Source organism: Lagenorhynchus albirostris, chromosome 20 (assembly GCF_949774975.1).
Source record: "Lagenorhynchus albirostris chromosome 20, mLagAlb1.1, whole genome shotgun sequence".
NCBI classification, from domain to species: Eukaryota; Metazoa; Chordata; class Mammalia; order Artiodactyla; family Delphinidae; genus Lagenorhynchus; species Lagenorhynchus albirostris.
The window spans coordinates 43183878-43248898 of record NC_083114.1 but is presented as its reverse complement, the minus strand read 5'-3'; the positions used below and the strand labels follow the sequence as shown (position 1 = coordinate 43248898).

General features: G+C 40.6%; 3 protein-coding genes and 1 pseudogene across 6 annotated transcripts in view; 3 read left to right on the top strand and 1 right to left on the bottom strand.

The window, feature by feature from the left end:
* The first annotated feature begins 4330 nt into the window (after positions 1–4330).
* LOC132511957 (RAD52 motif-containing protein 1-like) lies at positions 4331–13465 on the top strand (annotated as a pseudogene).
* A 408-nt stretch (positions 13466–13873) lies between these two features.
* On the top strand, positions 13874–15253 carry LOC132511928 (leucine-rich repeat-containing protein 37A3-like). Its single transcript, XM_060135742.1, has one exon. The coding sequence runs from the start codon at positions 13874–13876 to the stop codon at positions 15251–15253; it is 1380 nt and encodes a 459-aa protein (XP_059991725.1).
* Positions 15254–21975: 6722 nt separating this feature from the next.
* On the top strand, positions 21976–33149 carry LOC132511955 (leucine-rich repeat-containing protein 37A-like). Of its 4 annotated transcripts, none has more exons than XM_060135786.1 (7): positions 21976–22079; positions 24085–25895; positions 26316–26420; positions 31062–31111; positions 32537–32579; positions 32661–32803; positions 32912–33149. In XM_060135786.1, the coding sequence occupies exons 1-7, from the start codon at positions 21977–21979 to the stop codon at positions 33012–33014; spliced, it is 2358 nt and encodes a 785-aa protein (XP_059991769.1). In that variant the 5' UTR covers position 21976; the 3' UTR covers positions 33015–33149. The 4 variants fall into 4 exon arrangements, with proteins under 4 accessions (XP_059991769.1, XP_059991767.1, XP_059991768.1 ...); XM_060135784.1 differs by having other exon boundaries at positions 32525–32579; XM_060135785.1 differs by lacking the exon at positions 32537–32579.
* A 29175-nt stretch (positions 33150–62324) lies between these two features.
* Positions 62325–65021, bottom strand: part of LOC132511956 (RAD52 motif-containing protein 1-like) — an 8731-nt gene continuing 6034 nt past the window's right edge. Inside the window, 3 exon segments of the mRNA XM_060135789.1 lie at positions 62325–62405; positions 62680–62693; positions 63877–63966. Coding sequence (XP_059991772.1) covers positions 62325–62405; positions 62680–62693; positions 63877–63966 — 185 coding nt within the window.

Sequence of the window (65021 nt, the reverse complement as noted above, 5' to 3'; positions counted from 1 at the left end):
TGCCTCTGTCACCATCTTATGATGGACAAACTAGCTCAGAGCCCAACTCCTTGCTGAGACCTGAGAGATAGAAGGGGAGAGGGAGATACAAAGCCAACAGCTACTAAATGAATGAAAATTCTGATTCCAATGAAATCTGTCAGAGAAATGAGCCACTTTTTAAAAGATAATGAAATGACACAATATATGATTAGGGCAAAAGTGATACAGAGAAGAAAATTGTAGGTTCAGAGGAAGGAAGGTTAGGAAACTAGGGAGGGTCCATGAAAAAGGTAGAAGTTGATCTGGGCCTGGATTATATGCCAGACACTGTGCCTGGTGCTGGGGAAAGAGATGATCAGGACAAAGTCCCTGCTCTTGCGGGGCCCTAAGACTGAGAGGAGGCACAGAACCTGAAGACATATTATACATAGAAGACAGTGTGTTGACATGACAATGGCAGTGTACCAAGAAGTGGTTCAGCTCTTGGTTGGCTGGAAAGGAGTCAATGTGAGGGATGGCTTAGAGGAGTGGAAGAAGAAGAAAGCCAAAGAGAAGTTTCTTGGGAGGACGAGATGAAGGAAAGGCATTCTAGACGGAGGACAGTACAGAGGCAAGAGGCATGAAACCTTGGGTGGGCTTGAAGCCTGTGCAGTCTGGTGTTCCCAAGCATGAAGCACAAGGAGGAAAGGGCAGCAGGTGAGGCTGAGCAGGCGAGCAGAGAACCGATCCCAAAGGGCCTGGTCAAGGCACATGGCCTCGAGCGAACAGAGCACAAACTACAACGTTTTAAACAGAGAAAAGACATGACCAAGCTTGAGTTTTACAAAGAGTACTTTGATGGTGGCCTAAAAGTGGAGAGGCTGAGAGGTCAACTTGGGTGTTTAGACCAAGTAGGAACTGGGAGAAAATGGGGCACCAGACCAGAGGTTTTGTTGCAACTGAAGAGCATGTACAGCGGATACACATGAGTGAGAACTGAAAGGACAAGAGCTTATGTTCAGAGAATGAAAGATGGTACTTTTAAGATTTTTTATGACAAGTTCCAGATGGTGATAAAGTCCAAATGTAACCTGGGAATGGAGATCAGTGAGGTGATGGGAATCCAGGAGGTGATGAGAAATAATTCAGATAGTCCTGGACACTCATTCCTTTCCCCTTTCAGTAGCTCAGCAAAAAGCTAGCTCAGCAGGTACCAGCGAGCTCAATGGAAAAAATAGGCTCCCCCTCCTACTGCGACCATTTCTGTCACCAAGCAGTTGCCACTGTTAGTAGTATAGACGTTCCCTGCCTCACCATCCCTGTAACTGTGACGCACTCCAGGCTGGTTCCTCATTTACGGACACTCTACAGTTCATGGGACACACAATGCAGCTGAATCTGGTCTAATCCCCTTCTCTGAAAGCTTGGGGGATTGAGTGCACTCTGTTATTGTTCTGCTTATAAGTTCCCCCCGAACAATAAAACCCTAATGTGTATTTTCACGGTAGGGATTTGAAGAATTTCGTGCCCAGGAAAATCTGTGGGTTGTTGGCATGGCAAGTATTGTGGTAGAGGAAAAGTCTTGGAGCCCAGGACCGAAGTCCCCAACAGTTACGAGGGCATCATTCATTAATATGCCAGTTCAATATATTGAGGGTCTCAAGTCTGTGTGGTTCAAACCCTGAATCAGACAGTGTATTGATTATCTGGTGGTATGTAACACATCACTCCAAAGTAGTGGCTGAAAACAACAATAAACATTTATTGCTCACAATTTCTGAGTCAAGCCTTTAGGAATATCTTGGGCAGTTCCGGCTCTGGGTCTCTCATGAGGTCCTCAAGATGTCTGCCAGGGCTGCAGTCATCTGACGGCTAAACTGAGGCTGCAGGGTCCACTTCCAAGATGGCTCACTCCCTTACCTGGCTGCCAGGGTGGTGCTGGTTGTTACAGGGAGGCCTCATTTCCTCCCTGCATGGGCCTGTGTGTCCACCTGCTACTTGATTGAATATCCTCACTACATGATGGCTGGCTTCCTCCAGAGGGAGCTGTCCAAGAGAGAGACAGAGGTTATTCCTCTTATGGCCTGGCCTCAGAAGGCACATAGCACCACTTCTGCCACGTAGCGTGGTTAGAAGTCAGTCACTCGTTCCAGCTCACATTCAAGAGGAGGGGATTTAGACTCCACCTTTGGAGGAAAGAAGAGTCAAAGAATTTGCGGATATATTTTAAAACTACCATAGACAAGAAAATAGAAGGCACTCTAGATATATCAAGCAAAAAAAAAAAAAAAAAAGCCAGAAAGGGAGAAAGATTATATCCAAACAGTTGGTGCTTATCATTGAGGGGGCTAATGGTGGTGAAAGTTGGGGATGGGGGCATTGTAGCACTAGCCTTCAGGTTACTCCACCACAGCTGCTTTCCATAGACTCAAAACTGCTGCTGCCACTCAGAAGTCAGGAAACTTTGGGAAACCACTGATGAGATCGTTTAAGCCCCAAAGCCCCACGGGTGGTGACTAGGTGGGGTATATGGAGTCTGCTGCAGAGGAGGAAAGAAAGATTTCAATCTGCTTTCCACCTTCCAGATTTCACACAAGTACATTTTATTGGCAGAACCCTGCTGTCGAGGGGATTTGTGAAATATGGTTCCCAGGCTTCTAGCACCTGCGGAGAAGGGGGTAGAAATGGGTGTCAAGAGCCAACCAACACTATCCAACATGCGTCCATATACAGGTATGGTGAGGAGGCACCACCTGTACTTGGAGAAGTCCTGGAGCCCTACTCCTTTTTTTCTTTTATTTTTATAGGCTTATGGGTGTCCAAGGCTTTGTAAAAGGCGGGTGGTGTCTACATAGAATAACATGGTGGAGAGCTAACTGAGTCACAAATCTGGAAGCTGTCACTGTAGTTGGGCAGCAGGTGAGGTACTGGTTGCTGGTGACATGCAGTCAGCCCCAGAGGTGACTGGAGAAACACCTGGAGTTGATCCTTAGTTGGTCTCTGGAATGTTCTCACTGGGATGAAAGCTGGGTAGACTGCAGGCAGTGCAGCACTGGAGAGAACATAGCTGCCATTCAAAAGGGCTGCCAGAGGAAAGGTGTCCATAGGGAAATATCATTTCTCAAAATATGGTCTGTGGAGCTCTGCACTCAAACATCTCTGGGATGCTTCTTTAAAACGCTGATCCTGGGACTTCCCTGATGGTCCAGTGGTAAAGAATCTGCCTTCCAGACTTCCCTGGTGGCGCGGTAGTTATGAATCCACCTGCCAATACAGGGGACATGGGTTCGAGCCCTGGTCCGGGAAGATCCCACCTGTCGCCGAACAACTAAGGCTGTGTGCCACAACTACTGAGCCTGTGCTCTAGAGTCTGTGAGCCACAGCTAATGAGCCCTCGTGCTGCAACTACTGAAGCCCGCTTGCCTAGAGCCAGTGCTCTGCAACGGATTAAGCCAAATATATTTGAGTACCTAATAGAGTATGAGTGTGCTAAGTACTAGAAAAAGGGTGATAAATCTGTAAATATTGTTCATGAGGTGTTCATAATCTATCTGGAGAAGATTATGGGGATCTTCTCCATACACAGATAATGGATACAATGAATAAATGGATACATACAATGAATGCAATGGATAATGATATAGATAATAAATCTATAGTTATTGGTTTGAAACAGTATCAAGATCCAAGTAATTCCTGCAAAGTCAACAATTTTTGAAGTAAAAGAGCTCAGAAGTAGGTAATGGGTGGGGCTAAGTGTCTGCTATATTGAGGTGGAGAAAGTCGTGGTGGGGATGCAGAAATGTGCTCAGTGATTTGGGGGTACTTTAGGAAAATGGGCTAGAAACCAGCTTTTTAAGAATTTCGTACTAGACTGTCGATGGCTTTAATGTTATACCTTGATTTGCATATTTAAGACTTATGAAAACACTCAAGTCGAAGGATTGCATCTTTGGTGGTCATTTCTCACACAGAGTCAGGAAATCTAAATTTTTAAAGTTCAGTGGATAGTTAGCGCTAACTACTTAGTACTCTAGTCTTCTCTGGGAGTTTGAAGATGAAGCCAGCTGCTATAAACATGTCCGCACCATTCGATCCTGTAAACTCACACTTTGGACTCTACGCTAAAAATACACTTGAATAGAAACGCTAACTCCAAAACTTCTGGGCGCGCGGGTTGCGGAAGGGGAACTAGAGGCAGAGGCAAGCCCGGAGTGGGAGGGGCGAGGGAGAGGTCCGAGCACCGCCCCCGTCCCACTCCCACCGAGCTGACTCCGCCCCTCAGGCTCCATTTTTTAAAAAGCGCGGGCGCGCGTGCGCAGGCGCACTCCGCTTGCGCCTCGAGCCGCGCACGCGCGGTAACGGCAGAATGGTGGAGTTGGTACCTTTTGCGGTTCCCGTCGCGGGTGACAAAACCTTGCTGGTGTGGGAGCTGAGCTCTGGACCCACGGCCGAGGCCTTGCAAGTGAGCCAAGCCGGGGCGGAGGGAGGGGTGGAGGAAGCCGCCCCGCGCCCCAGTAACTTTGCGCCCCGGGGTACTGCTTCAGCACCTCATCTGCCTGTGGTCTCCTCTGAGAGGAATCTTAGTTCTAGAGCCGACCTGAGCAGTCAGCTCGCCCCCAGAGATTTTTGAGAGATAGTTCCCAACAGACGGCATTGCCTCCTAATGCTTCTCGAAGCTTAGGATTTCAGAGGGAAACTTGTTCATAAAGTGAGAAGTGTTTGGAGTTGCCGGCTCACCACAGTTGCCTGTGGCGAAGGGCTGGGGGAATATAAGGGAATGGGCGGTTTGTTTTCCTGGGCGTGAAGTTTCCTGCACTTACTTAGCATGGGACCACCCTACAGCATTCTGTGTTCAGTCTTCTCCCAGTTTGGCCTTCTGTATTCGGTCCGAGTCTTCCCAAACGCAGCAGTGGCCGGTCCTGGGTTCTATGGCATCATCAAGTTTTATTCAGCAAGGGATGCCCACAGAGCCCAAAAGGCATGCGACCAGAAGCAGCTTTTCCAGACATCTCCAGTGAAGGTGGGTCGAAATGTGGAATTCCTCGCTCTACTGGGATGAAGTGCTAAATTTAAAAGTAATAGGCCATCGGGAATTCCCTGGCGGTCCAGTGTTAGTACTCTGCACTTTCACTGCTGAGGGCCGGGGTTCAACCCCTGGTCGGGGAGCTAAGATCCCAGCGGGGGAGGGGGGGGGAAGCCAGCGTTTGTACAGCACTGTGGTGTACAGAATGCTCTCAGATTCACTGCTCCACTGATCCCCCAGTTCCCCAGATCTTTCTTTGTTGTTTTTAGATGAAGAAACTCGAACTCAGGATGGTTAAGTGACGTACTTAAGGTTCATGACAGTAAAGGTGGAAACTAGAGGCCAAACCCAAACTTAACTGATGTTAAACCCCATGTCATTTTATGCTGCCCCTTAATTTAAGAAATCTTCACAAGAGTCTTCCTTCTATTTACTTTTATGTGGATTTCAAATGTGTGAGGTTGACAAACGTTTTTCATTAATTAATTAATTAATTTATTTATTTTTGTTTGCGTTGGGTCTTGTTGCTGCGCGCTGGCTTTCTCTAGTTGCGGCGAGCGGGGATTCCTCTTCCTTGTGGTGTGTGGGCTTCTCATCGCGATGGCTTCTCTTGTTGCGGAGCACGGGTTCTAGGCACGCAGGCTTTAGTAGTTGTGGCTTACAGACTTAGTTGCTCTGCAGCATGTGGGATCTTCCCGGACGAGGGATCGAACCCGTGTCCCCTGCATTGGCAGGCGGACTCTTAACCACTGTGCCACCAGGGAAGTCCGGAGCTTGAGGAACTTTTGTCAGATGTAACATAAAGGAGACTTCATCATCACTCTCAAACTGCCTATTCAGAACTCCCTTCACATTCCAGAAAATGGTTAAAATATTCTTTCATGCATTGTAGAAACCTTATTCCATATTAACATGCCATCCAATCTTACTTGCCCAGAATTAACATTTCATTATGTGCCTCCATTCAGCCACCATTCCTTTTTCAAGGACCTTTTCAATTCCTCTGAATAAGTGAGTGAGGCTTAGATTTCCAGACCTTTCCCTTTATAATTGTGTGTCTTCTCTGATTGGCTTCTCGCTCTGGCTACTTCCTACTGACCTTGCTGCCTATTCTCACCCATATTTCTTTACTCACTGATTTCACCTTTATTGAATCTGAGAACTCTCCTCAGATGTGACTCCAGGTACACTACTTCCCACTTCTGTACCCTGTTTAACACCCTCTTCAATCCTGGCTGTACTCCCTGGGATTGAAATGATTTTGTGTCAGGCATTCTTTGTTTGCACACCCTGCGACCATTTCACATAACCACTCAGATATTACAGATGGTCCTGGAAAGATTATGAAACAGTTACTTGGTGTCAGTTGTGAGTAATGAGTTCTTTTCTTATATTGGACATTAAGACTATTCCATAAACTTCGGTTCTGAGATTTTCACAGCATAAAGCTCGGCACTGATAGAACGTTCTACAAGTCACTATAGAGTTGAGAGGAAAGGGCATTCGTATTAGATTTCCTTATTTAATGCGGAGCTTTAGTTTACTGCCCACACGCCCAAAAATGTTACCTACTTTAATTATGCGTTCTTTTTAAAATTTATTTATTTATTTATTTGGTTGCACCGGGTCTTAGTTGCAGCAGGCAGGCTCCTTAGTTGTGGTTCGCAGGCTCCTTAACTGTGGTGTGCAAACTCTTAGTTGCAGCATGCATCTGAGACATAGTTCACTGACCAGGGATTGAACCAAGGCCCCCTGCATTGGGAGCATGGAGTCTTAACCACTGCACCAGCAGGGGAGTTCCAGTTATGAGTTCTTTTATTCATTGGCACGTATACATCTTATCTTTTTCCCATGTAGTTTTTATAAATACAGAAAAGATAATAATATCTTAAAATGAAGGAAAGGCCTAATGTATCTGAGTTTTTCTCAGTAGCACGAAGGGATATGTTTGCCAACAAGAACTGTGGCAAGGTTATCCCAGATGTCAACTGTCTCTACTACCCAGGGCCTCAGAGCCCTTCTGAAGCTTCCTAATTGTCCAGGACAGCTCCATTATGACTCAATGTACAGGGCCTAGCCTCCCATGCGACACTCAACATTTAAAAATTAGTCTTCATTTCTCCTTCCCAGCAGGCAGCTTCAGTTAGAGAAAATAATTTCATTTTCTTATGTACTCATTCATTCACTCAGTCAACAGACCATCACTCCCCTATTATATGCCAAGACCTATGCTTGTTTCTGGTAACAAGGAAAGAATAATATACGGTTCCTTCAAGCACTTAAGGAGCTCGTAAACTAGTGACGGGGAAGATGCACAAACAAATCAAAGAATTAACAATGCTTTGACTTTATTTGTATTATTTGAATTTTTATGACTGTATTTATATACTACACGCTGTTCAAAATGGAAATAGACATTTAAGAAAGAACTAGTGATGTAAAAACTCCACAGTAATATGTAAGTTATTGAGAGAGTTAAGACTGGAAATATTTGCACTCTCAAAGAAGCTTGTTAATGCAGATGAACCTCTAATTCTTTTGGTTGCTTTATTTACATTTAGAGAGGTATACGTATTCCCTCTTCTAACAGGGGTTAGTAACTTGGGGAGGGGGTGCTACAGATTAAGGTCCTGATTCAGTGGCAGGTCCATCTTATCTCCTCTTCAGCTCGTATTCTCAAGCAGCAGCTACAGGATGAGACGACTGAAACAGTTCACTTCCTTTGCTTACCCCCAGCCCCATAATAGGCTTCTGCTGGGCTTCATTGGTTGCTTTCATCATCACTTTCACCACCAGAGGTCAGGGAACCTTCCCGGTTAATCAGGGGCCCTGGAAATGATGCAGAAAAGTACTGACCTAAAAATAATAAATAACATTTATTTAGGGCTCACTGTGAACTCATTGCTTAAAATGTGCTACTTAATCTTCACAGCCCCTCTATGAAATTGGTATTGATAAATCTCAGGTATATCCAAAATAAGCCTCTATGTAGGGTTGTGATATTTTTAGGTCTTTTATGTCTTTAGGTTCGTCTCGGCACCAGACATAAGGCAGTTCAACATAATACGCTTGCCCTAAACAGCTCCAGATGCCAAGAATTGGCAGATTACTACATTGGTTTCAATGGGTGGTCAAAAAGGATCATCAAGGTAAACTCTGTAGACTTTCTTTGACTAACCAGACTCCTTTCAACATTGAACTCCTAGACTTTAGAGGGAAGAATAGAACAGGGCTATGGGGAGGAGATGTGAGAGGCTTCCACATGGAAGTATCTGAGCATTGGCCTGCCACCTAGAATTAGTGATAATCTCAATGACTTGGATGGTGGTGTCCATAATTTTCTCCAGTATTTGCATGGTATATAATAAAAAATAGTTGACCATAGCTAATCATTCATTTGCAAGTCTCACTTGATTTTGAAGCTATAGCATACCTAAACTATTACCTGGGGTTGCTGGAGTTTAGTTTTTATTTCTAACAACAGGATATTTTGAAGTCTAGCCTTTAATTCAAAATCCTAACAGCTCCAGGATCTTTCTAACCTTGAAGAAAGGGAAAAGGAAGATATTGTGACACCACTTCAGAAGCAAAGCCTCAAGTTCTTTTGTGCTTTAGAGGTGGTGTTGCCCTCCCACGAGTGCAGGAGTCCCGGAGTTGGCATGGCTGAGGAACCTTTGGATAAGTTGGAGGAAGGTCTGTTTTCCAGTATGTGTGTGTATGGGGAGGTGAGGGAGTGGGATTTCTCTTTTTTCCTTTCTTTCTGAAACTCAACTTTTCAGATACATCATCACCTTTTCTAAGCAACTAAAGCCCTGGGCAGAATTTTTCTGCCTGACAATATAGGTTTTTATCTTAGGCAATACCTGACAGCACCTTAACTTTAGAATTTTAGAACTGACTGCCTGCCAGGAAGCTTAGGAGGAGGGAAAATGAGTTAGTTTTTGTGTTTTTTTTGGTTAATAATTTGTTATGTGCTAAAATAGTCCTTCAAATACAGATGTCTTCTGGCCTCCAGTTATCCCAACAAAATCATTGTCTAAAGATTGAAATAAACTCTTGTGTAAATGTTCAGTCCTTTGCTCCCATAGAAGGGCCTGAGCGGAAAAAGTAAATATTGATCCCTAGAAAGGGGATTCCGGTTGGTGCTGAGTTTTTTCCTAGAATCCATGGCACTTGGGCTTAGGGTTTTAAGTCAGAGGCAGGGCTGTTAGCGAACGGAGTGGAGGAGGCTCCACCCTCCACCTGAGTGGGTGATGGTTGAGGAGAGGCCAGATCATCTGCACTACCACCAATCTATCTCACTGTATGAATCCAGCCCTTCACGCACAGGAGAGCAGCGTCTGTAGCAGTGTAGCCTCAGCTTGTCCACTTGAAATCTGTGTGTCATATGCGATTTGTGCCACGTTCTTGGTTTGCATTTCCCATCGAGTATTTTAGGAACTTCCAGAATAGATCTGAGCAGTAAAAATGTGCCAAGCCAGGGTATACCTACAGCAGAGTCATTCAACCACACCCCACTGTAGTGCCTGCCCTTCATCATTAAGATAATGATCTAAGAATCACAGATGCATTTTTAGTTTTAAACATATAAGCTAGAAATCAGTTATTCAGACAGGCATTTTAAATTCATCTTTTGGTTAGATTTAGGGTCATTATCATTCCTTATGAAAAGGAAGGTAACCCAGAAGCTTGCTATTCAGAAGGCTATGACAGATGCATTCCAGAAACTGCTGATTGTAGTTTTAGGTAAGACCTTTCTGATTGTCCTTGAAGTACTTCAATTTCAGTGAGCAAATAAACTTATTTGAAAAGTTAATTAGATGGGGCTTCCCTGGTGGCGCTGTGGTTGAGAGTCCGCCTGCCGATGTAGGGGACGCGGGTTCGTGCCCCGGTCCGGGAAGATCCCACATGCCGTGGAGCGGCTGGGCCCATGAGCCATGGCCGCTGAGCCTGTGCGTCCGGAGCCTGTGCTCCACAATGGGAGAGGCCAGAACAGTGAGAGAGGCCCGCATACTGCAAAAAAAAAAAAAAAAAAAGTGAATTGGATGAAAATAATGGTTCTCTAAAACATTACCTATTCTTTCATTCACCAGATGCTTTCACAGCAGCAGTCTTAAATTTGTTCTTTGTGGCATTTATGAGAAAAACGACAGTGAATATTATTGTCCCCAGTGTTTAGATGTAGAATGACTTGCCTCAGTTCATACAGAAAGTGTTTGATCCAGTTCTTCCTCAACTGCTTGCTTATCGTACAGAATAGTGTAGTGAGTATAAGCCTTGGACACCTGTGTTTGAGTCCTAACTTTGTCTCTTAGATTTATTCGTTGTTGTTGTTGCAATTTTAGGTTTTTCTAGCCAGAGACATTTGAAGGTGTTTAATATCTCTAAGCTGCAATTTCTTTATCTGCAAATAGGGTTAGTAATTCAGCTTACCACCTAATGAGGGATATTGTAAGAGTAAATGAGATGATGAATGTAAAAAGCTTAGAACTATGTCTGAAACATAGTAAGCAGACAAAATATATGGACTATTATCGTTGTTTTCTTGTTGAAGAGTTTATTAGATTATGTTTTTGGAATCAGTTTAATTTCAGTTTTCATTTCTGATATATTGGGTGAATATGATTCTTATATAATAATCGGATATGTTTGTGTGAGCCTTAAAAGTGGTCATGCTACTAAATACCGTTGATTGTGTTCCCTATCGAGTTATACAGCAGTGAGAATGTCACAGGTTGTGCCCAAAGGAAACTTTATGATTAGTAGATTCCCGGAACAGAATTGCTCCCCTGCTTCACAGCGCTGCAGGCTTAGAGACTGAGAAATCCTAGCTAAGTTTCAGAGACCTTATTTGCTTGTAAGAGTTGACCCTGCATTGGTCTTGGCCTTTCCGCCTGGGCAGTCCTTCCAATGAAGTTTGACTTCCCTGGTCATCAGGCTGAATCTCCACCAGCTGTCAACTCTGGGTAACAACCTTTAAGAACCAAACTAAATGTCTGGGTTGTTTGTCCTTGATATGCCAAGGTACTCCTTATATGTACTCAAAACTCCTTAGACCAAAAAGCCTGGTGGCTCTAGCTTGCCTTGAGGAAAGCGGTATTGTCCAAAGGGTACATGGGCCAGTTTCTGCCAGTAGAGTGTTCAAATGCTCTCTGTCTCTGTCTCCAAAGCTTTGTTCATTGTATCTGGTAGAATTTTGGTCCCAAGGAGTAGGCACTTGCCTTGCTTCTAACATGAAGTATCTATTATAGTCCAGTGGTATCTACCCCAGGTTTGAACTCACTTTGACCCCCACCTAATGCCTTCCTATTTCATTGTATTGTGATTGAACATTTTTGTTTCCACAGCTTTTAATTCCTATGTCATTATTCCTTAGTTCTTATTTCTAAGATCATAAAGGTTTTTGAACCAAAGTTGATACTTGTTATATATTTTTTCACAAGTAATTATGATAAAAACGGAAGTGTCAGATGAGGGAACTTCTAGGAAAATGCTCTTATTTTCTGCTTTTAGAAATCAAAAGAATGTCTAATTATTGGGTGCTACCATTGTATACAGGAAGTTTTAGAACAAGAAACCTTGTGAATTGATCCTTGTTAGCTTTATTTCAGAAAGTGGTAAAGTAGCTCTGGCATATAGACCCTGTGAACAGGTCACAGATGCTAGAACCGAAGAGGAGCTACAGGATTTCATTCAAGTATGTGGAGATAAAAACTCAAGGGGTACACAGCCAGTGTAGCCGTAATTCAAAGCACCCAGCAGGATTTGGAAGACTTTGGCATGTCTACTCAGCTCTGTCATCCTCAGGAAAAGGTGAAACTCTGAAACTGCTTTTGAGGCAGGGAATTTCTAGGACTTTTCCAAGTCCCGAGCCTTGTCTCTGGCCCCTTATTTGAAGTTTGGAGAGCAGGATTGAGGGCCATCAGTGTACGTCTACAGTTGTGGACACAGGAGAAGACACAGGCCTTTTAGAACTCCCCTCAAATAGAATTGCAGGGATATGGGAACAAAGTAACTATGGCCTTAAGTGTGATTATGCTACAGTGTTTAAAAACTATTCATGCCTTTCAAGTAAGGTATATTACCCAGATCTCAGCATCTCATTTATATCCTGTGTTAAATATTTTGCCGAAGAACCTTACTGTAAACCAATTATATGGATGCCTCGAATTAGGGATTAAGTTGTCAACGTAATTTCTAAAAGAAAACATTAATGTACTGCGTATAGGATTTTCATTAAAAAGGAGCAAAAAATGTGTTTCATGTCATTGAGAGCTGAATTTGGGGCTAGATTTCTGATGATTTAACTCACCCCAATGTTGCAAAGTTTGTTCTGAAGGGAAGAAAGTAGAGAAAGAAAAGGTGGTTATGTTCTGAAAAATGTAAAAATATTGAAAGTTTTTCCTGTACAATATAATTATTTTAATTCGATTTAAATCAGTCAAGGAAACTTCAGACGTATCCATGTTTGGGCTTTAAGAAGTCTAGCTTCCTGTGAAATGTGAGAGGAAAGGATTCCGTATTGATACTAAAGATTTCGGAAACCTGATTATAACAACAGATCCATTCCTAAATGAGGACAATCTTGGAATCAGTTCCATTTAGAAACCATTATGGCTAGGCACTGGAAATAAGATGAAGCTCCTTCTCTCTTGGAGTTTAGGTGTTAAAGGTGTACCAGACAATTAAAAAGGACTAAAATCAAATAGATTATGAAAAGGACTGTGAAGAAAGTAAATAGGGTGCTAGTCACAGTAGTTCAAGAAAGTTACTTAACATGCTGACTTTAACATTCGAAGTGTCTTCTCCATGTGTGCACACAGGGTAGACGTCTGAAAAGTGACACTGTAGTTTTTTCTAGATTAATGGCTCTGTTGAGACAAGGTGGGGTGTGGGAAGTTTGCCCATGCTAATGTAAAGGGCCATTCACTTGGTTTTAGACTCTCTTTCCCACCTGCCCCAAACCCCTCCTACAGAAGTTCTGGAGTCATCACTGATTCAGTGGTAACCCCTAATAACAGAGTGGTGAATGAATAATGAGACGTGAATACTGAGAGTTTGGAGGAAATGGCAAACATTTTATTTTATTGTTTTTTATTTTTTAACATCTTTATTGGAATATATTTGCTTTACAATGGTGTGTTAGTTTCTGTTTTATAACAAAGTAAATCAGTTATACATATACATATGTTCCCATATCTCTTCCCTCTTGCGTCTCCCTCCCTTGCACCCTCCCTATCCCACCCCTCTAGGTGGTCACAAACCACCGAGCTGCTGTGACAAAGTGAGAGAATGGCATGGACATATATACGCAACATTTTCGAATAATTGTAAGGTGTGTTCCCCTCCCGCCACCCAACTGGTGCTCATTTCCTGGTCAGCAACTCTTCTTGTCAGTTGTGTGGCCAGAGGGAGGAAGAATGTCTCTTAGACTTCAGCTCTGAGGAGGAAGAGTTCAGATTGCCAGAATTGGATTAGCACTTTTGGATTTCCCAGAATGCCACGTCCTGTGGTTTCCTCGGGAAGCTCTGCATCCTTTCCAATCCCCCTCGGCCCCTGGGCTGCTGGAGTTTGGGGCCACTCGGGTCTGCAGCCCAAATCCCGCCTCATTGTTTGGGGCCAGGGAGGGCAGGGAGGGGTTGGGAAGAGGGCCCGGCAGGAGGTAAGTGTCGCCTTTGCAAGGGGAAGGATGGCTTGGGCCCTGGGGACTCTGGGCAAAAGGCCCACTCTGGTGGCGCGGATTGGATCTCCGCACTAACCTAATAAAGGTGGCGTAACTAAAGATGTCATAAATAACGGGTGGAACGTTAGGCGGGGGAGGGGCGCGCGGCTGCTAACGTGAGCGCTTGCGTCGGCGCTGGCATAGCGGTTCAGCTCGGACACAGGATGTGGCTCCGGCTCCTCACTGGCCTGGGTCACTGCGCCTGGGAGCCGCCGCACGTTATGTCCCGGCTACGCCTTTGGTTGCCACGGCTCTTCCTCACGTGGCTACAACTGTGGCTTCAAGTCCAGGCAGTTCAGCCTCCGGAGTGGGCCCTGGGCCCCGTCCAGGTGACCCCCAACCCCCCGCGGCTGACAGAGGCTTGGTCTTCATACGCCTCAGACCCCCCTCCCAAATTGCCCCATGCCCTCACACCCCTGGCAGAAGCCGGGGGCTTTAATTACTTGACGTCCTGGTCTCCATTCGAGATGTTGGCCCCGCCTCATCGGGAGTTGACTGAGACTGAGGCTCCATACCCGGACACGGATTCCGTGAGTGTAGTTTTCTCTCTAGAGGATCCTGTGCCAACAGTTTCTCCTCCAGGTCAGGATCAAGCTCAGCTTCTGCAGCGGCCCGATGTCACTGTTAAACCTGTGGGTCTTGCACTCATCGTAACTCCAGCGTTCACTAATGAGCTTGAAACTCCTCCACCCCAACAAGAAACCTCGGCTCAGTCTACAGTGTCCTCTGAGCAGTTGGAACCTTTGTCAGTCTGGCAGGAATTTTCAGAGCAGCATCCAGTCCCCTCTGAAAATGTTGAACTTTTTCCAGTTCACCAAGGAGCCCCAATTCAACCACCATACCCCGAGGTGGCATTTCCAAATCCAGAGCAAGTTCAGGCTCACCACCCAACTTTGATTGAGGTCACAATTCAACCATTGGACCTTGGACTGACCAGAAGGCCAGAACCCACTAAGGAGGGTGAACCTTCTCCAGTCATGCAGGAGACCTTAACCCAGCCTGCAGAACCACCTCAGGAGGTTTTTGTAGCTCAGCCTCCAGTATATCACAATCCAATAGTTCCAACACCGCATCAGGATCACACTGAGCCTCCAGCATCACCCAGTATCACAGTTAAACCTTTGAACCTGGAGCTGACCACAACTCCAGAACCTACTACAGAGTCTGAACATTCTACAGCCCGGCAGCAGACTACAGCTCCCCCTCCAAAACACCCTGAGGTGACACTTGCACAACCAAACCTGTCTCAAGTCACAGTTTCACCTGTGGACCTGGGAGTTAACGTATCTCAGCAACCAAGGCCATCTGAGACGGTTCCTTTTCCTTCGACTCAGTATTCAGTATCCACAGGTCTTCCTGGTGTAAGATATACCCCAGAAAAGAAGCAGCCAGGGCAGAATGCCACCACAAACATCAGCATATGTGAGCTCTGTACCTGCAAAAATGAGACGCTGTCGTGTGTTGGTCTCAGCCCAAAGCAGAAGCTCCACAGAGTGCCTGAGCCAGAGCCTGACGCCTACAACGGCACCTTCACCGTCCTGTAAGAATCGCCTTTCCTCATTTGTTCTCTGCATCCTGCCTGACAATGCAGTCTTTCTTCAGGTCTTCCTGGGCCCTCCTTATCTCCCCAATCCACATTGACTGACTTTGTGTTTCCACCTTTTGTTTGTCAATGATTCCTTATCTTCATTCTTCTTACTATTTTTCCCTCTCCTTCAGTCTTGTAATTGCCCTTATTTTTTCCTTCTCCATTTCTTACCCCATTATTTAATTTCTTAACATCTACTCTTCTCCCATCTTTACTCCATCCTCTTTAGAGCAACATGTCCCTCTCCCCATCTCTTTGGTGGTAATACGACAATGTGGTTAAGAGTAGAGATTCCGGAGCCAGACTACCTGGGTTTGAACCCAGGTCTGTCATTTATTAGCTTTATGACTACTCATCTGTAAAATGGGGATTATGGTAGTCATCATCTCACAGGATGACTCCTATGGCTGCTAAATCTCCCAATGACTCCAATCTCATTGGGAGATTTAGATGAGTTAATATTGGTAAAGCTCTTCTATCAGTGCCTAGCATATATTTTAGTGTTAGCTATTATTATTATTCAATCCCTCAGTTATATCTAGAACTCATCTTTGTCCTCTGGCTTTCTATATGTAGCACCCATTTTGTGCCCAACCCAGGGCTAAGTACTGTGGGAGCCACAGAAGTACATGTCATTGTCTCCAGAACATGACAATGACAAGTGGGAAGAAAGGGGATATGCCTTAAAAGGGAGGTAATATATAATTAAGTATTAAGAGAAATACAGAAACGTGCTGTAATTCACCAGAACCTGTAATCACAGGGGTGTGGAGGTGACAGAAGGCTGCATGGATAAGCTAAATCTTTAGCTGGGACTTCAAGATTGGCTGTGATTTGTCAGAAAAATAACAGGCAGTACAGTCTAGGCAAAGGTGTGACTGCAGGGATGATCAGAATTTAATAGATTAGTCTGGCTGTAAAGAATTGGGTTAGGCAACAATGAAAGATAGGATTATAAAATATCTTGACTATTGGCAATGGGGGTTTGGAAGTTATGCTGTGAGATATGGGGAGCTACTGCAAGTATTCAAGCAAGAGAGACAAATGATTAAAGCAAGAGGCTGATTTTAGATTTCATATGTAGAGCGACCTAGAGAGGAAAGCTTGGTTCAGGGAGACGAAATAGAATGCTTTAGCAAAATCTAGGAGTAAAGTGAGAAGGGGCCGAATTAGAGTGGTTGTGATGGAAGTAGAAAGAAAATCCTAAGAGTACTACACAGGAAAACCTGACAAGATGTAGTAATTGACTAGAGTTGGGGGATTGTAGTACAGCAAAGAGAAAAATCACATGTGTTGAGGGGCAGAATGATGGTGGTATAACAGGTGGAAATACAGCAGTTGGGAAGCAGAGTCACTTTGAGGGAGATGAGTTCAGTCTTAGGCATCTTTTATTGGTGAGCATAAAGCAACCAGAAGGCTCTGTTTGAGTGGAAATGTCCCTCAGGCAGATGGGCAGGCAGGTATCCATTTTGACTTATTTCTGACTCCCGTGAAAAATGTGCATATAAACTGAATAGTTCCATTGTTGCTGAGGGAAGAGGACAAAGCTAAAGCTAAAGATTCAGTCATCCACTGAGTTAGTGGTTCAAACTGAACCTCAGGCATTTAACAGCTTCTTTTAAACATGTCTAATTCATGGATACATTCTCACTGTTTAAAAAAAGAAATGTGACAGAAGTATATAGGATAAAATGTGAAAATTGCACCCCACCTTCCCTACCACCAATAAGGTAACTCCTGTTACTGTTTTGATGTGTGTCCTTCCTTCCGATCTCTTTCCTTTGCATTTTGTTCCCCTAATGAGGTAATAACTTTACTCCTTGTTCAGTGACTTGTGCTTTTCCCTAGGCAATATGTTTAAGAGATATTTTCGTATTAGTCCCTCTAATGTCTAATTGCCTTGCCCGTATCCTTCTAACACCTGGAGAGGTTCTGAGGGCACTGAGCCAAAGCTTTGGTGTTGCCTGCCATAGGATTTCTTAATATTTATTTGCTGATATTGATAAATGTTTGCCATTTTTCTCATTGATTTGTAGGAGTCATTTTAGACACATAAGTGATTTTGGAAAAAAAGTAATTGGCATTATGCATCCAAGAATTTGGACTGATAGGAAGTCAGGTTCTGAGGGGATGCCTCATTGTTTGTGCCAGTGGCCTCACAGTATGTTTTTATTAATTGTGCACACTGGGAAGCTGGGAAGCTGGGGGAATTAGAAAGCTGGTCTTTTCTGCATTTGAATGTTCCCTACATGGTGGCCATGATTCTTTGCCTTATTCTCTACATTCTTTTTCTACCTATTCGAGCATATGAACTGTGTTTCTTCACAGAAATTTCCAAGGAAACTCTATTTCTTACCTTGATGAAAGTATATGGAAGGCATACCACTGGGCTGAGAAGCTGTGAGTATACTCTCCCCAAATATGAATACAAAAAGCTAACTGCATTGTAAGATCCTTCTTGGTCCAGAATTTTGAGGTCAATACCTGTGAGCAAAGGTACTTCCCCTTCCATATCCCAAAGCAACCTAATGATTGAAATTCTATGTTTATTTAAAAAATTAAATTTGGCAGGACCTCTTGAAAATCAGTAAGAGACAATTTAAACTTATTTTCCATTGTACAAGTAATACATGATTATATTCTCAATATATAACAGTGAAATAACAGGGATAGTGAAAACCCTTCTTGTGCCCTAGTCCCACAGCCACTACTTTGAGTTTAGTATTAATCCTTCCAGACTCTTTTCCATACATTTGAGTACATACATATTTACAGATAGCAAAAGAGGTTTGTGTGTTTTTCTTATCTGTTTTTACATAATTAACATCCTGCAACTTGATTCCTTCATTTCCTGATATGTCTTAGATTTCTTTCCTTCCCAGTACATAGAGGGTTACCCCATTCCTTTAAACTCCTGCATAATATTCCATAGTATGAATGTGTTACAGTTTAATAATGCCCCTATTGAAGTATGTTTAGATTATGTCCAGTTTTCTTGTTACTTGCATTGCTGCAATGAATATCCTCGTACATGCATTTTTGTGAGCCTGGTCGTTTATTTCTATAGAATAGTTATCTAGAAATGGGATTGTTGGGGTGAAGACTATTTAGATATAAAATTTTATTTGCCCTCAAAAAAGTTGTGCTAGAAAAAAAAAAAATTGTTGTACCAGCTTATCCTCCAGTCACCATGCTGTGATGACATTCATTTCCCTACACCCTTCCACTACTGGAGATTCTCACTTTTTTTTTTTGCTAATCTGACAGATGAATACAAGGGGTCCCGTCTGAATTTGAATTTTTCTTATTATTTGTGAAATTAAATATCTTTATATGTTTACTGAACATTTGTATTTTATCCCTGAATTGTCTGTCCTTTGCCCATTTTTCTGTTACTATTTTTTTATTGATTTGTAGAAAAAGTCAGTTTAGATACGTAAGTTATTTTGGAAAAAAAACATTCCAAGTAATTTTCATGACCGTCTGTGGTCATATCCTTAGTTCAGCAGTTGTGGCACACAGGCTCTAGAGTGCAGGCTCAGTAGTTGTGGTGTACGGGCTTAGTTGCTCTGCGGCATGTGGGATCTTCCCTGACAAGGAATCGAAGCCGTGTCCCCTGCAATGGCAGGCAGATTCTTAACCACTGAACCACCAGGGAAGTCCCAATTCCAGTATTCTTAATCTTTTGTATAGATACATATTGCAATCAGGTGACATTTTCCTTCTGCTTAAAAATACTTCTTTTAACATTTCTTATAGGGAAAGTCTACTAGTAATGAATTCTTTCAGCTTTTGTATGTCTGAGATAGTCTTTATTTTGCTTTTGTTTTGACAGATGTGGGTACAAATTCTAGCTTGATAGAATTAATTCACTATTTTAAAGATGTTATTCCACTGAGTTCTCGTTTACATTGTTTCCAACAAGAATTCTCCTGTCATTGTTATCTTTGTTCCTCTGTATGTACTGTATAGGTTTTTCCTCTGGCTGCTTTTAACTTTTTTCTTTATTGCTGGTTTTGAGCAATTTGATTATTTTTTGTGCCTTGGTGTCGTTTTGTCCATGTTTCTTATGCTTAACGTTCATTGATCTTCTTGACTTTGTGGGTTTATAGTGTTTACCAATGTAGAAAAATTTGGGGTATTATTTCTTCAATTTTTTGTATTTCTCCTCTCCTTCATGGACTCTAAGTACACATGTATTAGACCACTTGAAGTTGTTGCACAATTCGCTGATGCTCTATTCATTTTTGTTGTTGTTTTGTTTTGTTACACGTTTTGTTTCATTTTGGATAATTTCTATTACTGTGCCTTAATGTTCACTGACCCTTTCTTCTGCAGTGTCTAATCTGCCATTAACCTCATTCAATGTCTTTTTCATTTAGACATTGTTTGTAATCTCTAGAAGCTCAATTTGGGTGTGTTTTACATTTTCCGTGCCTCTACTTAACATTTTCAGTGTTTAGTCTGGGTTTCTTAACAAGTGAAATATAGTTCTAATAACTTTTCTTCATGTATAATAACTTTTTTTTGTGTGTGTGTGGTACGCGGGCCGCTCACCCTTTTGGCCTTTCTCGTGGCGGACCACAGACTCCGGATGCGCAGGCTCAAGAGAGCCCCATGTATAACACCTTTTTAAATGTTCTTTTCTACCAATTCTAACATCTGTATAGGCTATGGGTTAGTTTTGATTGGTTGCCTTTTCTCCTCAGTATGGGTCATATTTTCTTAATTCTTTGCATGTTTGGCAATTTTTCATATGATAACAGATGTTGTGAGTTTAGTTTATTGTGTGCTATATATATTTATATTCCTGTAAAATGCTTGGGCTTTGTTTTGTCTGAAATTAAGTTACTCAGAACAATTTTATTCTTTTAAGTCTAGCTGTTAAGATTCGTTGGGTAGGAGTCCACGTAGCCTTTAGTCTGGAGCTCATTATTTGCAACTACTGAGACAAGTCCTTTCTGAGTATCATGAGGTTTTCCAGTCTGACTTGTAGGAACAGGTACTATTCCTACAACCCTGTGTGATAACCAGTTATTCTTATTATTAATGCTTTCATGTGGTTCTTTTCCTGGCATCAAGTAATTCCTCACACAAATGTACTGACCAATACTGTGTTGAATTCTCAAGAGATCCCTCTGCATATCCCCAGAGTTCGTTGTCTGTGCACTTCTTTTCTCTCTCATACTCTGCTTTGTGAACTCTAGTTACCTTGGTTTTCCCAGACTCTCAGCTCCATTTCCTCAGTCAGGGAGTCCACCAGTCTCAGCCTGGACTTCTCTTCCCTGTACCATGACCTGGAAACTCTCAGAAAAGTAAGTTAGGGCTATTATAGGTATCACTTCATTTATTTTCCATCTTCTGGGGATCACTGAACTGTATTGCCTGAGGTGCAGTTTCTTGAAAACTGTTGTTTCATATGTTCTGCCTGATGCTTTCATTGTTTCAGGTGGGAGGTTAAATTGGTCCTTGTTACTTCATCTTGGCCAGTAGCCAATAATGTTCTTTAAGTCTGTTTTATTTTTATACAGGATCCAATTAAAGATTAGGCATTGCATGTCATGTCTTTGTTTCCTTTAATCTAGAATATTTCCCTGCTATTCTTTTTTTTTTTTTTGGTCTTTTATGACATTGGCATTTTTGAAGAGTCTAAGTCAGTTGTCTTGTAAACTGCCCCACAATCTGGATTTGTCTGTTTCCTCATTTGATTCAAAGTAAATATTTTGGGGAAGAATACTATATAGGTGATGTATTCTTCATACTTCATCACTTCAGGTGGCCCAGTGCTAAGTTTGATCCCTTGATTAAGGTGGTTTCTTTCATATCTCTCCATTGTGAAGTTATTTTTCCCCTTGGTAATTGATAAATAATATGAGGTCCCATACTTTGGGATCAGTGGAGATCCTACTTTCAAACAACTCTTCACCCAACTGTGCATCAATGATAAGCCTTGTCTGAATCGATTATTACATTGATACTTGCAAAATGACACTTTCCTAATCTATCATTCCTTTTGCATTTATTAGCTGACATGATTCTATAGAGAAGAGCTCCCCACTTTTCATTTTGAGTATCATTATGAACTCATGTGCTTTTATTTAAATTAACTATGTTATACCTTATTATAATGATCATGTTATTCTTTGGAATGTTCCATTTGTCTAGATTTGGCCAATGTGATATCTGTTATTGTTTAAGCACACGATGCTTTTTTATTACTAGAATAATTTCTAATATCTTATACTGACAAATAGGAACTGAGAAAGGGACTCCAGAAAGTGCGGCCTTATTCAGACTCTTCTTAGAAGTCTGCCTTCTTCCTGTGTACTCTCAACCCAAAGTGAGGCTTTGGAGTTGGTACGAGATACTTCTGAATTAAATTACAGATCAATGTCCCCCAATTCTAATCCCTATTCCCTTTTTTCTAGGCATACCATACCTACTGCCATCCTAATCCTTCTGTTGGGCACCTCTCTCCTCCACTATATTTATTTACAACAGTCAAGAGCAGCAACTGGCCAACCGGCCCCTATCCTGTTCTCCAGCCCATGAGCCCCAAGAACTCCTTTTTGCACTGGTCTGTGGGGGCCTTGGACTCCCCCTTCTACCTACTCAAGTAACTCTTTTAATCACAACTTTAATGACCAGTGTTTCCATTTATAGGATCTTACCTAGTCGTATGGACTGCTGCCTCTGCCAATTTAAAAATACTATTGAGGTTGTCTGTAAGACACTCAAGCTGCGTTGTGACAGTGAATGCCTGACAGACGTGACACCTTGTGGTGAGTCTCAATTGCGGGATAATACATTTTTAATTTAATTTTTTAATGTTTATTTTTAATCAAGGATGATAGATTTTAAAATTAATGATGTAATTGCATTATTTTAATTCATTCATTCAGAGTTCCAGATCCCTAAGTTTCTAAGAACTACCCCCTTGCTAAAAATCAGATTCTTGGTTACATTATTAAGCTAGTAATAGCTCAGGTACATTGTTAGCTTAGTAATGTAACTGATCTGCATACATAAAGGAACAAGAGAAAGGAATGGAAGGGGGAAGGGAATTCACATTAATGACCACATATCCTATGCTGTGCTCTCTGCAAATGAAAACTTATTCATATAGCGCATCACATTTTGTAAACTGATTTTATATACATTAAGTCTCAGGTACTCTTTGTCTCATAGGAGAGGTGTAAATATATTTTTGTTTATTTTGTGTGTTTCTGCAATTTTATAAACAGTACAAGTGATGCTATTTGGAGCCTGAGATTTTCTGGTTCCATAACCAGAAGCTGCTACCTAGCCCTTCTAATGGACGGGAGAGCTAGTTTATTCTTAGACTGTCTAGCTCTGAGCTTGCTCTGAATCTCAAGCTTTTCTATCCACAAAACACTCAGGGGGTTTCAACTATTTTTCTATATATTAGATTTATTGGCACTAACTTGATGACTTCCAAAATGTACTTTCATGCCCACGTAGCTTGAATACAAGTCTCTTTCAGTGATCTAGAGCACATCATACAAATAACACTTTGCACCTTATATAAAGACAATATTGCTGATTTTTCAACACGTTTTTTTTTTTTTCTGGCCGTGCCACACAGCTTGTGGGATCTTAGTTCCCCAAACCAGGGATTGAACCCGGGCCACAGCAGGGAAAGTGCCGGGTCCTAACCACCAGACCACCAGGGAACTCCCCCAGACAACTTTACTAATTATATTACTCCCTTCTCCCCCAATGTGGGCAGAAAAGGCATTTTTACTCTCCTTTTACAGGTGAGAAAAAACAAGATCAGAGGTGTTAAGTGCTATGACCCTAGTGCCCCGATCTCCTGTCCCCAGTTTGGGGCTCTCTGCAAGCCCATGCTCCTCCTTTCTCATGACCCTCCCCTCCTCCTCTGACCCTCACCAAAACTACTTTTAATCCTTTTGGAAGAGAAGCCCACCTGCACAATGGTACACATTGCCTTCACACAGTCAGAAGCTTTGGACGGTTCCCCAAGTAAAGCTGGAAATATTAGAAGTAAAATGAAATGAAAGCAAAGTAGCCATCTGACAGAAGTTGCTTGTTCCCTTCTGCAGCTGAAGACCTCAAGTATTATTCCATTGATTTGTTGAACATTCCACATTGGCATATAATCTGGCAAATCTCTGAATTTATACCCCAGATCCCTGCCCAAACTTTACCAAAGAGACAGGGTGGACATAGTGTTTTTTTCTGTATAGATCCTTGTGTTATGGGCGCTGGGATATATGGAAGCAGGGACTGAGCAAAGGACTCGGTGGGCAGGTGGAGAAGGACATGTCCAGATGACGACCTGTTAGCGGCGGTTGTTGTCGTGGTCATCTGTGATAGCAGCAAGAACACAAGCACACTGAAGAGGTGGAGAGAGGAAGCCTCACACTTCTGCCTCTGAGGCAGGACAGGATGGGGTATATGAATGTGAGGAGTCACAGTAGATCTGCAGAGAGTCCAGCTGAGTAGGGGAATATTTGTCTTCCAGCCTTGCCTTTTCTTGAGTACTGGCCCCTGGGAACCAGTGGAGTAATCCTGAACATAGTTACTATATTTCACGCTACAGAATTTTCTGAGTAGATAGCCACTTTTTCAAGAGATATCTTTTTCACATTTTGTTGTTGCCAGTCATAGGCTTAAGTGTGGGTTTCTTTTGCTCCTCAGTGGCACTCAAACTTTGACTGATTCCTAATTTATTTGGCTGTGGACTGACAAAAAGCTGTCCCATCAGTGTTCAATGATCAAAAACAGTCCCTTCTTTTTTGACAGATGAAGAAACATCTATACGGAATGCAGAAGGATCGTTGATGAAGGTGTTACAAGCCCGCAAGAACACCACCACCACTGAGCTGACTATTGAGTCAGAGAGGGCGTCATCAGATAAAAGTGCTGTCACCTTGTCAGGCTTCATGAATGAGCAGCTGGACTTTAAGAATAAAAGTGATATTATCAGTACACTAAATGACATACTGCCTTATACCTCAGAGGGAAATCTCGGAGATGTGGAATCAACATTATTACCATTCATTCAGCTTCTGTTTTCGAATACAAAAGATGGAGATATGCCGCAGGGCCTTTTGAAAAACAGTACAAGGAGCCCTTCTGTTACACCTGTACCCAACACTTCAACTAATAAAAACAAATTGAGGAAACTCCATTTTGCGGAAAATTTGTTAGCTGCAGAAACTCAAGAAAAAATTGATGAGGTTAAAAAGGAAGAAAAACCTGCCACGCGTACGCGTTCCAACATTTCAAGTGCCACGTTTAAAAGCTACATCTTTCAAAAGAAATTGCAAACTGCCCAACCACAGAAAGACAGCCTCGCAAACACTGAGAGTACAGAGGAAAGGCTGCTGAGAGTGAACAGGGTCCTCAAGGGCCCAAGGGGCATACAGAAAATGCACCTCAAAGCAGTGGGAGATGAGAGCGTCAGGGGGAAACAGAATGCCCAGCCATCTGAGGCGAACACTGCTGAAGAAAGAAGGCTCAGGAGGCCATCCCCAAGAAAGCTGAAACAGCTTCTCATGGTTCAGAGTCCCAGGAAGCTGGTGGGAAAGTCCTCCAATGCAGAGTCTTCATTCATAAAGGAACACAAGGCAGCAGGCTCCTCTTCCTGGAAACAGTACTTCAAGGGCAGGCCTTTTGCCTCCATCCCTCCAAAATCCCCATCTGACGTTAAAAGCACATCAAAAGACTTATCCAACACTCTTCATGTTTTAGAGGATGCGAAGGCTAGAACTAGAAACATTAAGGACTTCGAACTAATCTCACATTCTGGAAAAAAATACATCTTCCATAAAATTAGGTTTCATCGGGTCCACAGAAAACCCAAAGGCAAAAGGAGTGGAAAGTTCAGAAAGAAAAGTTCACTCAATAGAATGATGCTTGCAAGCCCTCCGTTCTCTGTACTGAGGAGTCTCATAAATTCCCCTCCACGAGAGGCTGTTTCATCTTCAGGAGAAGTGACTTCTCAGGAAAAGCCTTTTCCAGAATTATTTTCTCTTTCAGACCCTTCTACAGAAAACACTACTTCAGAAAACAGTACTGCACAAAATGTTTCTGAAGAAATTATTTCTACAGGAAACTCTACTCTGCCAGGAGGAACCGGCCCTGGAAACACTACCCATAGGAACGTGTCCACTGCACATTCTACTGTTGCTGCAGACAACAGTATGCCAACTGTTCAACACACCAACCAAACACGATGGGAGTACCACAACACGGGCACCGAATTATCCTCTAAGCCCACAGGCTTCGCTTTCCCAGGGCTCACATCCCCGGGTGATCAAGTTGAAACTCAGCTAAACCAGCAGCTACGGTCCCTCATCCCCAACAATGACGTGCGAAGGCTCATTTCTCATGTTATCCAGACTTTAAAAATGAACTGCTCGGAGACCCACGTGCAGCCGGCCTGTGCCAACCTCATCTCTAGAACAGGCCTCCTGATGAAGCTTCTCAGCAAGCAGCAAGATGTAAATGTGTCCGAAGCGGAGGGGGATACGGACCAGTGGAAAGCTGACAACTACATCAGTGAGAGCACAGAAGCCCAGAGTGAGCAGAAAGGGCAGGAGTCAAGTGAGGTGAGGGTAACCCCTGACACATGGGAGCTGGACTTTTACTCAGTTTAGGACACGCCATTAACGTGCCCAAGCAGGAATGCCACGGGCTCCTAGTCTCTATCTTATCTTCAGCCATGAAACGGGCTAAGACAGTGATCTCCCACTTTGCTCATTTAAACAGTGTGCCACTCTTCCTAAGGAAGACGAGAAAATGCATAACACAAGATAAATAAGGTGTAGATAAATAAATTGTAGAAGAAAATGCTAATGATAAGATTAACATTACAATTGGCTTGTTCTTATAGAAGCTACTCACCTGAAAGGATTGGGTTTTATAGTAGTTTAAGAATAGTTAGATAGCGTTTAGAATAGCTTTAAGAATAGTAAGTTTTCATCCCTTTTATCTCCTTGTTTTTAAAAAGTTGCTATTTGTTTTTTTAGCTCACAAAAGAAGTTCCAGCATATGGCTATAACAACAGACTCATCTTGGCAATATCCATATCTGCAGTAGTGACGATTTGGGTTACAATTCTCTGTCTCATTGAGGTAAGGACAATACTTAATTCAGATTCAGAACTCACAAACTGAGAATCAAATCCACCTTTCCACCTACTACTACTTGATTCTTCTCTTTAGTCATAAGGACTGACATACACTTTGTTCTTTTCCTGAAAAGTATATTCCTAGGATGTTTTTTTGTATTTTTGTTTTGTTTTTGTTTTTTTTCAGGGGGGCTGCATTGGGGCTTCATTGCAGTTCATGGGCTTCTCACTGAGGTGGCTTCTCTTGTTGTGGAGTACGGGCTCTTGGCGTGTAGGCTCAGGAGTTGCGGCGCACGGACTTAGTTGCTCCGTAGCATGTGGGACCTTCCCAGACCAGGGATCGAACCCGTGTCCCCTGCACTGGCAGGCGGATTCTTAATCACTGCGCCACCAGGGAAGTCCCCACAGGATTTTTAAAGGAACTCCACTCCCAGGAAATCTCTATGGAATTGGATCCATGATAACAAGCCATTGGACTATTTTGACAAGTTAAGTTTATAGGAAGGCCAGAGTTGACATGATAGTAAAATTCCTTCAACTCAGAAAACGATGCTGATTTGATGTACTGAGCAGTCACTCTCATTCTACTTTTGATTTCTTTCCTTGTTGGCTAAAATGATGAGAGATATACGATCTCCAAAGTCATGGAGCTATCAGTCACCCTGGGAGAGGTAAAAGGACATGCCTAAACGATAAAAGTGTGATCTTTTCAATTCCTTAGGTTTACTTAGCATCTTTCTTCTCCGGTGTATTAGGAATTGTGTAGATAGGTTCCATTAAACCACTGCAAGTAAAATCCTGCAGCAGGCTACCCTAAAGTATGTCGTATTTATAGTAGCCTATTCCTGGAGGTAGCCTGTTTACCTTTTGTTCGGTTACACAATGGTTTATTACTTTTCCCCACAGGCAGTTGCTAACATTAAAAGAGTGGTTTTAATAAGCTGACAATCTTGATTCTACCCTTCGAATCCAACCTACTTTATTTACCTTTTCTCTTGTAATGGCCTCCCTCCATTCCAGCCAAAGCGGCTCCTCACTATACGCTCGTTACACCATACCCATTCCTACTTTGGTCTGTGCCTTTGCCCATCTAAAATTCCTTTATTTTGCTTTGCCTGTGGAAGTCCTATGAATCCCTGAAAAGCCAACTCAAGTTCAGATATCTGTCTTCATAAAGGCTTCCCTGAATACTGCAGCCCTCCTGATCCTAGTCCTGTGAGGTTTGTCACCATTTCTTAGGGGCCATAGCAAAGCAGTCCCTCCCCTCAGAACTCACAAAAGTGGTAAGCAGTTTTTTAAAAGGCAGCCCCCCAAGAGAGAAACACCAAAGTTAGCACATCATGGAGCTGAGCAGAGATGCGTAAGGACCAATGGCTTGCAGCCCTATCAGACTTGAATACAACCTGACATGATGTACTAACTTCTAACGAGAAGTGTGTCTATCTGCAGGAGGGTTGGTCAGTAGTGAAAGCATAGAAAAGGTGAGGAGAGACCAGCATGGGCAGTGCCCATCCTCACATTGCCCGAGAGTAGAGATGGCACCTTAGGCAGCATAACTGAAGAGTCAGGGCCCCTAGCCAGGCTGTGCCTGTTGAGGAGATGGACGGATCCAGCTACCTCAGGCCTTCCCATTAAATTCTCGATTCAGCTGATTCCTTTTCTAATTCTGTTCTCACCACGTAGCCTTCGATTGTGTGATTGTGCTTTAGTGTGCCACGGAGGCCTGTCCCACAGAAGGCAATTCTCTCATTGTGCAGACACGGATGCCCTGTGTGTAGAAGAGATGTATTTCTCATTGTCAAGTAATAATTTGGCATTCTGATTTTTGGTCAATCCTGTGATATTGATAAAGTGCGACTGCCACAACAGGAAGACGTGAGTTCTCTCTTGGTGAGGAAGAGTATGATTTCTGAGCCAGGAGGCTGGGGACTGGCATGGGGTCAGCTTGCTAGTCATTGGCCATTGCCCAGACTGTACCCTCTGTATCTCCAGGTGGCATATGGCCTCTTGCCTTTTTAGAATTTCGGGAAAGTCCCCTTTTTATTGTTTTTAACTTCTAGGTAGTTTAACCTTACATTTGTTTTGTTTTGTTTTGTTTTGGCCTGCGGGATCTTCGTTCCCCAAGTAGGAATTGAACCTGTACCCTCGGCAGTGAAAGCGAGGAGTCCTAACCATTATTTCCTCTCCCCACTTATGTGATAAGCTTTTTGAGGACAGGGGCCATGCAGTGTTCTTCCTATGGTAGACAATAATGGGGTTCAACGAAAGAGAGATGAGGCATTATGTCAATTCCACAGTGAGGAATAATGCAGCCGAATATTTATTTGAAGTAGCGTAGAGTCCAGCAGTAGACCCATGTGTTCTTAACTTTTGAAATGTCATGTTTCAATATTCCAATCAGTGGAAGAAAATGAATAAATGGTGATAGAATAGCTGCCTAACTCCTTGGGGGTAAATAATAGCAGATCCCCATTTTTCATCTTAAATAAACCTATTTCCATAAATGTGAAGAAAGACCACATAAAGGTATTAGAAGAAAATAAAAGCAATATTTTTATAATCTTATGGTGGGAAAGAGCCTTCAGAGCCTGATGCCACAAGCAGAGCCTTTGATACATTCCACCATCTTGTCTGTGACACCAGCTTAGCACTGATTCATGCCAAGCGTAAGATGAAGAGTTTTCCATATATTGTCTGATTTAATGCCCACAGTCCTGTGAGGATAATATTACTATCCCTCCTTCATAGATGAAGGAGATCAGTGTGAGGGCCCAGTGGCCAAACCAAAAGCAGAAGCCAGTTTCACCCGACTGCAAAGCTTGTGCTCCCTACTCCAACTCTTTTGTCTTGTCTCCTTAGAGACAAAAAACACTGTAAAGATCTGAAACACTGAAATTTAATGAAAGCCAGTATTTCTTTACTATGAAGAAGAGTTGTTTGTTTGTTTGTTTGTTTGGAGGTGGCGGGATTTGGCCATGCTGTGCAGCTTGCGGGATCTTAGTTCCCTGACCAGGGATTGAACCTGGGCCACAGCAGTGAAAGAGCCAAGCCCTAACCACTGGACCACCAGGGAACTCCCAAGAGTTTCATGAGTCAACAAGAAGAAGACAAACAGTCCAGGGGAAAGTGGGGCAAGGGCTGTGAAGAGTAGGAGGTGTGTTGATAGTCTGCCACCATATCTGCCTGTCCTCTCCTCATGGCTCAGGTGGGGTGGGTTTTGTTAGCCAGGCCTTTGTCACCTCATGACGTAAAAATCATCTCTAGGGCTTCCCTTGTGGCGCACTGGTTGAGAGTCCGCCTGCCGATGCAGGGGACACGGGTTCGTGCCCCGAGGATCCCACATGCCGAGGAGCGGCTGGGCCTGTGAGCCATGGCCCCTGAGCCTGGGCATCCGGAGCCTGTGCTCTGCAACGGGAGAGGCCACAACAGTGAGAGGCGCGCGTACCGAAAAAAAAAAAAATCATCTCTAATATTTTCTTCAAGTACTTTTATAATCTGTCTAGAATTTGTTGTATTTGTTTTTTAGTGTGGTTGAGGTAGGGGATGTAACTTCTTCCCCCTACATGAAGATCTAATTCTCTTCAAATCTTTCACTGAATGGTTTATTCTTTCTTCCCTGGTCTAATATACTCTCTTCATCTGGACTGTATTCTGTGATCCAGTTATCTTGTCCTGTACCAGTACCAGTATCACACTGCTTAATTCTAGTTGCTCTGTAACATATTTTATATGTGGTAGGGCAAGGTCCTACTCTTTGACCTTCTTTTGCATACATTTCATAACTATTCTTACATATATTCTCTCCCAAATGTCAGCTGGCCAGGTTTCATTTAAAAATTATTTTGGCTATAAGTGGATTGCATTGAATTTGTAGTTTCATTTGAGGAGAATTGACCTCTTTACAACATTCTAGGAGGATGGTATCTCATGCCATGTAAGTACTTCTTCATGTCCTTCTGAAAAGTTTTAATATTTTCATCACATAGGTCTTACAAATTTGTGGTTAAGTTTATTCCTAGGTACTTTATGCATTTTTATGGATATAGTAAATGGGATGTTTCTTCTGTTGTTTCGTTAGTTATTTGTGTTATATGGGAAAGCTATTGAGGCTTATATGTTGATCTCTTGATTTTGTATGGAGCTATCTTACTCATGTTACTTCCAATAAAATTTCTGTTGATTCTTTTGGTCTTTTTAGGTCCCTCGTTTCATATGCAAATACGTTTGTTTCTTGCTTTCCAATACTTCGTTTCCAATACTTGGTTTTCTTATCGTACTGATTAAGACCTCCTCCACAATGATCAATAGTAGCAGTAATTATTGGGCATCCTACTCTTGTTCTTGACTTTAAAACAATGCTTAGGTTTCTGCCAGATACTTTTATTTTCTTTTCCTACTTCTAAGAGTTTGTATTAGGAATTATCTGTTGAACGTTATCTAAAACAGTCAATAAAATATATCACTGGCTGCATGCAAGACCCTAAGTTAGGTACTGTGGAAGAGTCAAAGGAATTTTAAACAGGGTAGAATTCCTTTCCTTAAAAAAGTTATCATTCTCACTGGGTAGATAAGATTTAAAGTAAAAAGGAATGAATTTGGAAATAGTTGTAATGGCTAATCATGATCATGTTTTCTTTCAAAACAGATTTATTCTCATAGAATTGCAAATGAGGAGGATAAAAAAAGAAGCAGAAGGTAAATATTGGTCTTTGAAAGCAGAATTTTACAACTAGAGGAAAACATAGAACTCATCTGTTTCCATTTCCTCACCAAAGGCAGGAAGAATGTTTAATTACCCTAATGGTTTACCCTAATTTATGTATCAGCAGAATTAGCTCCCCAGCCCAAGCTGAGTTAGACCAGGACAGGCACAGATTCATCTGCTTTCACTAGTCCTTTAAGGAAAGAGGGTGGACGGGGAGGGGTTTTGGTTGTACCTGTTCCTGCTGGCCTGACGCCTGGTTCCGAGGCATCAGGCCAGGCCAGAGGCCTTCTAGGAGGCTCTGGGGTTGGGAGGGCCACATGGTTGGGGATTTAGGGGCTGGCCTCACTCAAAGCTGACGAAAGGTAGAACATATGAGCCCCTTCTGTAAAGTAGCAAGAAAACTTCCCTTCTCATCCTACTGTTTTTCAGGCCCCTACTCTCTATTCCCTTTATCCCAACCTCATAGAATTTTAACCGGGAGAAACTTTAGACTGTAGTTTGTCTCATCCTTTTAGAATAAGGAACTGGAGAAAAAGAAAGGGAAAATATCTTGCCCCATGGTCATACTGCTAGTGATTATCAAAAAGAAGATGGTCCCTGTCCACTGAGGACTTCTCTACTGATCCCACTGTGCTTGGGCTGTGAGCTAGGTTTGTTTGTTTGTTTGTTTGTTTTGTGAGCTAGGTTTTCTGTCACAATTCAGTAGACACATACTATATGGACAAAAGTAGTTTCTGAAACAAACTTACTGTGCACTCAGATTTTTTTTTCTATTCTACTTGTATTCAGAAAGAGTATTTTGTGTTTCCCTGCTGGTCATGGCCTTTAAACTGATTTCACAATTCACTGACACCTCAGTGCTACCCTGCAGTATGAAAGTCAGAGAGCTATAGATAACTTTGCTTGTTGGGTTCACGTGTTTACTTGGTGTGATTCAACTTATAGGATAGAGCAGCCAGGAAAATAAAAGCACCTTCTCCCCACACCCACACCCCCAGCAAATGCTGCATGTGCGACTAAGTGCGAAGCGGACTGGTGTGAAGCGCATCTAGAGAGTAACGTGTTTCTGCCCAGCGCCGTCGTGCAGTGTTTTCACCGCACGAGGGCACTTGGCCAAGGGCCAGGAAAGGTGAACGGGGCTGAAAATCCTGCCTATACTCCATGCTAAGCCACATGCAGTGGTCTCCCCGGAGACACTGGGGGTCCACTTTGGACAGACACAGAGAACTTCTGGAAGGCCAGCGTGCATGGAATGAATTTCAAGATCCCGGGTCTGTGGTGATTTTTGCTCATTGTGATTATGGACTGAGGTACCCGTTTAGTCCTAATAAGACCAGAGATAACACATTGTGAGAGAGGTGAAAAATGACATGTGACACTAACTGTGTGTGTTTTCCTCCGAGGGGCTTTTTTAGATTTCTGCGGCGTAAGAGAAGCTCAGGGGAAAGTGAGAGTCAGGTAAATTTGAGGAGGGTAAAGTACTGTGGCCAGAGAAAGCAGGGGAGATGCAGAATTAATACTTCCCTTTCTGTGTTCTAGGAGGGCGATTTCGGGAGAAGGCGGCCACTTTGGCTTAAGGATACCTATAGGCCCCTCAACGCCACATGCATGGAAAACATGGCACAAAAGCTACATGACAGGGAGTCTTCTGATGAGGATGAGATATTCTATAAGGATGCAGGGTAAATGATAGGGGACAATTTAAAATTCTCATCTAAATGAGGAAATAATGAAAATTATAATTGTTCTTTTCAAAATTAAAAGCCTTGGCATTACTCTTCTCACCCCAGGGAAGTCATCAAAGCCCCAGCAGAGAAGCTTCTGGCTGCCTATTGGATTGATGAAGAGGCGGGTGAGGAAAGTGAGACAGCACACGAGACTGCCACAGAGTGAGCCCTGTTCTGACTCAAGCCACCTGCAAATGTTATTTTCTTCTTAAAATGGCTTCTCATATTGGCTTCTCAGCATAGCCTGTAAAAATACTTATTTTTCTGATATTAAAATGTATAAATTCATAACCAAATTTAACCATGTGGTAAAGGAATTAAAATGTAAATAGTTGAATATTTATATACCAATAACAAGGGCCTGCAAGAAGAAGCAGGGCTGAAACTAGAATCCCTCATGGTAGCCAGTACTTCCACAAGGGGAAATGTGGGCAAAGGAGGATGAGTAGAAGGATGAAGAGGGGCTTCCCTCCCTTGTTTGCCCAGTATCATCCGTCCCTGGGAACTGGAAAACATACCATCCTCAAGGGGCATAGATCATTCAATCAAATAACAATTTATTCTGGTGCCTTCTCTCTCCTGGTTCATCAAGTACCAGTTATTTACAATATGCTCGACCTCCTGCCCATAGAGGATCATCTTCTTGGCCCGTCACGTACGGTCATTGGGGTTGCGAGAATACTTGCATCACTGGGCCTCCCTCCACTGTGGAGCCAAGGCCTGACTTTTCTCCCAAGTTCTCAAACTCAGGTACAAATGTGTACCCTGTCTTGGTAGGGGGTTCTCCACATTTCAAGCTGGTGGAAAATTCCCCTTGAGTTGTTTTTTTCCTTTAAAAAAAGATCCCAACCCTTGGATAACTAGCAGGGAGGTGCCAGAAAGACAGGGTAAAGAAGAACGTGTGAGAGCAGCCATTGCCCAAGACGGCCCTCCTCAGGCCCTGGCCTCTCCTGACCCCGCTGCGGGTCAGCTGTGTGCCGCTCGGCTCCCTGCAGCTCAGCCCAGCAGCAAACCTAGCCACCTCCTGCCCCAGCCAGCACAGGCCACGAGCTGCATGATTCCAAGTGATTCTATAATGACAGTGCCACCTGCGGAAGGTGCAAACGCTCTTCCACTCCTGCAAAGAAAGTCATTAATCACATTTATTAACTCAGTGAGAGTTAAATACATTAATGAGTAAAAGAAATTCTGAATGAACAAGACTTGATAATCTACCAAAAGGACCACAGATACTGCTGGTGGTTTAGTAATATGAGGTGAAGAACGGTGCAAGCCATGGGGTGATAGTTCACGGTCCCCCAGAGGATCAGTGGGCCTGGAAGACAGCTCAGCAGGTTCTGCCGGTTGGGTGGGGTTCCAATCAAAGTGAACCTATAGGCCTCTCAACGCCACACGCAAGGAAAACATGGCACAAAAGCTACAGGACAGGGAGTCTTCTGATGAGGATGAGATTCTATAATGATGCAGGGTAAATGATAGGGGACAATTTAAAATTCTCATCTAAATGAGGAAATAATGGAAACTATAATTGTTCCTTTCAAAAGTAAAAGCCTTGCAATTAGTCTTCTTACCCCAGGGAAGTCATCAAAGCCCCAGCAGAGAAGCTTCTGGCTGCATATTGGATTGATGCAGAGGCGGGTGAGGAAAGTGAGACAGCATACGAGACTGCCACAGAGTGAGCCCTGTTCTGCCTCAAGCAAATGTTATTTTCTAATATTGGCTTCTCAGCATTGCTTGTAAAATACTTATTTTTCTCATATTAAAATATATAAATTCATAACCAAGTCTAACCATGTGGTAAGGAATTAAAATGTAAATAGTTGAATATTTATATACCAATAACAAGGGCCTGCAAGAAGAAGCAGGGCTGAAACTAGAATCCCTCATGTAGCCAGTACTTCCACAAGAGGAAATGTGGGCAAAGGAGGATGAGTAGAAGGATGAAGAGAGGCTTCCCTCCCTTGTTTGCCCAGTATCATCCGTCCCTGGGAACTGGAAAACATACCATCCTCAAGGGGCATAGATCATTCAATCAAATAACAATTTATTCTGGTGCCTTCTCTCTCCTGGTTCATCAAGTACCAGTTATTTACAATATGCTCGACCTCCTGCCCATAGAGGATCATCTACTTCTGGCCCGTCACGTACGGTCATTGGGGTTGCGAGAATACTTGCATCACTGGGCCTCCCTCCACTGTGGAGCCAAGGCCTGACTTTTCTCCCAAGTTCTCAAACTCAGGTACAAATGTGTACCCTGTCTTGGTAGGGGGTTCTCCACATTTCAAGCTGGTGGAAAATTCCCATTGGGTTGTTTTTTTTCTTTAAAAAAAGATCCCAACCCTTGGATAACTAGCAGGGAGGTGCCAGAAAGACAGGGTAAAGAAGAACGTGTGAGAGCAGCCATTGCCCAAGACGGCCCTCCTCAGGCCCTGGCCTCTCCTGACCCCACTGAGGGTCAGCTGTGTGCCGCTCGGCTCCCTGCAGCTCAGCCCAGCACCAAACCTAGCCACCTCCTGCCTCAGCCAGCACAGGCCCCAGGCTGCATGATTCCAAGTGATTCACTATGTGAATAAGTTCTCATTTGCAGAGAGCACAGCATAGGAAAAGTGGCCATTAATGTTAATTCCCTTCCCCCTTCCATTCCTTTATCTTGTTCCATTATGTATGCAGATCAGTTATATTAGCTTAATAATGTAACCAAGAATCTGATTTTTAGCAAGGGGGTAGCTCTTAGAATCTTAGGGAGCTGGAACTCTGAATGAATGAGTTAAAACAATGCAATTACACCACTGATTTTAAAATTTATCATCATTGATTAAAAGTAAACATTAAAAAATTAAATTAACAATTTATTATCCCGCAATTGAGACTCACCACAAGGTGTCACGTCTGTCAGGCATTCACTGTCACAACGCAGCTTGACTGTCTTACAGGCAACCTCAATACTATCTTTAAATTGGCAGAGGCAGCAGCCCATACGGTTAGGTAAGATCCTATAAATGGAAACACTTGTCATTAAAGTTGTGATAAAACAGTTACTTGAGTAGGTAGAAGGGGGAGTCCAAGGCCCCCACAGACCAGTGCAAAAAGGAGTTCTTGGGGCTCATGGGCTGGAGAACAGGATAGGGGCCGGTTGGCCAATTGCTGCTCTTGACTGTTGTAAATAAATATAGAGGAGGAGAGAGGTGCCCAACAGAAGGATTAGGATGGCAGTAGGTATGGTATGCCTAGAAAAAAGGGAATAGGGATTAGAATTGGGGGACATTGATCTGTAATTTAATTCAGAAGTATCTCGTACCAACTCCAAAGCCTCACTTTGGGTTGAGAGTACACAGGAAGAAGGCAGACTTCTAAGAAGAGTCTGAATAAGACCTCACCTTCTGGAGTCCCTTTCTCAGTTCCTATATGTCAGTAGTAATATATTAGAAATTATTCTGGTAATAAAAAAGCATCATGTGGTTAAACAATAATAGAGATCGCATTGGCCAAATCTGGACAAATGGAACATTCCAAAGAATAACATGATCATTATAAGGTATAACATAGTTAATTTAGAAAAAAGCACATGAGCTCATAATGATACTCAAAATGAAAAGTGGCGGAGCTCTTCTTTATAGAATAATGTCAGCTAATAAATGCAAAAGGAATGATAGATCAGGAAGGTGTCATTTTACAACTATCAATGTAATAATCGATTCAGACAAGGCTTATCATTGATGCACAGTTGGGTGAAGAGTTGTTTGAAAGTAGGATCTCCACTGATCCCAAAGTATGGGACCTCATATTATTTATCAATTACCAAGGGGAAAAATAACTTCACAATGGAGAGATATGGAAGAAACCACCTTAATCAAGGGATCAGACTTAGCACTGGGCCACCTGAAGTGATGAAGTATGAAGAATACGTCACCTATATAGTATTCTTCCCCAAAATATTTACTTTGAATCAAATGAGGAAACAGACAAATCCAGATTGTGGGACAATTTACAAGACAACTGACTTAGACTCTTCAAAAATGCCAATGTCATAAAAGACCAAAAAAAAAAATAGTAGGGAAATATTCTAGATTAAAGGAAACAAAGATATGACATGCAATGACTAATCTTTAACTGAACCCTGTATGAAAATAAAACAGACTTAAAGAATGTTATTGGCTACTGGCCAAGATGAAGTAACAAGGACCAATTTAACCTCCCACCTGAAACAATGAAAGCATCAGGCAGAACATATGAAACAACAGTTTTCAAGAAACTGCACCTCAGGCAATACAGTTCAGTGATCCCCAGGAGATGGAAAATGAATGAAGTGATACCTATAATAGCCCTAACTTACTTCTCTGAGAGAGTTTCCAGGTCATGGTATGGGGAAGAGATGTCCAGGCTGAGACTGGTGGACTCCCTGACTGAGGAAATGGAGCTGAGAGTCTGGGAAAACTAAGGTAACTAGAGTTCACAAAGCAGAGTATGAGAGAGAAAAGAAGTGCACAGACAACGAACTCTGGGGATATGCAGAGGGATCTCTTGAGAATTCAACACAGTATTGGTCAGTACATTTGTGTGAGGAATTACTTGATGCCAGGAAAAGAACCACAAGAAAGGATTAATAAGAATAACTGGATATCACACAGGGTTGTAGGAATAGTACCTGTTCCTACAAGTCAGACTGGAAAACCTCATGATACTCAGAAAGGACTTGTCTCAGTAGTTGCAAATAATGAGCTCCAGACTAAAGGCTATGTGGACTCCTACCCAACGAATCTTAACAGCTAGACTTAAAAGAATAAAATTGTTCTGAGTAACTTAATTTCACACAAAACAAAGCCCAAGCATTTTACAGGAATATAAATATATATAGCACACAATAAACTAAACTCACAACATCTGTTATCATATGAAAAATTGCCAAACATGCAAAGAATTAAGAAAATATGACCCATACTGAGGAGAAAAGGCAACCAATCAAAACTAACCCATAATCTATGCAGATGTTAGAATTGGCAGAAAAGAATATTTAAAAAGTTATTATACACGAAGAAAAGTTATTATAACTATTTCATATGTTAAAAAACCCGGACTAGGGCTTCCCTGGTGGCGCAGGGGTTGAGAGTCCGCCTGCCGATGCACGGGACACGGGTTCGTGCCCCAGTCCGGGAAGATCCCACATGCCGCGGAGCGGTTTGGCCCGTGCGACATGGCCACTGAGCCTGCGCGTCCAGAGCCTGTGCTCCGCAATGGGAGAGGCCACAACAGTGAGAGGCCCATGTACTGCAAAAAAAAAAAAAAAAAAAAAACCCAGACTAAATACTGAAAATCTTAAGTACAGGCATGGAAAATGCAAAACAGACCCAAACTGAGCTTCTAGAGATTAAAAACAATGTCTAAATGAAAAAGACATTGAACGAGGTTAATGGCAGAAGAGACAGCGCAGAAGACAGGGTCAGTGAACATTAAACCATAGTAATAGAAACTATCCAAGATTAAACAAAAAGAGTAACAAAACAAAACAACAACAAAAATGAATAGAGCATCAGTGAGTTGTGCAACAACTTCAAGTGGCCTATTCCATGTGTACTTAGAGTCCATGAAGGAGAGGAGAAATACATTGAAGAAATAATTGCCAAAATGTTTCCAAACTGGTAAACACTGTAAACCCACAAAGTCAAGAAGATCAATGAACTTTAAGCATAAGAAACATGGACAAAACTACACCAAGGCACAAAAAGTAATCAAATTGCTCAAAACCAGCAATAAAGGGAAAAATTTTAAAGCAGCCAGAGGAAAAAACTATACACTACATACAGAGGAACAAAGATAACAATGACAGCAGAATTCTTGTTGGAAACAATGTAAACGAGAACTCAGTGGAATAACATCTTTAAAGTAGTGAATTGAATTCTATCAACCTAGAATTCTATACCCAGATCTGTCAAAACAAAAGCAAAATAAAGACTATCTCAGACATACAAAAGCTGAAAGAATTCATTACTAATAGACTTTCCCTATAAGAAATGTTAAAAGAAGTATTTTTAAGTAGAAGGAAAATGACACCAGATTGGAATAATGATCTACAAAAAAGATTAAAAATACTGGAATTGGGAGTTCCCTGGTGGTTCATTGGTTAAAAATCTGCCTGCCAATGCAGGTGACACGGGTTCGATCCCTGGTCCAGGAAGATCCCACATGCCGTGGAGCAACTAAGCCCGTATGCCACAACTACTGAGCCTGCACTCTAGAGCCTGTGTGCCACAACTACTGAAGCCCATGCACCTAGAGCCTGTGCTCTGCAACAACAGAAGCCATCCAATGAGTAGCCGGTGCACCACAACAAAGAGTAGCCTCTGCTAGCCACAACTGGAGAAACCCCAGGCAAAGCAGCAAAGACACAACGCAGCAAAAAAATACATTAAAAAAAATACTTAAGTGCTTCCCTGGTGGCAGAGTGGTTGAGAATCTGCCTGCTAATGAAGGGGACACAGGTTCGAGCCCTGGTCTGGGAGGATCCCACATGCCACGGAGCAACTAGGCCCGTGAGCCACAACTACTGAGTCTGTACTCTAGAGCCCGTGAGCCACAACTACTGAGACCATGTGCCGCAACTAGTGAAACCCGTGACCATAGAGCCCGTGCTCTGCAACAAGAGAAGCCACCGCAATGAGAAGCCTGCATACTGCAATGAAGAGTAGTCCCGGCTCGCCACAACTAGAGAAAGGCTGTGTGCAACAATGAAGACCCAATGCAGCCAAAAATAAATAAACAAATTAAGAAAAGAAAAAAAGGGAAAAATCACATAGTCATTGCAATAGATGGAGGAAAAGAATGAGAGAATCTAACATCCATTCCTGATTAAAGAAAAACACAGCCCTCAGTAGACTAGGAATGGAAGGAGACTTCCTCAACTTGATAAATGACTCCTACAAAATACCTAACATCATATTTAATGGTGAAGGACAAAGTACTTTCTCTCCAGGATCAGGACAAAGGCAAGGATGTCTGTTCTCATTACTTCTATTTGACATTGCACTGAAGGTTCTAGCCAGTGCAATAGGGCAACAAAAAGAAAAGAGATATTCAGAATGCAAAGGAAGAAGTAAATCTATCTTTATTTACAGATAACATGATTATGTAGAAAACCTGATAGAATCTACAAAAATGCTACTGGAACTAATAAATGAGTTTATCAAGTTTGCAGGATACAAGATCAACATACAAAAAGATTAATTTATCTCAACAAACAATCAGAGATCAAAGTTTTAAAACACTACTTATAATAGGATCAAACAGATAAAATACTTAGAATAAATCTGACAAAAGATGTAAAAGACTTACACACTGAAAACTGTAAAATATTGCTGGGGGAAATTAAGGAAGACCTAAATAAATGGAGAGATATAAAGTATTCATGGATCAGAAGATTCAGTATTGTTGAGACATCAATTCTCCCCAAATCGATTTATAGATCAAAATCCCAGTAGGCTTTTCTATAGAAATTGACAAGCTAATTCTAAAATTCATATGGAAATAAAATTTAGAATAACTAAAACAACTTTGAAAAAGAACAGAGTTGGAGAATTAACAGTAACTGATTTCAAGGCTTATGAAGCTACACTTTCAAGACACTGTGATAGTAGTGTAAAGATAGACAAAAAGATCAAAGGAAAAGAATAGAAAGTTCAGAAGGAGAGAGATGTGGACAACTGACTTTCAGGTTCAAAGGCATTTAAGTGGAGAAACGATAGTCTTTGCAACAAATGATGCTGGAGCAATTGAATATCCAGCTGCAAAAAAAAAAAAACAGAAAGAAGTTCCATCCAAACCATATACAGAAATGAACTCAAATTGGTTCAAAGATCTAAATGTAAAACATAAAACTATAAAACTTCTAGAAGAAAGCAGGTGAAAAATTTTATGACCGTGAGTTCGGCAAGATTTCTTACCTACAACACCAAAAGCATAATCCATAAAAGAAAAATATAGATAAATTAGACACCATCAAAATTAAGAATTTCTGCCCTGCATAAGACACTCCTGAGAGAATGAAACGATGAGTCACAGAATGGGAGAAAATACTTAGCAATCTCTTATACTTAGATAAGAGATTCAAAGATATATGGATGGAAAATAAGCATATGAAAAGATGTTTGACATGATTAATCATTAGGGATGCTACAGTGAGATACAACTACACACCTATTAAACTATCTAAAATTAAAAATCCAAAGCATAGCAAGTGTTGGCCGCAACGTGAAGAAGATGCAACTCTCATATACTGCTGGTAGAGATGAAAATGATCAAACCACTATGGAAAATAGGTATTTTTAAAAAACTTAAACATACACTTACCAATGATCCAGCCATTCTACTTGCAGGTATTTACCCAAGAGAAATGGAAGTACACATCCACACAAAGACTTGTACACAACTATTATACTGTGTACAACTATTATATTGCAACTTTATCTGTAATAGACAAAGACTGAAACAACTCAAATGTCCATCATTGGTGAGTAGATAAATTGTGGTACATCCATGTAATGGAATACTATTCAGCAATAAACAGAAATGAATTACTGATATATTGAACAATATGGATGAAGATTAAAATAATCATGCTGAGTTAGAAGCCAGTTAGAAAAAAGTATACCCTGTATGATTCCATTTACATAAAGTTCTAGAAAATGCAGACAGAAAGCAGATCAATGGTTGCATGGCAACTGGGAAGGGCGAGGAAAGATGGGAAGGAAGAATTACAAAGAGACATTAAGAAACTTTCTGAGGTGATGGACATTTTGATTTTGGTGATGTCTTCATGGTGCGTATGTATGTGTGTGGGTGAACAAAGATTACTGTATGTCAATTAGACCTCAAAAAGCTGTTAAAAGAAACGATATTATATAAGAGAGACAACTGAGGAAATTTGAATAGCAACTATTTATTAGGTAATATTATTGTGTAGGAATTCAATTTCTTAAATACTGTGTGTTAATAGTATTATAGTTACATAGGGAAATAATTTTTAATATCCAGAGAGGAGGGCATCTAGCTGACAAGACAGGGATTTCAATTGTGGCAGATGCTTTGGGGAGCTGAGGAAGATGAGGCTAGAGCAGTGACCAATGTGTGATGGCATGGTGAAGACGGTCATTTGTCAGCTGACCTGACAAAGACGGTTGGAACAGACTGCTAAATGCAGGGCACTTTCCGCATACTAATCTCATGCAATCCCCTCAACTAGCCTTGGCATAACAGAAGGTTTCTATTAGCTTCCCATATTGGCGGGGGGATGGCACAGTTTAAGGTGCAGTGAGTTGTGTAATAAACTGTCACAATAGGGTCCTACAGAAATAGTTTTTGAAACTGCAAAAAAAATGAAACTTGAACCTTCTCTCACAACATATATGAAAATTAACTCAAAATGAATCATAGACCTAAATGTAACTATACAACTTCTGGAAGAAAACAGAGGAGAAAATCTTTGTGATTTTGGGTTAAACAATGGGGTCTCAGACAAAGACTTCTTAGGTAAGACACAAAAAAGCACAAACCATCTAAGAAAAATTGCTAAGGGATTCCCTTGTGGTTAAGACTCCGAGTTCCCAATGCAGGGGGCCCGGGTTCGATCCCTGGTCAGGGAAGTAGATCCCACATACATGCCACAACTAAGAGTTCGCATGCCACAACTAAGAAGCCCATGAGCCGCCACAAAGACCCACACAACAAAATAAATAAATAAATATGAAAAAAAAGAAAAATTGCTAAATTAGAGTTCATCAAAAATTTAACACTTCTGGTCCTCAGAGACACTTTAATATAATGAAGATAAGTCACAATCTGTGAGAAGATATTTACTAAACACGTATTTGAGAGAAAGGACTTTTTTTTTTTTTTTAATATAAGAATCAGGTGAAGATGTGGAGCAACCGCAACACTCACAGACTGCCCGTGGGGAAGCAAACTGGCACAGGCACTTTAGAAAACGGTCGAGCAGTTTCTTAAAAAGTTAAATATGCACTTAGCATATGATGAAGCAATCCCACCCTTAGGGATTTTACCCCAAAGAAATGAAAACATATGCTCGCACAAAACATATGTTCAGACACTCATGTGACTGTTTTCAGAGGCTTTGTTCATAATGGCAAAAAACGAGAAAAAACTCAAATGTTCATCAAACGATGAATGCGTAAACAAACTGTGTATCCACTCAACTAGAATACTGCTCAGCAATAAAAAGGAATGAACTACTGACAGGGCCAACAAAACAGATGAATCTCCAAAGAGACTGGCTAAGTGAAAGAAGCCAAAACCAAAAAGCTACATACCACATGATTTCATTTATAAAATATTCTGGAAAAGGCAACATTATACGGACAAAAATCAGATTGGTGGTTGCCAGGGGCTGGTAGAGAGAGGAGGATGGATTGACTACAGAGGGACACGAAGGGGCTTCTGGGAGTGCAGACGTTTTCTTTACCTCAGATGTGGTGGTGGCTACAGAACTATACGTTTGTCAAAACACATCACACTGTGTATTTAAACACAGTGAATTTGGTTAAATGAAAATTATACATAAATAAACCTGACTTAAGAAAATAATAAAACAAACCTAAAAGAACAACTGAGTGAAAATAAATGTAAGAAAAATCGACTTACAGTTTTTCCAATTCATGGGTCATCATGAGGATGCTTTCAACTGTTGTAAGTGACACTTGTGTTGTTCCCATGTCTCTGAAGGAGAAGCCCAAACATGCGTGATAGAAAACCCAAAGACAAAAGTTCTAAACTTAAAAAGATACTTAACATGTGATTACTTCAATTCTGGCTTCTTACTTGCCATAGATGATAATTCCAAAGAGCTCTTATTGAGGAAATTTAAATTTGCATCATCAAATTAATGACCTTGGTGCTGAACAGTACAATCATTTTTTATTATCCTTACTTCTCATTTTCATTTGCATCTACCTCTTTTGATCACTCTTTTTTAAAAAAAATAATGTATCCCTTATTCCTTTTTTCTTTCTGGGATAAATAATATTCCTACATGCATCTACATGTTCCATATCTATATGTGTTCTTCAACACTGTTCTCATTCTCTGCTGGCTGTCTTACCCAAATATATTCTTTCTTAATCCGTTTCTTTGCCAAAAACACTTACTTTCAATAACCCAGTTAAAATCTAAATTATTACTTTTTAGCCAAAGTACTCAATCTTTGACGAAAGTAAAAAAGAGCAGAAATTATTTCATGAGCCATGAAACTGTTACAATACTTACAAATATTTTAATGCTGGCAATTTAAAAAGATGAGAATCTTCAACTGTTGTCGAAGGATTATGACTGAGAATTCTGAAAAATGGAATGGAATTAAAATTATCTGCATTTTCAATTACTTCCATGAAAGCTTATATTCATTTTTTTTTGGTATGGAACTGGAAGGTTAAAAAAAAAGTCATTTTCTGCCTTTACGTATAAATCACCCTTAGAATCTGTAAAACACTCTTTCATTGGGAACTACCCAGGTCTCTAGATGATAAAGTGGAGAACAGAAACAAACAAACAAACAAAAACATAGAAAAAAAGTGGCTAGCAAAGAAAAAATATGCCAAAGGACTCTTTAGGTTAAAAACCCTCGAAGTGACTATGCTGGTAGGAAGCCCTTGCTCTGTAAAAAAGTACTATTTCTAGTGTCCTCCATAATTCAAGGTGTTTGTCTTTCATCTCTACCAATTTTTTAAAATTTCATGATTTACACTACCCAGCTAAAGACAAAAATAGGGCTAATTCCTTGGTTCTGGAGCCAAAGAAGAGATAAATCCAAGAGGAACTGGTGAAAGCCATACTCCCATCACATAGTCCCATGTGTATTCTTGTATCATAGCCTTTGTTACTGTGTATGTAATCACCTGTTTACTTGTCAGTCTCCTAGAATGTCAGCAACTTGAGAGCAGGGACCACACTTTATTGTCATTATTATACCTGTGCCTGACATAGTGCCTAATATTTACTAGGTATTTAATAAATGTTTGCTGAATAAATAAAAAACATTTTGTATATATATCTATAAAATAAACAAATAAATTTTGGGGAACAAAATTTTATTCCAAAATGCTGGAATAGATTTTCTTCTTAGTTATTTCTTTCTTTTCATTAGTTCTTTAAAACAAATAAGGGGGAAAAAAACCCCAAAAGAAACAGGAAGAGAGAAAAGAATATATGACTTTAGGTTAACTGTACTCAAGAATTATTGGCGTATTTTTGCAGAATATTGAAAGATAATTATCAAAACTAATATCTTTTGGGTTGTCAGGCATCTGTGATCAGCATTTAACATTTAATCCTCACAGTAACCTTATGTGATAGATATATTACCCCATTGTACAAATGAGGAAATTGAGGCACAGAGAAGTTCTATAACTTGTCCTAAGTCATCAAGCTAGCAGGAAGCAGAGCTGGAATTCGAACTCAGTTCTGACTCTAAAGCCTGTGTTTAACCTGAATGAAAAAAAAAGGGTGGGGGGGTTAAAACATCTGTTACTTTAACCTTAATTTTGAGAGCACTAAATATAGAAATAACTTTTCAAACTTTATCTACCCATCTGGGAAAGCCTCTATAAGAATTATATTTTCTCTTTTATTTATTTATTTCTCTTTTAATTTATTTTTTCCTTAATCATCTCTCATGATAAATATTTAATTAGCCTATGGTCATTGAGACTTTAGAGATTTTTAAAAAATATTGCAGGAAAATCAGTAAAAATGATGGAGGAAGGACATCTGAAAATTCATCCCTCCACAGAAGCAACAATAACAATAATAACAACAACAAAACTGGCAAAAATGGTCAGAATCAACTTTTTCTGAACTCTGGAAATTTAACCAACAGGCTTGAAGCAAATTGGGGAGCAATTTATTCAAGGAAAACAAATTAACTTCTGTAAGAACAATGAGATCTGTGTTGCTTTAACCTGTCCTTGAACTTTGCTCTCCATGCCAGTGGTAGCCTTGCAAAACAGCCCACATCCCTGGTACCAGAAGGAGCAGCATGGACTGGGAGGGCCTTCAAAGCCTCAACCCCAAAGAACTGTCATTGTTTTACATGTCTGGTGGTCCCCTGGGATACCTCACTTGAAAGGCTTGCCTTTGACCTGACTCAGAGCTGTCTAGTGAGAAAAGACTCTCCTCAGCTGGCATTTCTGGAAAACATTTTCAAGCAAATATTTTAACATGGCGGCTGCATGAGGCAATGGATAACAGTTGGGGGCAAAAAACAGCCCAACCGAAAAGCTTAAAAAGAAAAGCTGAGGAATGAGATGTCCACAGAGACTTTGAAATGTTCCAATGTATTCCTGGGAAACTGGAAGACCACAAGACATATTCCTGGGAATCTAGGAAGATAACTGTTAGCATTAATAAATGAGTTCAGCAAGGTTGTAGGATATAAGATCAATATTATTTCTACACACCAGCAATGAGTAATCCAAAAATGAAATTAAGAAAACAATTCCACGTGTAACAGCATCAAAACAAATAAAATACTTATGGAAAAATTTAACCAAGTAAGTGCAAGATTCACAGTGAAAAGTACAAAACTGTTGAAAGAAATTGAAGAAGATCTAAATATAAAGACATGCTGGATTCTTGGACTGGAAGATAATCTTATTAAAATTTCACTACTTCCCAAATCGACCTATGGTTCCATTGCAATTCCTATCAAAATCCCAGCTGACTTCTTTCCAGAAATTGCCAAGCTAATTCTAAAATTCATATAGCAATTTAAGGAAACAGAATAAACCAAAACAGTGCTGGTAAAGTACAAAGTGGGAGCACTCACACATCCTGGTTTCAAAACTCAGTTCAAAGCTACAGCAATCACAGTGTGGTACTGGAATAAGAACAGACATGTAAATCAATGGAACAGAAGTGACAGTATAGAAATAAACCCTCCTATTTATGGTCTATTGATTTTCAGCAAGGGTGCCAAAACAATTCAATGTGGAAAGAACAGTCTTTTCAAATGATGCTGGGACAGCTGTACATCCACACACAGAATAATGAAGCTGGACTCCTACACTTCACACCGTATATGAAAATTAACTCCAAATGGATCAAATATCCAAATGTAAGAGCTAAGGCTATAAAACTCCTAGAAGAAAACACAGGAGTAAATCTTTATGACCTTGCATTAGACAACAGTTTCTTAGATATGACACCAGAAGCAGAAACAACCAAAGGAAAAATAGATGAGTTGGATTTTATAAAAATTGAAAAGTTGGTGCTTCCAAGGACACTATCAAGAAAGTGAGAAAACATATAGCATGGGAGAAAATACTACAGGTGGGAAGAATAAGATGCAGTTGGGAGAAGAAAAGTATACTACTTGCTAGGTGTGACAATCTCAAAATTTTGAAGTATTACAAATAAAACAGCCATCCTGAATCACCCGAAAGGGCAGACCCAAGTTATTTTTGTTTTAATGTTTATGCCTTTGTAAATCTGAGAAACAGCCAGGATTCTAGTACATAGCAAATAGTGATGACAGCACCCTGAAGTGTGTAAGCTTTGGTGTGTACATAGCTATCTAAAGGAAACAATGCTAGCTGAATGGGGGAGCATTAGGGTGGCTCTGTGACCGCAGCTCAATTTGCCTTCATGGTGTGGCCTCACCTCCCTCATTGATATTCTCAACAATGGGGTAAATAATTCAATAGGGATAAGGCTTTGATTTTCCTCTTATTCTCTCTTAGGGCTTATGTTCTTGGTACAATATTGATGTACCACAGACAAGCCAGCATGTGAATGTGCTCTGACTGGTTAAGTTACATCGACTTTCCACATTGTAGAGTTCTTCAGTTCCTAAAATCATGGAGCTTGTATTGTTAGAACCAATGAAGTGACTAAAAGAATTTTTAAAAATAAGCCATCAGTCTGCACCTGCATAGGTGAATGAAGGAGAAACACTTTAAAGTCAGAAAAAAAAAGTATACTTAACATTTAGGATTATCAACCACTGCTGGTTTTCCATAATATATTTCATTCCTGATTTTATCTGAAAGAGATATGATTACTACCACCATTCAAAGAGTGGTACTTTATTAATTAATAAGCTCTTGGCTCATCTTTGAGGTAGATTTCGGATTTAAAATAGACTACCACACTGCTAACTACTTCACCTTATCCTTGTCAATAACATCGAGGTGTCATTCAAGAAACCCACTGTCTTATAATTACCTGAAACCCACTGATGAATCAAGGTTTTGTGGGGCCTGAACCTCATCTACTTTGGGAAATCATATCTAATAAAAACATGCAAAGTTATGAATACAAAAATCGCCAGGACCCCTCTCAAGACCTTGCAAGGGAGCTATGCAAGTGAGGAGCCCTGAAACCTAAGCTTCATTGAATTCATGATAAATCCACCTCAGCTGGGGCCCTTTTCCAAACTTATTTAATGCAGGCAACTTATAAACACCCCAGTAATATGTCATTATAGGTAGTAAAATGACTTAACTCGAGGGTGGCATCTTCCCTTGGTGGCTTCCCTTTGGAAAGAGATGCAATAAAGTTTATATCTCACCATGGCAAATGTTTCCTGAAGCAAATTAGCTTTGTCTATTAGAAAGACTTAGCCCAAAGCAAAGACTTACTATATGTAGCAAGTTTAAGTGAGTTTAAGACATTGTATTGATGCTACTATAACCTCCTGGTGAAGGGATGTCATGAGCCTGCTCTCCCTTGTGCTGGCAAAAGAAAAACTGACCCTGGTGCTCTCTCCCCAAGACAGGCATCAGCAAACTAACAAGGGAAAGGAAGGAGGCCGCTAAAGATAGGCATCTGCAGGAATTGCTAATCCAGGTCCAGACACAGCCTCAACACCTTCATTAACCAAAGTGTGTGAACTGTGTGAAACTGGATTTCTGAACCACAAGACAGGTAAGAGAGTCTTTTCCAAAGCCAGGTGTAGAAGAGCTCTTTACTTTGAGTCTAAAATCGCCTTCGGGCCACTGAACGTACCCACTATCATTTTCTTGTGTCATGAGAAATCACAGAATTTTTGAGCTGAAGGGGTGTAAAACCCACACTTCTTATTGAAGAGTAGTCAGCAAAGAAAGTATATTGAATTAGGCTACAGCAATGTATTTTCTTTATGTTTTTCACACTACAGCTGAACACAAACGTCTTTTTCCATACCGCAAAGGTTCCTACTGGCCACAGATAATTCACTTCAGAGATATATGCTTTTTGAAAAATAATGTTCTGGGTGGCTGGGGAGAGCCCTGTGGTCGGTGTTCAGGAATTCTTTCTGCTTTGCCATTTAAAAGAGCTAATAATGCTTGGGGCAGCACCCACACCTTATGCTCCTGAAGAATTCAGTGCTAAACTTAGTTCTTTGCAGCTCTGTGTTGCATACATTTTAAGCAGTTAGGAACTTCGCACATGAGCAGGAATCAAAGTTAAATTCAAAAGCGGTACTTCATGGACCACTCGCATAGTGGAGAGGCATCAGTGGGATTCCATGACAGTGTTTATCTGAGCGTTTTTGCTTGGTGCCTTTTATTGCCGTGACAAAGATCAGAACTATGGAAAGCAGAGCGTTTCATATATATGAGTTAAACAAGTCTCTTGGCCTCTTTGTACCTTAGTTTCCTCATTTGTAAAAGAAATAAATGGCTCTCAAGACATACTTTCCAGAATTCATACTGGGCTTACTTACACCCAGCTAACCAATAACTGAATGATGTTTTTACACACAGTTTTTTACATGCATTCATTTTCTGTTTCACTTACGACTTGTGTAAAAACTGTATTCCATGCCAGGCCTGAAACGTTCCAAAGCTCAGTTCTGTGAGTAAATTGCAACCAAGATTTCTACAAAACAAGACACAAGCAAAAGAAGAAGAAAAATATATATTCTTTCAGAACAGTTATCGTTTGGCAATAATTCTAATTTATATATGATGAAACATAACATCACTAACTCCCTCCATACACTAAAGAAATCTCACTGGGGAAGATATTATGATTTATACTTTCATGATTTTATGTGGTGCATTAAATACAAAACAGTAAATGCTCATTAAATACTTGTGTTAAGTGATCTTTATTTCTCTAGAAAGGCAGCACTATTGACATTTTGGGCTGGATAATTCTTTGCTGTGGGAGGTTCTCCTGTACTGTTGGGTGTTTAGTAGCATCTGTGGCCTCTGTCCACTAGATGCCAGGAGCATATACAGTTCTGACAAGCAAAAATGTCTCCAGACACTATCAAATGTCACCTGCGTGCAAAATCACCCTGGTTGAGAACCACTGCTCTACAATGATTCACTCTGATCCGTTTAATAATTCTCACACTAATCTTTGCCAGAGACTAAAAGGATTTGCTACTAAATTTTAGTAGGAATTTTAATCATATTTCAAAATGAGTAACAAATTAATTTTATAAAAAATTAAGCTTTATAAAAATTCCAAATATAATGAAATTATATTTGTAACTTACATAAACTGCAAAAAAGGTAGTGGTTCAAATGTACGTCTTTCGATAGACTGTATTTTATTGCAGGATAAATCTCTAGGAAAAGGAAAAGGAAAATATTGCCTCAATTAGCTTTTAGATATCTAATTAGTAGGAATAACTAGTAGAGGTTAGCATGATAATAATAAATAAGAAGTTTTGGTCTAAACTCCAAACCTTAGGAATTATTATTTGAACCTTCCAGAGCCCCTAACCCTGCCTTCACCTCTCTTAAGAGTTTCACCTTCAGGATCTTCATAAATTAAATATACAACTATAGATCTTGATAGATTTTGGAGGTAATCTTTCCTGAGAGCAGAAGCATTGATTATATTCCACCTTTTGTGGTCTTACCAAATTCTAGATTATGAGCTCAAAGTTTTTATCTCTACATATCATTATAATTTCTAATATTCAAAGGAATATTCTTATATTTACACACTTCCCAGTATAGTTCTGTTTTTCTAGGCCAATTCATTACCAGAAGAAATAAAAGACCCTTTCACACAACTTGAAAGGAAGTTACTCCTCTCATTAATATGTAACTTTAATTCAGTATTACACTTTCTATCATATTGACTTTTATTCGAAAATACCTACTCTTGACTATAGCTGACTGTCTTATTTCCATTGATCCCAGGTTAGTCTCTCGTTTCACCTGGATTGGTATAACTGTCTTCTGACTGGTGTTTCCATCTCTACCCTCTGCCTTTCTAAGCCATGCTCCACGCAGTCACCAGATTAAATCTCCGGAAGTGCTTCTGAAATACCAGCATCACTTGTGAACTTATTGAAGATACAAATACTCAGCCCTACTGGGGACCTCTGGAATCAGTAACTACGGGGGTGGAGCTTGTGTTTTCACAAGCCCTCCCAGTGGTTGGTTCTGTTGCAGACTAAAGAAGCCCTGCTGTGGTAACATGGTAGCTTGGCGTGTTATCCTTGGCTTGGCCTCCAAAGCCCTAGATGATCTGGCTCTCATCTCCTACTCTTCCCACTTGTACTCTACAGGTACTCAGAGTATTTTCCCTGTGTTTTGCCTTTCTCCCACTTGCCTTTTGCAAGCTTATTCTTCCCAGGATGTCTGTCATTGATACCCAATGGCCCTTCGAGGTCCCATTTAAACAGCATTGCTCTGGTAACATCTTCCCTGATCCAATTTGAAGTCTTTTTTCCCTCTTTTGTGCTCCAATACCAACTTATAGCTCTCATTGCCCATATTCATTTATTTCTTTAAATATAGCTATTTTTGCAACCCATTTCCTCTGAGTATAAACTCCTTCAAAGTATGGACTAGATACTGCTTATGTGCATCATCTATCATGTTTAAAGCCTACGTGTGGACATAAAGCAAAGTCAAATATTTATAAAATCAACAAATAGCTGGGGAGTGGACAGGAGGAAATGACTGTTTTAAAAGAAATGTGATTTTATTACTTCATGGTGCCTCCACAGCACTTTGTCAGTATGGTTTGAGTTATATGTTTATTTTCCCTGTGAGATCATGAGCTGCTAAAAGGAAACCTGTCTTACCCGTCGGCGTGTTTACAACACCAGGCATAGTGCTTGTTAGCATACTCTTTTTTCGCTTTTTTATTGATTGGCATTTTTTTTAAGAATCAGAATACTTACGCTAACATGAAATAATCAGATTATAAAGTATTTCATAGTAGAAGTAATGAAGGGCCTAGTCCACTGAGCACTTATCTTATTGGTTTTTCTCCAAACTGTGTTGGTAAGGTTTGGAGCCCAGAAGGCATGGAAGGGACTAATATAAAGGTGTTGGCCCCTTAAGGCTTGGAAGGTTTGATAATTAAAAGAACTATTTTTAGGGTCATGTGAGTCTCTTTATACCCACTTCCCTTGAGCCTTTTATGTTTGCAAGAAGAACCTATTTGCTAAAGAGGATCATTAATTGGCTTAATAAGGATTAATGACATACACAGCTTTGGACGCCATGGACAAAGGACAAAAACTGAGCTTTTATAGCGAAAAACACTGTTATCTCCTTATCCCTAAATAAAAAGAAATACTAGGCAAGCAGTTCCTCTTTGATAAAGAAGCTGGAGAGGGAATTCCCTGGCTGTCCAGGGGTTAGGACTCGGCGCTTCGACTGCTGGGGACCTGGGTTCAATCCCTGGTCAGGGAACTAAGATCCCACAAGTCCTGTGGCATGGCCCGAAAACCAAAACAAACAAACAAAAGAACCAGAAAAAAAAAGGCTGTAGAGATTTTTGTTAGGGGCATTTCTGATATGCTGATTTAGTGTAAACATTTCTAAATATACCACTTAAGCATCATCTTAAACATTCTTAATATTGGTATCACAATTCCTGCATTGAAATCCTTAACAACAGTTTGTTCTTTTGGTAACTTAATGTGTTCTTGACAATAGTGATTTTTTTTAAGATTTTTTTTTTATGTGCACCGTTTTTAAAGTCTTTATTGAATTTGTTACAATACTGCTTCTTTTTTTTTATGTTTTGGTTTTTTATCCATGAGGCATGTGGGATCTTAGCTCCCAGACCAGGGATCGAACCCACACACCCTGCATTGGAAGGCAAAGTCTTAACCACTAGACCACCAGGGAAGTCCCTTGACAATACTGTTTACATAATTCATCTGCTTAAATATTTAATATTTAAATGTGAATTTAATTTAGATTAAATTATCAAAGTTATGAGTTAATGGCATTCATATTAATGTAAGTGTTCTATACTTTTTTGTCCTGTAGGTTACAATTTGAGGTTAACATTAATTCCTCTCATTTCACTCAACCAACATTTTCAACCTTTGCTGTAAAGGCCAGATAAGTCAATATTTTAGGCTTTGCAGGCCACATACAGTGTGTGTCACTTATTTTTCTTCGTTTCTTTTCTTCTCATTTACAGCCCGTTAAAAATCACTTTTAACTTATGGGCTGTATAAAAACGGACTGTGGGTCAGATTTGATCCATAGGTCATAAACAAAATATAAATACAGATGGAGAGTATTTGAACACTTATATAACAATGTTCATATGGGAGTCTATAATTGCTCAGACCTCATTACCACTTTTCCTCTACAACTAAAGGGTATTTTTCTATCTATACCTTGTCTATATATTTAAAAATTAAAAATGAATAGGAGATATTTAGTACTAGTGATGGGCTGGGGCCCTACACAGACTTACAGAGCTGTAGAAGTTTATTGCTAGAAGAAATTGAAGAGATTATCTAACTTGAACCCCTTACTTACTTTATAGATAATCTACTTTATAGATAAGAACTCATAAATAAATATGATTAACTTACAAATATCGGAGGGATAGCAAGCCTTCAAATGAGTCCTTATGTAATTCACTCAAATAATTTTCACTGAGATTTCTGAAAAATGAAAAGGTTATTTCTGGATCAAAATGCAAAATAACTACAACTATATACTACATAGGACTAAGTCCTATATGTGGAGGAAAGCTGGGTAATGGTGCCTCCTAAACCTAATTCTTATTTAATTTAGGGATGGTGATTTCTGCTCTGTTTTCACGTCCTCCTTTGTGTCCATCTCTCTCCATCACGCATGTGTGCACACGCACGCGCACACACACACACACACACACACACACACACACACACCCCACCCACTCTTCCCACCGAATCATATAGTTAATGCCTACTGTCTAGATCACGAAGTCTCTGTTAGAACCCAGCTCTGGGTGGCAGCAACGTTGCAGAGCTGCCCTTCCCTCCTCTCTTGCCCCAAACCTTATTGGGAAGCCCCACCCAGAACTGTATCAGGGCAAATGAAGCCATCTGATTTTTTCCCCCATTGAAATTGTTTGGAAAACTAAAATGTGCATAAAATATACCTAACTGTTAATAATTCAATTGAACAACTGTTCAACTGTTTAAGAATTACAAAACAGATCCCCACGTAACACAATTCATGTCAAGAAAGAATCCTGCCAGCATCCCAGAAGCCCCCCGTGTGCCCTTTTCCAATCACAACCCTCTCTCTGACTTCCTGGAGGGAACCACTATCCTGACTTTAAGAATAATTTCCTTGCTTTTTAAATGTAGTTTTGCCTTTTCTCTATCAGCCATAAACAACACAGTTTCGTCTTGCTTGTTCTTGAACTTTATATAAGTGGAATCATATTATATGTATTATTTTCCACATTGCTTCTTTCATTCAACATTATTTTGTAAAATTATTTTATTTTTGCCTGTAGTATGTAGTGTTGCATGTCCAACTACATGAGGCTTCTGAGTATTTGAAAGTGGCTAATGTGACTAAGGAGTTGAATTTTTAATTTAATTACTTTCAATTATTTCAAAATTAAAAAAACTGATAGTCAATGTAATTATTGGAAAATGTTTATGTTAGCAACAATTTGCATATGTGATACTACTTTTTCGAGTGTAAATTTTATGAAATCTAAATACCGATCAAGTATTTGTAATAAAATTTAGCAACCAAATTGTGATTTCAAAGAGTTAGTATGGGAAAAAAATGTAGATTCTCTCATTAATTTTCATATTGATTACATGTAGATATGATAATACTCTGGATATTTTAAAATACTTAGTATGAAAAAAACGTAGAATATCTTATTAATAATGCATATAATGATTACATGTTAAAATCATAGTATTTTGGATATAAGGGTTAAGTAAAAGATATTAACATTTATTTCATCTGTTTCATTTTACTTTTATCTTTAAGTGGCTACCAGAAAATTTAAGATTACTTATGTGGCTTGCATTATGTGTCTGATGAAGTATATGACTTCTAAGTATGATTATACTAGACATTATTCATTCAACTGTTGGTGTAGACTGAGATTTTTCTAGTTTTTATTTATTAAGAGCAATACTGCTTTGAACATTCTTGTATTTGTATCCTGATACATATTTGACTGAGTTTCTCTCGGATGTAATAGGGATACAAAATTGTTTCCTAAGAAGTTGTGCTATTTCAAGTTGGCAGATTGAAACATGTCAAGTCTCCACCCCTTCAACTTCCAACAAAATCCCTAAGAATGATAGAAAAGATATAACTTAAAATTCACAACCTTAGCTCAATGTGTGGGAGCAGCTCCACAAATGCTCCCCTACCAGAAACGTCCCGGAGCTACCTACAGGGTGATCCGTTGGAATAGTGTGGTAGGAGCAGCCTACAGCACACATCAACCCCACATCTTCCCTCCTTGATCCAGGCAGCAAAAGTATCTTCCTCTAGGCAGGAGCAATTGGTGTTAGCAAGGGGGCAAGGTCCCAGAACCCTGGAAGAAAGGTATGCACTCCCTGACTAGCCACTAGAAGGCACCTTCCACCTCGGCCTTATTCTCAGGGGAACCCATTGGGAGTAATAAGCCCCAACAGCTCATTTCACTTCTCCCCTAAAGCTGGGAAACAAACGCAGTAGCATCTCAACTACAAAGATGAATTACACTCAGGAATGACCAAACAATGTGACAAAGCCAACTCCATTAAGGACAGAAAACAAAAACAAACAAAAGAGCTTATAGCCAATGAATCAGAGTTCACAAAGCACAAGAGGACCATAGGACAGCACAATTATTACCCTCAGACAGATGTAAGCAGATAGTGCATCCATTAATCAACTCAAGAATATACGAATGGCTTCCCTGGTGGCGCAGTGGTTAAGAGTCCGCCTGCCGATGCAGCGGACACGGGTTCGTGCCCCGGTCTGGGAAGATCCCACATGCCGCGGAGCGGCTAGGCCCGTGAGCCATGGCCGCTGAGCCTGCGCGTCCGGAGCCTGTGCTCCGCAACGGGAGAGGCCACAGCAGTGAGAAGCCCGCATACCGGAAAAAAAAAATGTATATATACGAATGAAAAGTGTTAGCAATAATAAAAAAAAAAACTCAGTATATGAGCAGCAGAAATGAAAGTTAAATCAGGAAACTGAGAGATCCGGCCAATGACTGCTCCAGAATGCAGAATGAAGGGAACAGGAACGATTCACTGTCAGGCCTGACCCCTGGTCTGCCCGAGGAATGTTAAGCCCTTTGCTTCCGCTGGTCTCACACTAAAGACTAGGAACATGCTGCGGGGAGGAGGGGGTGGTGTTTTGCACCAGTTTCTTATATCTGATAAGCAGGAAGGCACATAGCCTGTATCCCAAGAGTGGAGTGAAGGAGTGGTAGAGAGAGCCAGTATAGAAGAAACTCTATAAGACGTCAAAGGTAGGTTTCTCTTGCCTGGAAGAATCCCCTTCCTTGCAGGTAATATTAACAGTGGTACATCCTTCAGGAGCCTTGGGGATCTGAGCACAGGCTATGTTGCCTTGTGAAACTATTTCCACTGAATTCTGCATTTAAAACGTTCTGCTTTTCACTCACAGTGTCTCTTGGTCACATATTTATATTAATTCCAGCTCATAGCTTAATTCCAGCTCATAAGTTAATTCTTTACTCATAGCTTATGAGAATTAAAATATTACTACCTGGAAACTCTGCAACTCAGTTATTAAGGTGGCTCATATTATACAGAATATAGTCACACATTTTTAAAAGATCACTAAAACAAAAACACAAAAGATTTCAATTCCCACAAAGAACTCTTGGAGCCCTGAGCATGATTCAAAGACCCTGACCTCAATTTGAAATTCACCATTTTAGGAGGAATCGCAGTGATTGTCAGAATACATGTTAGGGGGAATGGTCAACAGATGGTGCTAAGATTGATTGTTTTCTCACCTCTAAGTAGTGGTTTCATATTTCCATGGAAATGATCCAAAAAGAGGAAAACCAAATCAATATGTCCAACGACATGTACAGTAACACTTTTCATACCATCAAAGGTAGGAAAAAACTCTACCTCCCCATATCACGTAACAAAACTGTATGTTTTGTTATATATATCGTATATATCATAAATGATATACATATATATATCATAAATGATATACAAACGTCACAGGAAATGATGGTATATGAAAAAAAGCTACACAAAAGTGGAACTCATATATACTTATTATAACTTTGAAAGTTGACAAGGATTCAGTAAGTACAGCAAAGAGATGGGGCCGATCCTCAACTCTTTATGACACTGTCTTCTCTGATTGGCTGATGCCCATCTCAGACTGCTTAGAGTTTGAATATCATGGTCGAACAGCGGGTAACCAAACAGTGTGTATTTCAAATTAATGGGGCTTCTTTCTGTGAAGTTGTTTGGATGACAGGAGAGTAGAAATTTTAAAAATAACAACGCTAAATTCAGCCTGCAAGTAAAATTTAGACTGAGAATGAGTCAGTCACCAGAAAACTACCCAAAAAGGAGCTTCCAATAAGCAATACCTGAAATAAAATACATTAATCTGTAGAACTTCAAATATTCATTTTGACTGCAGAAGAAATTTTAAAACTATGGGGAATCAGAGTTAAAGCCAGATCTAAAACTTTCTCACACCATGAAAATATCAAAACTAGGCATGAAGTAACATTTAAGAAAGACCAGGGTTCAGGTCTAAGGCAATCTTCTGAACTTCACATTCATTCTTGATTCTGTAATACTGACAATTACCCTTCTCTCCACCTCTGAAACTTCTAGGAAATTGAGAGGGCTCAGGGTTGGTTGGTTTGATTGATTTAACTATATATATATAATGTAAACAATAGGCCTTTCTGGAACTGATTTACTCTCCTTCCCCTGCTTTCTTTCTCTCCGAAGTACTTAGCAATGCTTGAAATTATATCTATCTATTTATTACATTTATATACTTATTTCTATTTATTTGTAAACCCCCTGAGAACCGGGATACTTGGGCTGTTTCATTCTTGGGCCTGAAACCCTAGCATGTAAAACAGTTCGTGGCATATAGTACATACTCGAAAAATATTTATTGAGTGAATTCAGAAAGTGACAAATTATCAACTATCAGATACTTTTATTTAAAATAAATTATCCATTTATTGTCACTCAGGAGGATAAGTATAGGAAAAGAAATGTCTTTTTTCTCCCCTACATTTGTGACTCAATCTTTTGAGACAAGAATCCTTTGAGAATTTCATAAAAGCAATGGTTCTTTTCCCTAAAAATCTGCACCTTCTTGAACACACGCAAAAGTGTGCACGCAATTTCGACTTGTGGATCATCCTTTTAGGGCAGAGGTCTGTGAATAGAGAGGACTGAATCCAGAGTGCCAAACTTGGATGGGAAATAAAATTATACCTCAGTTTTCACAAATCTCTAACTAAAACCAGCACTTCCTTCCATTATGAATGTAGGCAACAAACCACAGTAGATCAGCAGTATAGTTAATTTGGTCCCCAATAGAAATCACAGGTCATTTCATATCACGTATATGCTGCAGATGCCTCGAAATATCATTTATTCTCATCACTACCCTGGAGTTATAATATTTATTAGACCTACCACTATATCTTCTTATTTAATGTGTTAGGAGAAGCATATTTATTACTATTTCACTAATTTTAAAAATATTCTGAAAACTATTTCAATATAGTTGGTTTCCTTTGTTTTTCTATATATTTTGACTTACTATACATTTTAAAACATTATCCCAAGGACATAAGCTTCTGCAGCTTGCCAAAGAGTTATACACGGGGAAGCAGGACGGAGGTTAAGAAATTCTGCTTTGGGGAACCACTGACCTCAAGTTAGGAACCTCTGCTTATAAGGTATAAACCTCAAGCTGACTTAGAAATCTTCAAACCTTACCAGACTCATGTTATAGTGTACCGCCTCCCAAACAAATGCTTTTCAAAAATTAATTTTTTAATTTCAATTTATTTTTAAAAAATATGTAATATATATTCACATCTCAAAATTCCAAAAATATGTAGCACACAATTCAAACTTTTTCTCTTACCTCTGTTCCTCAGTCTACCACCCCCCTCCACTCCCAGAGGAAATTAAGTTATCTATTTCTTGTGCCAAATGACTTTCATTTTTCTTACAAGATTGGGAAATAAAATCTCCAAGTTAGATACTATCACAGAAAATATAAACTACATATAGTATTTAGGAAATATGTAAATTAAAAAAATTACCTGGTTCTAGCATTTTTTTCCATACCAATAAGATATCAGACTAAGGGGGCATCTCTTTAAGGTGGTCATAATACCTATTTTTAGATTGACTGTTATGTCTTTTATTATTAATCCAGAAGTCATTTATGACTTGTCTATTCAAGTTGAACTAAGGATATGACCACAGACTGTCATGAAAACTTACTGTGAATGTTTTTTTCCAAAATCACTTATATATCTAAACTGACTTTTTCTACAAATCAATAAAAAATATAGTAACAGAAAAATGGGCAAAGGACAGACAATTCAGAGATGAAATATAAATGTTCAGTAAACATATAAAGATATTTAAGTTTACAAGTAATAAGAAAAATTCAAATTCAGATGGGACCCCTTTTATTCACCCATCAGATTAGCAAAAAAAAAAAAAAGGGAGACTATCAGTGGTGGAAGGGTGTGGGGAAATGAATGCCATCACAGCATGGGGACTGGAGGGTAAGCTGGCATAACTTTTTTGAGGGCAAATAAAATTTTATATCTAAATAGTCTTCACCCCAACAATCCCATTTCTAGATAACTATTCTATAGAAATAAACGACCAGGCTCACAAAAATGCACGTACAAGGATATTCATTGCAGCAATGCAAGTAACAAGAAAACTGGACATAATCTAAACATCCTTCAATAGGGGCATTATTAAACTGTAACACATTCATACTATGCAATATTATGCAGGAGTTTAAAGGAATGGGGTAACCCTCTATGTACTGGGAAGGAAAGAAATCTAAGACATATCAGGAAATGAAGGAATCAAGTTGCAGGATGTTAATTATGTAAAAAAAGATAAGAAAAACACACAAACCTCTTTTGCTATCTGTAAATATGTATGTACTCAAACGTATGCAAAGAGTCTGGAAGGATTAATACTAAACTCAAAGTAGTGGCTGTGGGACTAGGGCACAAGAAGGGTTTTCACTATCCCTGTTATTTCATTGTTATATATTGAGAATATAATCATGTATTACTTGTACAATGGAAAATAAGTTTAAGTTGTCTCTTACTGATTTTCAAGAGGTCCTGCCAAATTTAATTTTTTAAATAAACATAGAATTTCAATCATTAGGTTGCTTTGGGATATGGAAGGGGAAGTACCTTTGCTCACAGGTATTGACCTCAAAATTCTGGACCAAGAAGGATCTTACAATGCAGTTAGCTTTTTGTATTCATATTTGGGGAGAGTATACTCACAGCTTCTCAGCCCAGTGGTATGCCTTCCATATACTTTCATCAAGGTAAGAAATAGAGTTTCCTTGGAAATTTCTGTGAAGAAACACAGTTCATATGCTTGAATAGGTAGAAAAAGAATGTAGAGAATAAGGCAAAGAATCATGGCCACCATGTAGGGAACATTCAAATGCAGAAAAGACCAGCTTTCTAATTCCCCCAGCTTCCCAGCTTCCCAGTGTGCACAATTAATAAAAACATACTGTGAGGCCACTGGCACAAACAATGAGGCATCCCCTCAGAACCTGACTGCCTATCAGTCCAAATTCTTGGATACATAATGCCAATTACTTTTTTTCCAAAATCACTTATGTGTCTAAAATGACTCCTACAAATCAATGAGAAAAATGGCAAACATTTATCAATATCAGCAAATAAATATTAAGAAATCCTATGGCAGGCAACACCAAAGCTTTGGCTCAGTGCCCTCAGAACCTCTCCAGGTGTTAGAAGGATACGGGCAAGGCAATTAGACATTAGAGGGACTAATACGAAAATATCTCTTAAACATATTGCCTAGGGAAAAGCACAAGTCACTGAACAAGGAGTAAAGTTATTACCTCATTAGGGGAACAAAATGCAAAGGAAAGAGATCGGAAGGAAGGACACACATCAAAACAGTAACAGGAGTTACCTTATTGGTGGTAGGGAAGGTGGGGTGCAATTTTCACATTTTATCCTATATACTTCTGTGACATTTCTTTTTTTAAACAGTGAGAATGTATCCATGAATTAGACATGTTTAAAAGAAGCTGTTAAATGCCTGAGGTTCGGTTTGAACCACTAACTCAGTGGATGACTGAATCTTTAGCTTTACCTTTGTCCTCTTCCCTCAGCAACAATGGAAGTATTCAGTTTATATGCACATTTTTCACGGGAGTCAGAAATAAGTCAAAACGGATACCTGCCTGCCCATCTGCCTGAGGGACATTTCCACTCAAACAGAGCCTTCTGGTTGCTTTATGCTCACCAATAAAAGATGCCTAAGACTGAACTCATCTCCCTCAAACTGACTCTGCTTCCCAACTGCTGTATTTCCACATGTTATACCATCATCATTCTGCCCAAGCCTCTGTCAGCCGCGAGGGGTTGGGGGTCACCTGGACGGGGCCCAGGGCCCACTCCGGAGGCTGAACTGCCTAGATTAGAAGCCACAGTCGTTGCCATGTGAGGAGGAGCCGTGGGGCGCAGCCGTGACACAGAGGCGCAGCCACGACATGACATGCGGCGGCTCAAGACGCAGCGGCCCAGGCCAGGGAGGAGCCGGAGCCACAACCTCCTTCAGAGCCGAACCGAACCGTTATGCCAGCGCCGCGACGCGAGGGCTCACCGTTAACAACCGCGCGTCCCTCCCCCGCCTAACGGCCCACCCGTTATTTACGACACCTGCAGTTACGCCACCTTTATTAGGCTCGTGCGGAGATCCAATCCGCGCCACCAGAGTGGGCCTTTTCCCAGAGTCCCCAGGGCGCAAGCCATCCTTCCCCTTGCAAAGGCGACAGTTACCTCCTGCCGGGCCCTCTTCCCAACCCCTCCCTGCCCTCCCTGGCCCCAAACAATGAGGCGGGATTTGGGCTGCAGACCCGAGTGGCCCCAAACTCCAGCAGCCCAGGGGCCGAGGGGGATTGGAAAGGATGCAGAGCTTCCCGAGGAAACCACAGGACGTGGCATTCTGGGAAATCCAAAAGTGCTAATCCAATTCTGGCAATCTGAACTCTTCCTCCTCAGAGCTGAAGTCTGAGAGACATTCTTCCTCCCTTTGGCCACACGGCTGAGAACAAAAGTAGCTGATTTTCAAAATGAGCACCAGATCGGGTGTCGGGAGGCGAACACTCCTTACAATTATTCTACAATGTTGCCATTTCCTCCAAACTCTCAGTATTCACATCTCATTATTCATTCACCACTCTGTTATTAGGGGTTACCACTGAATCAGTGATGACTCCAGAACTTCTGTAGGAGGGGTTTGGGGCAGGTGGGCAATTCATTCTGGGAAAGAGAGTCTAAAACCAAGTGAATGGCCCTTTACATTAGAATGGGCAAACTTCCCACACCCCACCTTGTCTCAACAGAGCCATTAATCTAGAAAAAACTACAGTGTCACTTTTCAGACGTCTACCCTGTGTGCACACATGGAGAAGACACTTCGAATGTTAAAGTCAGCACGTTAAGTAATTTTCTTTAAATACTGTAACTAGCACCCTATTTACTTTCTTCACAGTCCTTTTCATAATCTATTTAATTTTAGTCCTTTTTAATTGTCTGGTACACCTTTAACACCTAAACTCCAAGAGAGAAGGAGCTTCGTCTTATTTCCAGTGCCTAGCACATAATGGTTTCTAAATGGAACTGATTCCAAGATTGGCCTCATTTAGGAATGGATCTGTTGTTATAATCAGGTGTCCAAAATCTTTAGTATCAATACGGAATCCTTTCCTCTCACATTTCACAGGAAGCTAGACTTCTTAAAGCCCAAACATGGATACATCTGAAGTTTCCTTGACTGATTTAAATTGAATTAAAATAATTATTTTGTACAGGAAAAACTTTCAAAATTTTTACATTTTTCAGAACATAACCACCTTTTCTTTCTCTACTTTCTTCCCTTCAAAACAAACTCTGCAACATTGGAGTGAGTTAAATGATCAGATATCTAGCCCGAAAATAAGCTCTCAATGACATGAAACACATTTTTTGCTCCTTTTTAATAAAAATCCTATACGCAGTACAATAATGTTTTCTTTTAGAAATTACGTTGACAACTTAATCCCTAATTCGAGGCATCCATATAATTGGTTTACAGAAAGGTTCTTCAGCAAAATATTTAACACAAGATATATATGAGATGCTGAGATCTGGGTAATATACCTTACTTGAAAGGCATGAATAGTTTTAAAACACTGTAGCATAATCACACTTAACGCCATAGTTACTTTGTTCCCAAATCCCTCAATTCTATTTGAGGGGAGTTCTAAAAGGCCTGTGTCTTCTCCTGTGTCCACAACTATAGACATACACTGATGGCCCTCAATCCTGCTCTCCAAACTTCAAATAAGGGGCCAGAGACAAGGCTCGGGACTTGGAAAAGTCCTAGAAATTCCCTGCCTCAAAAGCAGTTTCAGAGTTTCACCTTTTCCTGAGGATGACAGAGCTGAGTAGACATGCCAAAGTCTTCCAAATCCTGCTGGGTGCTTTGAATTACGGCTACACTGGCTGTGTACCCCTTGAGTTTTTATCTCCACATACTTGAATGAAATCCTGTAGCTCCTCTTCGGTTCTAGCATCTGTGACCTCTTCACAGGGTCTATATGCCAGAGCTACTTTACCACTTTCTGAAATAAAGCTAACAAGGATCAATTCACAAGGTTTCTTGTTCTAAAACTTCCTGTATACAATGGTAGCACCCAATAATTAGACATTCTTTTGATTTCTAAAAGCAGAAAATAAGAGCATTTTCCTAGAAGTTCCCTCATCTGACACTTCCGTTTTTATCATAATTACTTGTGAAAAAATATATAACAAGTATCAACTTTGGTTCAAAAACCTTTATGATCTTAGAAATAAGAACTAAGGAATAATGACATAGGAATTAAAAGCTGTGGAAACAAAAATGTTCAATCACAATACAATGAAATAGGAAGGCATTAGGTGGGGGTCAAAGTGAGTTCAAACCTGGGGTAGATACCACTGGACTATAATAGATACTTCATGTTAGAAGCAAGGCAAGTGCCTACTCCTTGGGACCAAAATTCTACCAGATACAGTGAACAAAGCTTTGGAGACAGAGACAGAGAGCATTTGAACACTCTACTGGCGGAAACTGGCCCATGTACCCTTTGGACAATACAGCTTTCCTCAAGGCAAGCTAGAGCCACCAGGCTTTTTGGTCTAAGGAGTTCTGAGTACATACAAGGAATACCTTGGCATATTAAGGACAAACAACCCAGACATTTAGTTTGGTTCTTAAAGGTTGTTACCCAGAGTTGACAGCTGGTGGAGATTCAGCCTGATGACCAGGGAAGTCAAACTTCACTGGAAGGACTGCCCAGGCAGAAAGGCCAAGACCAATCCAGGTCAACTCTTACAAGCAAATAAGGTCTCTGAAAACTTAGCTAGGATTTCTCAGTCTCTACGCCTGCAGGGCTGTGAAGCAGGGGAGCAATTCTGTTCCGGGAATCTACTAATCATAAAGTTTCCTTCGGGCATAGCCTGCGACATTCTCACCGCTGTATAACTCGATAGGGAACACAATCAACGCTATTCAATATCATGACCACTTTCAAGGCTCACAAAAACGTAGCCGATTATTATATAAGAATCATATTCACCCAATATATCAGAAATGAAAACTGAAATTAAACTGATTCCAAAAACATAATCTAATAAA

Bases quoted from the DNA above. Each gene is read 5' to 3' on its own strand.
- LOC132511928 (XM_060135742.1), top strand. From the start codon at position 13,874: ATGTGGCTCCGGCTCCTCACTGGCCTGGGTCACTGCGCCTGGGAGCCG.
- LOC132511955 (XM_060135784.1), top strand. From the start codon at position 21,977: ATGGACTGCTGCCTCTGCCAATTTAAAAATACTATTGAGGTTGTCTGT. The intron at 22,080-24,084 runs GTGAGTCTCAAT...CTTTTTTGACAG, and splicing joins GACAGACGTGACACCTTGTG to ATGAAGAAACATCTATACGG. The intron at 31,112-32,524 runs GTAAATATTGGT...TTTTCCTCCGAG, and splicing joins GATAAAAAAAGAAGCAGAAG to GGGCTTTTTTAGATTTCTGC.